This window comes from Henckelia pumila, chromosome 2, assembly GCF_033568475.1.
Source record: "Henckelia pumila isolate YLH828 chromosome 2, ASM3356847v2, whole genome shotgun sequence".
In the NCBI taxonomy this organism is placed as follows: domain Eukaryota; kingdom Viridiplantae; phylum Streptophyta; class Magnoliopsida; order Lamiales; family Gesneriaceae; genus Henckelia; species Henckelia pumila.
Window position 1 is genome coordinate 23,208,828 of NC_133121.1, and position 72,089 is coordinate 23,280,916.

The 72,089-nt window shown below is 36.9% G+C and overlaps 2 protein-coding genes and 1 long non-coding RNA gene across 3 annotated transcripts; 2 read left to right on the top strand and 1 right to left on the bottom strand.

The window, feature by feature from the left end:
• Positions 1 to 12,443: 12,443 nt before the first annotated feature.
• Positions 12,444 to 25,719, bottom strand: LOC140877374 (uncharacterized). Its single transcript, XM_073280908.1, has 8 exons — positions 25,102 to 25,719; positions 15,003 to 15,336; positions 14,184 to 14,877; positions 13,991 to 14,131; positions 13,541 to 13,929; positions 13,210 to 13,415; positions 13,040 to 13,058; positions 12,444 to 12,724 (listed from the first exon to the last, which is right to left on the bottom strand). The coding sequence occupies exons 1-8, from the start codon at positions 25,717 to 25,719 to the stop codon at positions 12,444 to 12,446; spliced, it is 2,682 nt and encodes an 893-aa protein (XP_073137009.1).
• Positions 25,720 to 33,052: 7,333 nt separating this feature from the next.
• Positions 33,053 to 34,121, top strand: LOC140877375 (uncharacterized). Its single transcript, XM_073280909.1, has 2 exons — positions 33,053 to 33,395; positions 33,445 to 34,121. Exons 1-2 carry the CDS (start codon positions 33,053 to 33,055, stop codon positions 34,119 to 34,121), a joined length of 1,020 nt encoding a protein of 339 aa, XP_073137010.1.
• A 7,285-nt stretch (positions 34,122 to 41,406) lies between these two features.
• LOC140884199 (uncharacterized) lies at positions 41,407 to 46,486 on the top strand. The gene is made up of 7 exons (XR_012150598.1): positions 41,407 to 41,539; positions 42,041 to 42,109; positions 43,168 to 43,209; positions 43,292 to 45,760; positions 45,840 to 45,912; positions 46,026 to 46,095; positions 46,182 to 46,486. It is a non-coding gene; the product is annotated as an uncharacterized lncRNA (long non-coding RNA).
• The last annotated feature ends 25,603 nt before the right edge of the window (positions 46,487 to 72,089 follow it).

The following is a 72,089-nucleotide window of genomic DNA, read 5'->3' on the forward strand; positions in this document are numbered from 1 at the left end:
ACCACTGAAAATCTCTTGTCGTGCTAAATAAAAATAATAAAATTAATTCGCTCAACCATTGGAAACTGAAAATACGAAACATGTTTTATAAAATCTCAAAGGTACTCAAACATGCAAGACTCAATGCGACGGTCACGGGGCCACTGCCATGCTTGCTCATATATCCTCGCCACCGGTAGGAGCTACAAACGAATCATCACACTCACCTGCACCATATAAGCGTAGTGAGCCTAGGGGCTCAACATGTCTAATCCTTTATAACAAGGGTTAAAAATAATGCATCACATTATTATATTAATACGTATAATATCATGAGTATGCATGCATGCTCTTAAAAATGTGCACTGTAAACTCTTGCATACCATATCTTATAACATAACATCCATCATACTAATCATATAATCCATACGTAAATAGAGCATGACTTAATCATAAGTAACTGTGAAGGTTATATCCGTATATGTGGCTTGTAAACATGAGCGACTGATCAGTCTGAGAACCATCATACGTGGCGGTGAATAATCACCTCTATGCTGGTAGTAAACTACCTCTGTGTCAGTGGTAAAACCACTTCTATGCCGGTAGTAGAACTACCTCTGTGCTGCCACATAACTTCAATTTCCATAAAAACATTTTTCATGCTCAATTCTTAATCATAAACACATCATAAAAATTCTTCATGTATGCATGCACTTAAAATATGTCCGTAATATATATTTAATTAAATTTTTATAATAAATATATTTTTACTTAAAATAGACTTCATGCATAAAAATAATTAAATATATATTCCGGACTTAGTTTATTTTCATGGGTTGGTCCAGACTGCTGGTCACTCACTTTAAGCCCATTAAACTTAAATAAAAGCCCAATAGAAATAAATTCTTAATTAACTGTCGTTAATCATAAATGGACCTAAACAAAAACATTTAAGCCCTTTAACTTAAGTTAAGCAAAAAAATCATATTTTTTTTAGCCCAAATAACTTAATTAAACTTAACTGAACTTAAAAATATTTAATCCCAATTACTTAACTTAACCCAATAAAACTCTAGACTGGCCCAAAAATCCACTGACTGGCCCAAAAATTCTCATGGGCTCTCAAGCACATAAAAATCATTGGGCTAACTTAAATAAATTATCTAAGGCCCAAATAAAATTATTTGGAGGCTCAAATAATTTTTTAATTGATTATTAAAGCCCAAGAACCACTTAAATTCATAAACACTTAAAAATTAAAATACCCGAGCCCGGCCCACCTAACCCGGACCCGGACCACCCAGACCTAACCCACTACTTACCAGACCTGACCCGGCCCCCTGGAAAAAACCCAGAACCCGAAACCCCCTACTCTCTCTTCCTCTCGGCCCTTGGCTGCGTGCAGCAGCCCTTCAAGGGCTGCCGCCGCCGGCAGGACCTTCCCAAGGTCCTGCCGGTCCTAACCTACCATGGCTCGGTCCCAGCCATGCCCCGTACGGCAGGACCGAGCCCCTCTTCCAGCAACCCTAACTGCGTGCATCAGCCCCCTTCATTCACTCCTGTACTGAGTTCGATGGTTCCAGCCTCCAAACCAGCCAACCTACTAGCCTCTAAGGGCCCTCACACACCCATGAATCTCAGACCAGCAACCATGCACGCCCCCAGGCCAAGGAAAACGTGAGATACATCAAAACAAGCCACAACATGTGTTATTAGCACCAAACTTCAAAAATCTTGCATGAACTCATAAATATCAATACAACTCGTGATAAATCTGACAAAGCAAATTGTACATATCTTATATGGCGTAGAAACGAAGGAATTAAACATGCCTTTGATTTAAATCGAAGCTTCCACGTGTACGGCTCCGGGACAACGAATCTACGAAAAACTCTAAATTTTCTTGAAGAAATCGGCTATGGAGGTTGTTTGCTTCTGTTGAAACGTGAGGAAGGAGGTGGAGGAAAGGGGTTGTCGGCTGAGTGGGGTTAGGGTAGGGTAGGATAGGTTTTAGTTTTAAAATTTTATAAATAGGATTAAATTAGGATAAAAACTAATTTGAGATAATATCATACCTAAATAAATATTTAAAAACTCAATAATAACTTATTAATCTGATAATAAACCAAAAATCCCGAAATAATAATTTAGAGGATTTTTAAAATTTAATAAAGTCATTAAAATGGCTTATTTTGGCTAAAAATCAACCCTTAAATAAATATATAAATAAACACTAAAATTTTCTTGACAAAATACCTTAAAATATTATTTTAAGGCTCATAAGACTCATAAAATATTTTTGGCTAAAAAGATTGGTATCTCGTCCGTCCACGGTCCCGTCTACGCGCTCAAAATAATAAATTCCTTAAAAGTCTAAAATTTCCATAATTATGGGTTAAATACTAAAATAATTTAAAACATGCACATAATACACATAATAACACATAAGTAATATTTAACTTATATTTCTAAAAATTTAAATAATTAATTTCCCTAATTATGCATGCGAATTTACGTATAAAAATTTTCGGGTGTTACAGTCCAAGGATCTCTAAAAGATAGCATCTATTTCGACCAAGAGTTTCCAAATATTTGGAATCTGCACGCCACTCTCGCTCGAGCGAGAACAGGTCTCGCTCGAGCGAGCAACTCTCTGTCCCGGAAGATTTTTGGCAAGTCTGGCTCGCTCGAGCAAGCATCGACTCTCGCTTGAGCGAGTGGATTTTTCTGCTCCGTGCGACAATTTTGAAAAATTCATATCTTAAGTTTTAGCCGTCGGATCAAGCTGAAATTTTGACAGCAGCTTTAAAACATCTTAAATTCATTGTGAATGGTGGAGATCAGAGTTTGATCTCTCTAAAATTAAATATGATTTCTCGATCAAGGCTGCTCCGTAATTCACTATTCAAAAATCCATTTTCCTACAAAATTAACCCGGAGAGTGTAATACACACACAAGAACTAAAACACATAAAAATACATAAAAGCAATATGAATGCACATAAAATAGACATAAAAATAACATGAATAAATGCACACAAAATGCACTTATCAACACCCCCATACTTAAACCTTGCTCGCCCTCGAGCAAGACATGCAAAAACAATATGCAAACAAAAACATAAGTGAGGACGAATCATGAATGTGCACAGCCTCCGAGAAGTTCAATCACAAAACAAAATCACACACGCTCTCAACTTTTCATAATACACCTTCGGTTTAACGTGAACGTGTGTGTGTGAACTGTCATTCCAGTTTCATACAACTTAGACCGAATTCGTTTCAAAACTGCTTAGCGACCTATGAAAAATCAGTGCAAGTTTCACTCTTCAAGTGCTCATACCTTCCAATGACCTCTAGAAAAAAACCCACCTCCCTTGAGATAATGAATTACACACCTCCGGATTTTGCACCCGGTATTTATTTTGCCCCAATAATTACCCGCTGACTTAGCTATAACTGGCTAGGATACAAAAAATCTTTCTCTTTTTTTTTCTAATCCCCTCGTCTATAGCCCGGATGGAGCATCAACCCCATTTTACCCGCTAACTTAGCTATGGAACAATGATTAGGATTTCAATCATTGTCCAAGCCCGGATGGAGTTGTAAAAATATTTTTTTTCTAGGTGCGCCTAAGATCATAAGTGTAAACTAGAGCCTCATCAAAATTCATAGAACACAATCAAGATCCACAAACCACCTATTGTCGTGCAATGGTCAAACAGACAGAAACTTCATCAAATCTTTCGTTACAGTCCACTAGTCTAACACAAGTGCTTATAAATATTTACGGTTCAACCTACAGTTTCTCATGTCAAGTCAAGAGAAATTTTTTTTAAAAAAACCAAATTTTCAAATAAACTTCATCATCATTGGCTATTATGACTCATCTTACTCATGCAAGACTAAACAAACAACAACAACAACAAACTAGATGCAAACAAACACAAAACATGACAGATGCAACACAAACATAACAAACAATGCAATAAACTAGTCTACCCCCCATACTTATCCAAAACATTGCCCTCAATGCTTCAGAACAATGAACAGAATGCATAACAAACACACAAATGCAAAGACGAACAAAAACACAATAAGAACAAAAATAACACTCCCCTGGTTTTTGATGCATCCTCTTCCTTCTTGACAGTATCAGCTGGGACAGCAGCAGCAGACTGTGTATATCGGCAGGCTCGGCAAACTGGAATGGTAAAGAAGTAAAAATTAAATAAAAAAAACCAAAACCAAAAATAAAATAAAAAACAGGGGAAAGAACACTGGGTTGCCTCCCAGTCAGCGCTAAATTTATAGTCTAATGCCTGACTATGCAGAAGCAACCATCAAAGAGTGGCTGCCGCCCATAGTAAGAATCATATGACTCTACGTATGGGTCTTGGTTTCCTTCGCCCTCAAGCTTGGCGTGATATTGACATGGAAAGCTCGTCGGTCCAGCAATACTCGGTATGAATTTTTTCTTTTGGAAGGAGACTCCGAATCTAGGCTGAAGCTCATAGAGGATGGAATATGCTAGCAGTGACGTCAATGGCAAGAAAGAATCTTCTAACGGTGTACATGTAACGACCATTGACGAGGTAAAATCTGTAGCCTTGCATGTTTCTTCCTCCTCCAAGTCGTCCACTATTGGCTCTTCTTCACAAGAAAATTCCTCAAAAATTATTTCTTCATGCGCTGGCTCAGTTACTTCACTATCTTGGCACGTCTCAAAAATTGGTTCTCTAAGAAGCGCAATCTGTTCATCCAAAAGACTCCAAGACTTGATACGGCTTTCTAAGAATTGATTTGTCTCTGTCTGTTGCCGCAAAAGATTCTCCAACTGAGCCATATGATCCTCAAAATACCCTACACGCTCTTCTTGACGCTCCGGTGTTTGGTTCGCAAAATTTGTGGAGTTGAATTCTGGAGGATATTGGTGACTCCAACCCTGCAGTGAAGGATCACAATGCCAATGGTAGTCGAAATCTGCCAAATCATTTAACAAGTGCATCGCACTGTTTTCATCTCTGCTGAACAAGTGACTGCCAGTGGCCAAAGCTCCATAATCTATCCAACGTCTTGTTAGTTCATCCAAACCACCATAAAAAATTTGAACTAGAGTGTAGTTCGAAAAATCATGACATCTAAACCTGTTAGCCAAATCATTGAATCTCCTCCAAGCAGCATAGAAAGGCTCCGAATATTGTTGGCCAAACCTTGTGAACACCTGTCGATGATCCATCTCCAAGCACCTCACATGAAAAAGAGAAAAAAAAAATAATTAATAATTAAAAATAGAAAAAAAATGCAAGAAAAAAAATGTCTAGTCTCAAGCAAATAATCTATCCTAATATTAACTAAACAGTCCCCCCGGCAACGGCGCCAAAAACTTGATCGGATAAATCGGTGTGATATAAATCTACTGACAAGCGTACCAGGTCAAGTAATAGTAAAGTGGACTGAGAGTCCAAGTATCGATCCCACAGGGACCGTTGTCAATTCTCAAGAATTAATTATTTTACTTAATCTAGACAAAATAATAAAAAGCAATTTGATTTAAATAAAATAAGAAAATAAAATAAAAACTGCTTAAAAAATAAGAATAAAAATAACTGAAGATAAAAATAATTAAAACAAAGACAACCAAGACACACGTAGGTACCTAACAAATCATGTAACATGTAGTCGATTCAGGACTCAGATTTAATCTTAATTCACGGGAATTCTCCTAATTTGTTCAAAGAACTATTTCTAGAACAATCAAACCTATTCAAATATTGATGAACTAATCTTTCATAATTATAATCAAATTTGAATGCATTAAATATTTATGAAAATTCAGTTTGCACCCAAACCGCACACCGAAACCGAATTCTATTTTTAGTCGGTTTTACAATATGTTGATTATCAAAGTGATCAAAATCGAAACCTCCTCTGTCGACTTGGAATCGATTAACTTGCAAGCAAACAGTTGATCAGACTATTCATAAGACAAATATAAATCTGACAATCAATAAAACAAAATCAACTCTGAAAAATCCCAAACAAACATCCAATGTTTCTACATGAATTTGTTCGGCCCAATCACGCCGTCTTGGTTGAAAACAAACTACTCAATAATTGAAATTATAATTCAATAAATAAAAATAAAGAAGAACAGAAGAAGAAAAAGTATAGAAATCTTCTCCCAAGCTTTGAAGCCGCCTCCCTTGTGTTGTCTGCGTTCGGAACCCTTCAATCTGATGCAAAAATCGGTATTTAAGTGTCCAAGAATCTCTAAAAGATAGCATCTATTTCGACCAAAAGTTTCCAAATATTTGGAATCTGCACGCCACTCTCGCTCGAGCGAGAACAGGTCTCGTTCGAGCGAGCAACTCTCTGTCCCGGAAGATTTTTGGCAAGTCTGGCTCGCTCGAGCGAGCATCGACTCTCGCTCGAGCGAGTGGATTTTTCTGCTCCATGCGATAATTTTGAAAAATTCATATCTTAAGTTCTAGCCGTCGGATCAAACTGAAATTTTGACAGCACTTTTAAAACATCTTAAACTTCATTGTGAACAGTGAAGATCAGAGTTTGATCTTTCTAAAATTAAATATGATTTTTCAATCAAGGCTGCTCCGTAATTCACTATTCAAAAATCCATTTTCCTACAAAATTAACCCGGAGAGTGTAATACACACACAAAAACTAAAACACATAAAAACACATAAAAGCAATATGAATGCACATAAATAAATGCACACAAAATGCACTTATCAATCACTGACTTCTTGCATGGTATCAAGGCTAATGTTAATGCCCTCGCCTTTATGAATGTCTCTTATGGCCCTGAGTATCTCACCCTTAAAATCCTCAATGGTCTCGATGATGCTTACAAGGAACTCTCTCATGTCATCCAAGCTCGTGACACGTTGATTTCATTTGATGAGCTCCATGAGAAGTTCTCATTTTTTAGGCTCGGCTTTTGCTTTGGCCATCTGTCGTGTCTGGTCCTTTGACCGCCTGCCCTGCCTCACGTTCGGCCAAGTCACCGCATGCAGGTCTATCTCATGGCTTGCCTCGTTCCTCGGGCCCTTATCGCCCACGGGACTTGCGTGCTCCCAGCACCATGACACACGACCGAGCCCTACCGTACCTGGCTCCTCTCCCAAGCCCTATCTTGGGCGTCAACTTTGTGGCACTACGGGACACTCGGCAAAGCGCTGTCCCAATTTTCAATATCTGCCCTAGACTACCCAGACGCCATCGGGTCCACTTCATCCTGCCTACACGCTTCCACAGGCTCACACTGTGTCGCCGCCGCCCCCCCTTTTCCTTCCTCTGAATAATGGATTCTTGATTCCGTTGCTTCTCATCATGTCACAACGAATCTGGAAAATCTCTCACTTCATGTCCCATACCATGGGTCTGACTCCATGACTGCTGGAAATGGCGGTTTGAATATCTCTCACACTGGCTCTCTTTCCTTGCATGCTAGTGCTACTGCATTATTACTTGATCATGTTTTATGTGTGTCGTCCATGACCAAAAACTTGGTCTGAGTCGCCCAGCTTTGTCATACTAACCATGTCTCTGTCACTTTTTTATCCTCCTCTTTTCAGGTGAAGGATCTTCGCACGGGGGCCCTTCTCCTCATAGGCACATGTAGGAATGGGACTTACGTTTGGCCGACCCCCTCCCCTCCCTATCTAGTCCAGTCGCACTACATGCCACATCTTAGAACCTTCCCTTGTGGCACTCTCACCTCGATCATCCTTCGACTGTAGTCCTTCGTCATTTAGTTGCTTCCAATGTTTTTTCTGTTGCGTCCAAAGCTTTTTATGATTTTCATTGTAATTATTGCAATATTAATAAAAGTCACAAGTTACCTTTCTACACGTCTACTCTCAAGTCCTCTCGCCCTCTCGAATTACTTTTCTCCGATGTGTGGTCCTCTCCTATTATTTCAATGGATGGTTTAAGTACTATGTTATTTGTGTTGATCACTTCACAAATATATTTGACTTTATCCCCTACAACGTAAGTTTGATGTGTTGTCTGTTTTTTACAAAATTTACACTCCTCGTTGAAAATCACTTCAACACTAAAATCATTAGCCTTTATAGTGATAATGGTGGAGAATTTGTGGCTTTCCGCCTTTTTATCTCTTCCCAAGGAATATCTCATCTCACCAACCCACCCCAGACACCTGAACGTTGGCATCATCATATCGTTGAAACTGGTCTGGCCCTCCTTCACCAGGCCTCTATTCCGCCTACATTCTGGCCCTTTGCCTTTGCTGTCGCCACCTATACCATTAATCATATGCCCAAGCCTTCACAAACTCCGGGTGTTTGTATGTTTATGTTATCCTTGGTTACGTCCATACACCAAGCACAAACTGGAATCAAATCTCGCTCGTGCATCTTCCTCAACTATTCCCTCACTCAAAGTGCTTCTTTGTGCTTTGATCCTGTGTCCGCCAATATCCTTGTCTCCCGTCATGTTCATTTCAAAGAAAGTGTATTTTCTTACCCTACTCTCATTTCCAACTCACTCTCGTGCTACTCTGACGTCCCCTCCAACCTTCTTCCGCTCTCACCCTCTGTCGTCCCTCCATCGCCAAACGTAGTTCCCGTGCACCCTACTGCCCCAACCGCTCATCTAGATCCTTCCTTGTAGCCGCCGCTTGACCATTCAGTCGCATACTCTGACCAAATTGTCATACCTCCCTCTCGCACCACACCTCCCACTGCCACTCACCATATGCTCACCCGCTCCAAGAACAATATTCGGAAACCCAACCCCAAGCTCTCCCTTGTAACCACTATTGGTTCCTCTGACCTTGAACCCACATGTGCTTCCCAGGAACTCAAAGATCCTCGCTGGCGATCTGCTATGTCTCTTGAATTTTATGTCCTTCTCCAGAATAGTACTTGGGATCTGGTTCCTTCTACTCCCACTCAGAATCTTGTTGGCTGTAAATGGGTGTTTCGCATCAAACATCATCCTGATGGTTCAGTTGATCGCTTTAAAGCCCGTCTTGTTTCCAAAGGTTTTCACCAGCACCCTGGCATTGACTATGGTGACACGTTTAGCCCTGTAGTCAAACCTGCCAATGTTCTTCTTATCCTTAGTCTTGCAGTACATTGGGGCTGACCCTTGCGACAGCTTGATGTCAACAATGTCTTTCTTTAGGGCTCCTTAGATGAGGAAGTATTTATGGTTCAGCCTCCCGGGTTTTGTGATAGTAACTTCCCGGCCTATGTCTGCAAGCTTAAGAAGGCAATCTACAATCTCAAGCAGGTGCCCCGTGCTTGGTATCATGCACTATGCACCTTTTTATTGGGTCTTGGATTCTCCAACTCACTGTCTGACACCTCACTCTTTATTCTTCGCCGCCAGTATGACACTCTTTATTTTCTGGTATATGTTGATTTGATTGTCACAGGTATTTTGACGTCTCTTGTTGATGATGTTATCACCAAACTGGCAGTCAACTTCTCTCTCAAATACTTGAGTCCTTTATCATATTTTTTGGGCGTTGAGGTTATTCCTCGATCAGGTGGCCTCATTCTCTCTCAAAAGAAGTATATTCTTGATCTTCTTGCTCGATTCAATATGTTGTCTGCCAAACCTATCCAAACTCCACTGGCTACGAGCTCCACCTTATCTCTTCACAATGGTGCTCCCTCTACTGATGTATCTCGATATAGCAGGTTGTTAGCAGTCTTCAGTATGTTCTCCTTACCCGCCCTGATGTGGCGTTTGTTGTAAATTGCTTGTCCCAATTTATGCACGCTCCCTCTGAGAATCATTGGGGTGCTGTCAAGCATTTACTTCAGTATCTCAATGGAACTCTAGATTATGGCCTTCATCTTCTGAAGCGTGTTGCTCTCTCCTTGCATGGCTTTACTGATGCCGATTGGGCTGGCAATCCTGATGATCGTTGCTCTACTAATACTACTGCCTACGTCATTTTCCTCGATTCCAATCCGATCTCTTGGAGCTTCAAAAATCAAAAGCCTACAGCTCGATCGTACACTGAAGTTGAATATCGCGTCATTGCCTCCGGTGCGACCGAACTTACATGGATTTGCTCCCTCCTTCGCGAGCTTGAGATATCTCTTTCTTCTATACCTATGTTGTACAGTGACAATATTGGGGCCACTTATCTCTGCGTTAATCCAGTTTTTCACTCTCGTATGAAACATATTGCACTGGATTATCACTTTGTTCGAGAGTTCATTCAACGGTCTAAATTGCGCATCTCCCATGTTTCTTCTCAAGATCAATTAGCAAATGCACTCACTAAACCCTTGTCATCTACTCGGCTTCGTGATTTAACGTTCAAAATTGGTGTTTTCCATGAGTCACCATCTTGAGGGGGCCTATTAGCAAATATTTGTACTGATTTTATATTATCTACTTAACTTATCTCTTATATTACTTCCATGTAAATTGAAGTGTAAATTAGGAGTTTATATTTTGTAAATCTTTATGCTTTCATAGCAACTCTGTATCTATTTATACTCATTGGTGACATCAATAAAATTTTTATTTTGAGTTCCATCAATTCTACATGCAAGAGGCTTTATCCAATGAGGAAACAAGTTTGAATCCATATTTTTAATCATTTTCAGGGTCACCTTATTTTCATTTTGAAATTTCATTAGTTTACAAGGGCCCAATGGACAAGAATGGGCTGATTAATGACATATGGATCACGCTTGCGAAGACAAATTTCTTTCCACACTAAACAGTGCCAAGTCCTCAAGAGGCACACAAATCTAAAGCCCACATAAAATATCATAGAAGAAACATTCATATGACACCGACGATAACAAAAAAAAATTCAAAAAAGATCATTTTTTCCAAAAATGTCAACTTTTCGAGCAAACAAACAAAGAATGATAAGTAGTAGTCAAATAAGACTTGCATGAGAAACGCATACCCGTGGTAGGCACATGATGACATGCCAGATTATGCTCAGTAGGAATGCAATTGAATATGGCTCATCAAATGAAAATTTTTTCATTTTTGGGGCGTGGATCTTAAGATTCTAAAATTTGTTCCGCAAAGATTGAAGGTGGTATTTCGAGCAGTTAGAAGGGATATTAAAAAATCACATCTCAATTTGATACCCTTAATTTCACTATGTATTTTCTTTTGTTATCACATTTTCAATATCTAAAATTGTTGCCACCATTGGATTAATGTTAATATTCAGGATCTCCTCAACCTCATATCTTGGTAAAAACATTTCTCCAAAATAATACACCCTCTTACTTCGTACAATTTCTTACTACAAATATATCGATACTTGTTTCTTTATTCGAGTCACGATATTTGATTTATGTTAAAAAGAATATTTTTCATGTTACGTACTAAAATTTTTAATAATTTTTTATCATCTATAATAAAATATTAAATTTATTCTCAAAATTTGATATTTCATAGTTTAAATCAAGCTTTATTAAGAGAATAAAAAATATTTGTCAATTTAATTTTACAAAAAAAGAAATGATAGAATTTAAAAAATTTTGGTTTACCAATATTTTGTTAAATTTTTTGATAGAGTAAAAATATGTAAAAGTGAGATTTTTGAAATTTTATATCATTTTTTTTTTACTGAATCTCTACCAAAATATTAAATTTAAAAATACTTAGATGGTGTTTTTAAACTCTAAAAAATAAGTGATTATGTATTTTTTAACAAATTTGTAAAGAAAAAAAAATTATAATCACTTATTTTTGGAATTTGCAAACACTACCTTATTTACATAGACACACACTAAATTTCAAAATTAACTCCATATTTTTTGTTTTATATTTTGAAATTTTTTATATTACTACAAATTTTATAGATAATATTTTAATTTAATATCACAATTTCTTAGCATTGATAGTTCTTTTATAAGTTTTAGGATCGAAGATCTGTTTAAAGAGGGGGTGAATAAACAATTTATAACATTTATATAACTCTTTAGCATAATCAAGCTCTCATCAAGTAATAAATTTGGTTTATTGTGAAAAAAAAACATTGAAGCTTCTATCTCTATACAAGCCATACACCCCAAAGAGATCTTCATAATTAAGCTTATCAAAATCATCATATGGAAATTTAAACTTCTGACATAATATTCTATAATGCTAATTCATTCTTCACAAAACACTAACAATCCACTACTCAAAACATATTTTCAAATCAATCTAGACAATGTCACCTATTATCAGAACATATCAAAGTAATATAAAAACATATAAATAAAACTCATTAAGCTAAACAAAATAATATAACATATCAATCTTTGATGGCATTAGTTGTTGCAATCTCCAAAAAAATAAAAAAGTTTTTTTCCCCCAAAGCCGCCTTTTATGACGAGGGTTAGGCGTACTCCTACCCGTTTAATAAATAAAAATGTAAATACAAGAGAGGGGGACAATGCCAAAATCTCTCAAGAAATTACAAGATGAAGATGCCAAAATTAAGAAACAATAGACTTAACTCTAATATAAAGTAGACCAGATTTATCTAGTCTACAAATCCCTTTAAGCTTCCCATAAATATCTGTCGGGTGCAATATGGCCGATCCCAAATCCAAGCCGAGGTTGGCTAATTCATTCGCCGCTCCATTAGCTTTCCTATAAATATGCGATTTCCGAACCTCAGAATCCAGAAGAATAGTTTGAATCTTATTCACAATCCCTGTGAGTTCGCAAGAAGAAAAATCCGCATTCAAAATAGCTAGAGCTGCCAAAAAATCCACTTCAAGACAAAGGGAAAACAAATTATACAACTTGCAAACATGCAGACCCCTTAAAATAGCTAGAAGTTCTGCTCTCATATTAGAACCAATCCCAATATAATCGTGGAAAGCAACAATCGTCAGCCCATGATGATCCCGGATAATGCCTCCAATGCCAGATTGTCATCTCACTTTAGAATATCCATCGGTATTCAGTTTGAAAAAACGATCTCCGGAGCCAACAATCATACTAAACGAATGGTATTAGATCTCGATATTGCAGAGTTCAGACCCATTGACATAGCCACGTCCTCAAAACCAGTCCAGTGACTCACCTTCAGCAAGCCTGCACTTCTAATAGAAAGAATAAAGTCATTAATATGCAGAATAATCCTAGCCGAGTGAATTCTGGTACCCTTATGCTTGTGTTCATTTCTAGCCTTTCATAGAAACCAGATAATAAAAAACGGAATTAGTTCCCTGATATGGCCAATCTGACTCCAACCATTCGAACCCTTTCAATTAGCGAAGAAAAGAAAATTTTGAACTCGGAAGAGCCGACCAAAATATTGCCGCACACCAATTGCAGGGACACACTCAAAAAATAGATGATCAAAAGACTCTTGGTTGCAACATCCTTGGCAAATCGAAGCCAAATAAATTCCCCTTTCCTGAAGGATATCATCAACCGGAATTCTTTTAAAGAACCACCTCCAGCAAAAAATATAAATAGTTGGTTTAAAGTTTAAACAACTTAGACCAGCATCTTTTTAACCAATCTAATTCAATGTGTCGGTATCGAACCAACTCCCAGGCAGATTTAACATAAAATCTACCAATAAGAGTTGGCTTCCAAACTGCAACATCTTTCGAAATAGGATGAATGGGTACATCCATAATCCGGTATGCAATATGAGGAGGAACCACCAATAGCAGTCGAGCCAGATTCCATTTGTGATCCTCCAAAAACCATTCAACGTGTCTGGAAGAATTCCCTTGAATAATAGTCAGAGAAGAAATAGGACCATCCGGAAACCAAGAGTCAAACCAGAAGCTAAGCAGACCCTCTCCAATCCTCCAACCAATCTCCTGTTCAGCCCTGCCCTTAATTTTCATCATCTGACGCCATATTGGAGAGATATTCGGCTTAGTCTGAACAGCTACCGGAGGATCAAATTTATAGTATCTTGTCACCAAGAATTTACTCCATAGAGAATCGACAGACCTGAACCAAAACCAGAGTTTAAAAGAAAAGGTCGTCAAGGAGTCCTTTAGTCTCCGAATACCTAAACCCCTTCAGAAACTGGAAGACAAATATTCTTCCAAGAAACCTAATGAATTTTCCTATTTCCCTCCTTAGCTCCTTGTAAGAATTTTGCACATAACATATCGAATCTATGCAAAATAGTCCCCGGAGGCTGCATAACCTGGAAAAGATATATAAGCATGGAGCAAAGGACATTTTTGATAAGCACCAACCTACTACCAAAAGACAAAAGCTGCGTATCCCATCCTTGCAGTTTCTTAGTAGCGCTAGAGATAATAGGCAAAAAGTAAAAACTCTTTTTTGGGCCGATAAAGAGAGGATCATCTAAATATTTAATAGGAAGAGAACCCTCTCCAAAGCCAGTGATCTCAAGATACTTCCCCTTCTTCTGAGGTGGACAGTTACTGACAGTAAGTACCACACTCTTCGCATTTCTAATGAGCTGATCGGAACACTGTTCATAATGAAATAAAAATTTCCGAATTATCTTGATCCCTGAAATAGAGCCATTAGCAAAAATAATAAGATCATCCACATATGCCAAATGAGATATTCTGAAAGGACAGCCCGTACTGATATGAAGCGTCCTATGCCGAGCAAATAAATTGTCCAATCCCCTAGACAAATATTCAACAGCAATTATGAACATAGTAGGAGAGATCGGATCCCCTTGCATGAGACCTATTTTCGAATGAAAGAAGCCCGAGAGAGAACCATTAACCATAACAGAGAACCAGCAGTTGTTAACACATTGAAGGATAACTTGGCAAAATCCCTCTAAAAAACCAAAATCCCGCAGCATCTGATATAAGAAATCCCACTGAACCTTATCATAATCTTTCGCCATATCCAATTCAACATAATATTTCCCCCACTCGTTTGATGATTTAAATGATGAACCATCTCCTGAGCAAGAAGAATATTATCAGATATAACATGACCAGCAACAAAACCACCCTGGGACAGGGATATGATTTTTGGCAATAACTGATTCAGCCAAAGAGTAATTAGCTTAGTAATGATTTTATTACTAACATTACATAAGCTAATTGGTCTAAAATCAGACCATATCTCAGCTTCAAAAATCTTAGGAATTAAAATAAGAGAGGTTGTTGTGATGCTCCTAGGTAAAGAGGTGCTTGACCAAAATTCTCTGGCTGCATCAATAACATCTGCTTTCACAATCTCCCAGTAGTTTCTATAAAACCTAGCTGAAAACCTATCAGGACCAGCAATACTATCTAGATGAAATTCTTTCTCAGATAACGGTTCTAACAAAAAACGATTATCCTCCTCTGTAATCAACACCGAGATGTTATCAAACTTAGGCTCAGAAAGAACTAAAGGTTCCCCAGTCAACAAACTCTAAAAAACCAAACTGCAGACTCTGAAATTTGAGAAGGACTATCCAGGGCAGTCCCATCATCCCAAATCCGGTAGATTTTATTCCGAACTTGACGCCGATTTGTTGGATACTGGCGGTCAGATCAATCACGATTGATACCCGGTGCAGCGGAAGTTTAAAAATTTTATCATGGAACAATTCCATGGTGTGGGTATCAACCATTCAACGATTAAATTATTGTGTGTGTAAAATTCAAATAACAATTAATTAAATTTTACCTTCAATCTCGAAGCGAGATTATTGGACACCACACAGATTTCTCTGCGCTTCTTGTATCTCCCAGGAACTGATGAACTCCTTCAATCAGGTCCACGAATGGGGTTTAAATCCCTCTGATAGATTGCACTAGAAAATCTATCAGAAGTTTTCTGCGAAGAGATTAAACGAATCTGATTCGTTATTCCTGACTGCAATTCAAAATCACAGACCGAAATTTTCTCTGACAGAGTGGGAGTGTTCGGCCGAAACTTTATGAGAGAGGGGCTAGGGTTCGAAATTTTTTGCTCTCAAAAATAATGACCTGTTGTGTGTAATTTCTGTACTGCAATAACTTATTTATAATGCAGGCCACTAACACCTTAGGGCCCATTAGTCATAAGCTAGGGCCCGACAAGCAAAGCCCGCACGTTCAGAAATTAATATTAAATTCATCGTGACTCCGATTGATGAACCGATTTCACCAATGTGCATAGAAACCATTTCTGCACATTTTAAAGTCAAAATAAATTTTCCTGAATCCGAATTCAGTGGTTTCCAAAAATGTCCATCCCTATGTCATTTTAGAAAATCCTACTCCCTTACTCTTATTTAAGAAGTCCAACTTCTTAGTTCATTAAATTTAACTCTTTAAATTTAACTATCTCAACGGGGATTAAAACTCCATTACACTGTGTGACCCTCAATGGTTCAGGGATACAGCTAGCCGTGGGCTCACAACTCCTTGTGACTCGGAACAACACTTTCCGACTTGCCCAACGAATCAAGGTAAAGCGCCTAGCAACATCGCCCCATGATTCCCTAGGTATCACTGATAGTGCCTACAAGAACCAGTAGATTTTGGTTAGCGTACAGTACGGTCCCTTCATCCAAATATCCCGATCGAATCAACAACCATTGGTATATCGAGAGTCGCTCAAGATTCGATAACTATGCAATACATCTTGAAGATCAAATTAGTGACATCGCATGTGCTACTAAGAAACCATTTCTTAAATCACATCAAGTACTCTGGCCAGAGATTTGTCACACTAATATCTCCTCAGATCGCATAGGATATCCACACTCGCAAGTATGTGGTGAATCCTTGACAACAATGCATTGACTCCTATATGTGTCGTAACTGTACCCAATCTCGACACCTGATGACCCCCATAGAGTCGGTAAACGAGTCAAAGCACAACACTAGCATATAGAGTCTCCATGATGTTTCAAGTCGTAAGGACTAATGGTGTACAACCAAAACCGCGGACTTTATCCACTCGATAAGTGATAACCACTTGGAAAGTCCGGATAGGGTAGTTCGATTATTCATCCTATGAATATCCATTTGCATGCTTCGAACATCTCCATGTTCCCTACCAATGAAACGTGGTATTCCGCATCGCAAATGCTAGTCTAAAACTCGAGCGATCCTTATCCTTATTATCGGACGGCTCAATCGACTAGGAACGGTTTTAGAATATACAGTGACTATAAGATGTATTTCATGATAGACATCCCCATGTTCTACCACATCTTACATACACTATAGTATATTCAAGGTCTTTATCAAAACAACAATAGTATATCACAATATAACAATATGAAGTAATATAAAGTCATTGCCATTAATAAAAGTGTAAATAATATTAAACAAAAGATTGTTTATACAAAGAGTCATCAAAACCCATAGCCACACAGTTGGCTCACTGGGCACCTACTCTTACAATCTCCCACTTGCCCTATAGCCAACTAGTCATACTACGTAGACCCATTGCTTCGCGATGTTTGTCAAACAATGGTCCTGGCAAGGGCTTAGTAAGCGGATCAGCGATATTGTCTGCAGAGGCCACTCGTTCGACAATGATGTCTCCTCTTTCCACAATCTCCCGGATTATGTGGTATTTCCTCAGTACGTGTTTGGATCTTTGATGAGACCTTGGTTCCTTTGCTTGAGCAACGGCACCCGTGTTGTCACAGTACACCGGGACTGGACCAACAAATTCAGGAATGACGCCCAACTCTTGGACGAACTTCCTCATCCAAACGGCCTCTTTAGCAGCAGCTGATGCTGCAATGTATTCAGCCTCAGTGGTGGAATCCGCTGTGGTGTCCTGCTTGGAACTCTTCCAAGAGACAGCACCGCCATTGAGCATGAACACAAATCCAGAGGTTGACTTCGAGTCATCCACATCACTTTGGAAGCTAGAGTCGGTATAGCCTTCCAATTTGAGTTCTCGTCCTCCATAAACCATGAACATATTCTTAGTCCTTCGTAAGTACTTAAGAATGTCCTTCACGGCTTTCCAATGCATTTGACCAGGATTAGACTGATATCTGCTCGTGACACTCAGAGCAAATGCTACATCCGGTCTGGTAGATATCATCCCATACATGATACTACCTATAGCTGACGCATATGGTACATGTGTCATATTCTCTATCTCTGCATCAGTCTTGGGACACATAGACTTGGATAGAGAAACTCCATGACACATGGGTAGATGTCCTCTTTTGGACCCATCCATTGAAAACCGTTTCAATATGGTATCGATGTAGGTTGATTGAGTGAGTCCTATCATTCTCTTAGACCTATCTCTATAGATCTGTATCCCAAGAATGTAGGATGCCTCTCCCAAATCCTTCATCGAAAATCTACCCGATAACCATATCTTTGTTGACTGCAACATCCCTACATCATTCCCAATGAGTAGGATGTCATCAACATAAAGTACTAAGAATGTCACCACATCCTTAACTACTTTCTTGTACACGCAAGGTTCCTCCGGGTTCTTGATGAAACCAAAATCTTTTATTGTTTCATCAAATTTCTGGTTCCAACTTCTTGATGCTTGTTTTAGACCATAAATTGATCTCTGAAGCTTGCATACCTTATGCTCGCTTCCCATGGATGTGTACCCCTCAGGCTGCTTCATATAGATTTCTTCCTTAATGTCTCCATTAAGAAAAGCAGTCTTCACATCCATTTGTCATATCTCATAGTCATACCATGCAGCTATGGCAATCAGGATTCTTATGGACTTGAACATTGCAACTGGTGAAAAGGTTTCATCATAGTCAACTCCTTGCCTTTGAGTATAACCTTTCGCCACCAATCGCGCCTTGTAGGTCAATACCTTACCATCAGGCCCAAGCTTTCTCTTGTAGATCCATTTACACCCTATTGGAACAATTCCATCGGGAGGATCTACTAAAGACCAAACTTGGTTTGTATGCATCGAATCCAATTCTGACTGCATAGCTTCAAGCCATAAATTCGAATCCGCATCAGAAATTGCTTCCTTGAAGTTTCTTGGATCACATCCAATGTCGGGTTCATCTTGATCCCCTTCAAGAAGAAGACCATATCGAACTGGAGGTCTAGAAGTCCTTTCGGATCTTCTAGGTGCAGGCGTGTCCAGCAATGGTTCCTGAGGTGTAGGATCGTTATTTTGTATTTCGGGTTCTTCTCGAACTTCTTCGAGTTCCATCATCTCGCCTTTCTTATCCAATAAGAACTCCTTCTCCAAGAAGGTGGCATTCCTAGAAACAAACACCTTTGTTTCAGCAGGATAATAGAAATAATATCCGATTGAGTTCTTCGGATACCCCACAAAATAACATAAGCTGGATCGACTATCCAACTTGTCTCCCACTGTCTGCTTCACGTAAGCAGGACATCCCCAAATCCTCAAGTACGAATACTTAGGAGCTTTGCCATTCCATAACTCGTATGGTGTCTTGTCCACAGCTTTAGTGTGGACGTTGTTCAACAACAATACCGCCGTTTCAAGCGCATAGCCCCAAAACGAAGGTGGAAGCTCAGTGAAGCTCATCATAGATCGAACCATGTCCAACAAGGTTCGATTATGACGCTCCGATACACCATTAAGCTGTGGTGTCATAGGAGGAGTCCACTGAGAGAGAATCCCATTCTCTTTTAGATAGTCTAAAAACTCGGTACTCAAGTATTCTCCACCTCGATCCGATCGAAGTGCTTTAATACTTTTACCTAGTTTGTTTTCTACTTCAGCCCTGAATTCTTTGAACTTTTCAAATGCTTCAGACTTATATTTCATTAAATATAAATACCCATACTTTGAATAATCATCAGTAAAGGTAATGAAGTAGGTGTGGCCATGTTGAGTCCCTACTCTAAATGGACCACAAACATCTGTATGGATCAAATCCAACAGATTCTGACTACGCTCAGGTTTCCCCTTAAAAGGAGATTTAGTCATTTTTCCTTTTAGGCAGGATTCACAAGTAGGTAGAGAGTTAATATCAGACATATCAAACATGCCCTCTCCCACTAGCTTGTTCATCCTCCTTGAGGAAATATGACCTAGCCTAGCATGCCAAAGGTTCGCCGGGTTTTGACTATCGATTTTCCTTTTGTTTGTTGTCGCCGGTTTATCAATATAATTTATTGGAACGTCTTTTAGTTTTAAGTTGTATAGATCGTTTTCAAGTTGTCCATTTCCAATTAAACATTCATTCTTGTAAATATTGCAAATCCCATTCACAAAATTGCAAGAATAACCATCTCTATCAAGCATAGAAATAGAAATAATGTTTTTAATTAAATCTGGCACAAATAAAACATCTCTTAACAATAATTTAAAACCGTTCTGCAAATTCAAACAAACATCTCCAATGGCCGTAGCTTCAACTCTGGAACCATTCCCGAGCCTCAGCTGGGTCTCACCCATTCTAAGCCTGCGACTTCTTGTCATCACCTGCAAATCATTGCAAATGTGAGATCCACATCCGGTATCCAATACCCAAGAAGTTGTATTAAGTGACATGTTTATTTCAATATAGAACATACCCTTTGCAGTTCCCAACTGCTCAAGATATTCCTTGCAGTTGCGCTTCCAATGACCCGGCTTCTTGCAGTAATGGCAAACATCCTTGGATTTTCCATTGTTTGAAGCCTTTGTCTTTTGCTTCTTCTCGGGCTCGACTTTCTTGGGTGGGGCAGAACGTTTCTTGCCCTTCATACTTGGCCCCTTCTTAGCAGAAGATGAGGAGCCCACCAAGAAAGCTGGCTTATCCTTCTTAAGTGTGGATTCATATGTAACGAGCATATTGACCATCTCTTCAAGGGTGGCCTCTATCTTGTTCATATTAAAATTTATCACAAATCCATCAAATGAAGAAGGAAGAGACAGAAGCAATAAATCCACATTGAGTTCATGTTCCAACACCAAATCTAGGGTCGCCAACTTCTGTATGAGCCAAATCACTCGTACCCCATGATCACGGACCGAAGTCCCTTCACGCATGCGACACGTCATTAGCTCCTTAACAGTAGCGAACCTTTCAGCCCTCGATTGAGCCCCAAAAAGTTCCTTGAGTTGAGCGTGAATGTCAGCAGCATTCACGGTGTCCTCAAATCGCCTCTGGAGTTCATCAGACATCGAGGCTTGCATATAGCATTTGGTCTTGATGTCATGGTCACACCATGCATCAAGTTTGGCCAATTCCTCCGGACTTATGTCAGCTGGTGCTTCCTTCGGAGGTGCTTTCTCTAACACGTAGAGCATTTTCTCCGAAGTTAAGACAATCTTCAACTTCCGGAACCATTCCGTATAGTTGGCGCCAGTCAACTTGTTTTGTTCGAGGATCGAGAATAATGGATTTCGCGAATTCATTGTATGAAATACTGAAAAGAAAAACAGACATATATCAATGATTGTTTAACAATTTACTAAGACATAAAATAGGCGAATTTAATTTTATGAATCTCACTCCCACTATTTTAACGATTTCACCACCCTCTAGTGAAAACGGGAAACTTTTTCCTTAGTGAGAACATGGAGTCCAATTGACAAACTTATGGTCCCGAATAATATCAGCCAACCATAATTCTCAAAAGGTAGAGCCCAATTGCTTCCAAAGCAACCCCCATGTGTTTACCTCATGTCCAATAAGGGCCCAATAATATGACGCCGTTTAAAGTGACATGTCAAGATGACCCATCAATATTAAGTTGTGATGGACGGTCGCCATGTGGATCCCCCAATAATATGAGCCGATCCCATGGGAGTTCCACCCAACTTACAACATTTGTCGATCCAATGTACAGCTTTCCGACGGACGGGCCCCCCAATAATATGAGCCGGACCGTATCCGCGGGTAGCATCACATACATTGACCGTTGATGGAAGGTGGGAACATTTAAACAAATTTAAATTTCCTTTATTTATCTTGATATAAATTTTAAATCATATTTAAAATGAGGGATTTTTAATTATAAAAATATTTGTCTCATCATATTCATTTTATTGCATGCTTGCCGGATTCACGCAATTTATGTCTAAACATGCATACAATCATAATATCAAATATTATATAGGATGATCGATTCCATTTCTAATTGACCCGTGGTTGCCAATCACGGGTCTTAGTCCAATCCTAGGTAATATGCAGTATGCAATGCAATCCTATTACATGTGCTTCCAATTTACATTTCTTCAGTCTTTATTGTCTGCTGGGCCCACCATCTTCAAATCTTGATCTCCCACTAAATCTAATGCATTTACAATAAATAACAATGACAAGTAGGGGATACATTTTTAGGGGTGGGAACGGGCTATAAACCAAGCCCACTTTTATTACATATGACATTCATATCGGGCCATAAACCAGGCCCATTAATAAAACCAACAACAATAAAAACAAAATGTAAATTCCTAACATACACCTACAAAATTGGTCATGGCAATCGATCATCCTTATCCAATAACATTTAATTCAAAATTAATTTATTGGATAACATGCAGTGGCAATTCAAATTTAAACAAGATAAAATCATATTTTATATATAAAATCTCATTTCACATATAAAATCATATTTTATCTCTATATCAAATAAAATCATATTTTATCTATAAAATCCAATTTTACAAATAAAATCATATTTTACTCAATATATCATAAGATCATATCTTATCATCAATTGTACCAAAATAATTGATTTCAAAATTCAATTTACGGATAAAACATTAAAATTTTCCAAAAATTCAAATTTATCCAAAATCAATTTTAAAATTTACGGACTCGAACAATTCGATCCGAAATCTCGTGAACCAATCAAAAACAATTTTTGACCGGACCAAAAATAAAATTTTATCACATTAAAATTAATTTTAATTTTTCCCGCGGGCCGCCAGGGACACTCCCGGGCCGGCCCGCACCCGGGGCGCGGGCCGGGGGCAGCCCGGCTGCCCCCTTAGGGCAGCGACTCTCGCTGCCCTGGCGGCGCCTGGTGCCGCCGCTGGGCGGCGCCGTGCGTCGCCCTGGGCGGCGCTGTGCGCCGCCCTGGGCAGCGCCAAGCGCAGCCCTGCGCAGCGCCCAGCGCTGCGCTGGGCAGCGCACAGCGCTGCCCTGGGCGGTGCCGTGCGCCCCCTTTGGGCGGCGACGGTCGCCGCCCTGGGCGGCGCCGTGCGCCCCCTTTGGGCGGCGCCGTGCGCCTCCCCCGGGGGCAGCGACCATCGCCGCCCCCTCCGGGCAGCGATCCAATCGCTGCCCGGGTTTTGCCCCGAAAAAAAAAATTTTATTTAAAAATATTTATTTTGTTTCAAAAACCGAGACTCAAAAATTTTGTACAATTGATTAATTCAATCGTTTGATCTGAGCAACCTGGCTCTGATACCACTGTTGGATACTGGCGGTCAGATCAATCACGATTGATACCCGGTGCAGCGGAAGTTTAAAAATTTTATCATGAAACAATTCCATGGTGTGGGTATCAACCATTCAACGATTAAATTATTGTGTGTGTAAAATTCAAATAACAATTAATTAAATTTTACCTTCAATCTCGAAGCGAGATTATTGGACACCACACAGATTTCTCTGCGCTTCTTGTATCTCCCAGGAACTGATGAACTCCTTCAATCAGGTCCACGAATGGGGTTTAAATCCCTCTGATAGATTGCACTATAAAATCTATCAGAAGTTTTCTGCGAAGAGATTAAACGAATCTGATTCGTTATTCCTGACTGCAATTCAAAATCACAGACCGAAATTTTCTCTGACAGAGTGGGAGTGTTCGGCCGAAACTTTATGAGAGAGGGGCTAGGGTTCGAAATTTTTTGCTCTAAAAAATAATGACCTGTTGTGTGTAATTTCTGTACTGTAATAACTTATTTATAATGCAGGCCACTAACACCTTAGGGCCCATTAGTCATAAGCTAGGGCCCGACAAGCAAAGCCCGCACGTTCAGAAATTAATATTAAATTCATCGTGACTCCGATTGATGAACCGATTTCACCAATGTGCACAGAAACCATTTCTGCACATTTTAAAGTCAAAATAAATTTTCCTGAATCCGAATTCAGTGGTTTCCAAAAATGTCCATCCCTATGTCATTTTAGGAAATCCTACTCCCTTACTCTTATTTAAGAAGTCCAACTTCTTAGTTCATTAAATTTAACTCTTTAAATTTAACTATCTCAACGGGGATTAAAACTCCATTACACTGTGTGACCCTCAATGGTTCAGGGATACAGCTAGCCGTGGGCTCACAACTCCTTGTGACTCGGAACAACACTTTCCGACTTGCCCAACGAATCAAGGTAAAGCGCCTAGCAACATCGCCCCATGATTCCCTAGGTATCACTGATAGTGCCTACAAGAACCAGTAGATTTTGGTTAGCGTACAGTACGGTCCCTTCATCCAAATATCCCGATCGAATCAACAACCATTGGTATATCGAGAGTCGCTCAAGATTCGATAACTATGCAATACATCTTGAAGATCAAATTAGTGACATCGCATGTGCTACTAAGAAACCATTTCTTAAATCACATCAAGTACTCTGGCCAGAGATTTGTCACACTAATATCTCCTCAGATCGCATAGGATATCCACACTCGCAAGTATGTGGTGAATCCTTGACAACAATGCATTGACTCCTATATGTGTCGTAACTGTACCCAATCTCGACACCTGATGACCCCCATAGAGTCGGTAAACGAGTCAAAGCACAGCACTAGCATATAGAGTCTCCATGATGTTTCAAGTCGTAAGGACTAATGGTGTACAACCAAAACCGCGGACTTTATCCACTCGATAAGTGATAACCACTTGGAAAGTCCGGATAGGGTAGTTCGATTATTCATCCTATGAATATCCATTTGCATGCTTCGAACATCTCCATGTTCCCTACCAATGAAACGTGGTACTCCGCATCGCAAATGCTAGTCTCAAACTCGAGCGATCCTTATCCTTATTATCGGACGGCTCAATCGACTAGGAACGGTTTTAGAATATACAGTGACTATAAGATGTATTTCATGATAGACATCCCCATGTTCTACCACATCTTACATACACTATAGTATATTCAAGGTCTTTATCAAAACAACAATAGTATATCACAATATAACAATATGAAGTAATATAAAGTCATTGCCATTAATAAAAGTGTAAATAATATTAAACAAAATATTGTTTATACAAAGAGTCATCAAAACCCATAGCCACACAGTTGGCTCACTGGGCACCTACTCTTACACGATTAACCATATTATGAAAAAGAACAGTATTCTTCTCACCCTTCATGATCCATTTGGCAGATGATTTTTTATTCCAGAAATCTTCCTCCATATACAAGCCCAAAGCAAGATTAGCAAGAGCCAGGGAAAGGGCTGTTCGATTCTCTTTAAAAGGAGTATCATCAAATTTGACCTGAGCTTGAGAAGCTTTTTGATCAAGAGCCTTAACTTTTTCATGTACGTTACCAAATACATTTTTGTTCCACCATTTAAGATTATTCTTAAGCCTCTTCAATTTAAAAACCAATCTGCTAAGATCATTATCTGGGCAAGGATTATTCCAGTTCAACATCACAGTTTGCATAAACCTCTTTTGAGAAAACCACATATTCTGAAACCGAAAGGACACTGACTGTCTGGGAAAGAAAGGGGCTGAAATCTGAAGGGGACAATGATCATAAGACCCTCGATGAAGATCTTCCACCCTGAAAGAATTAAAGTACTCCACCCAATTAGAAGAAAGGAGGACCCTATCCAAATGCTTCCAAATACTATTGTTAGTCCAAGTGAACTTTGAACCAACGAAACCAGCATCAGATAGCCCCGTTGAAGTAATAAAATCAAAAAAATCAGCCATAGCACCTGGACAATTGACAACACCACGACTCCACAAGAATGTTCTGCCGGATCAACAATAACATTAAAATCTCCTCCAAAAATTGAAAGGCAACCATCCCGAGGAATACAATCCAAAAGGCCTTCCCAAAGATCCCGCCTCTCTGTTCTATTACATTTAGCATAGACCACAGAAAAATAAATATCAATTGAAAAAAGGCCAGAAAATATATTTACTTGGAGAAATTGCTCATGATCCACCGCCACAGAGACCGAAACTTGATGAGAGAAATATATCCATATTTTGCTGCTACAATTAGAGATAACCTTCGAAAAACCAAACTTTTTAAAGCTCCATTCTTGATCTAACTATCGCTTAACAGCTGAAAAAAGAAGTAAGTTAAACTCCTTCAGAAACTTAATACGTCTCTGAGCTGCTTTATTTCCAATCCCACGAACATTCCAAAAAATTTCGTTCAACATTGAGAAATATTGGAAGGCTGGGACGAATCAAGCTTACTAACAATTTCCCTTGTCTCTGTCGGAGGCAATTTATTCCTTTTATGAGGACGACCCCGCCCCTCTTCATAGATTTATCAGCAGAATTATTTATCATATCAGCGAAAACATTTTCTGTGATCGTGATGGCAAGCTCAGTCCTTTTCCCTACTGTAAAACCGTCGGCCAAATCTCGTAAGTCAACATGGGCAGCCACCTCCTCAACCGTGACTTCATTACAACTGTAAAAACCCGAAACTTGGTGTGCAAGACTACACTAATATGGAAGGATCTCTCAAATTATGCAAAGTATACTCTTACCTTTTTCCAAGATCTGATGATCGAAATTTTTTGGACACAAATCAATGTAATTTCAGCAATTAAATCAAGGAATATTAAGCTGCAAATTTTATTTTCTTGCTGCACAAAATCAAAGAGGTTTTTGTTCCTTTTAATCGGCTACTTTTTCGTCTCCTATTTAAACACAAGAAGCCATCTCTTTCATCCCTACTTTTTCTATCCAATTTTACCTAGACAAGCAAGAAAATCGAAGCAAGAATTCTGTCAACATTTAGCCATATTCACGTGAATAAAGGCTGTCATTCTTCCTCCTTACTTCATGAATTAGGCTGCTATTTGTAATCAAATTGGTACACTTGTGCTCTTCTTGGTCACGTGGAGTTGATGAAGTGGAAAACAAATTAAATTCAAAACTTAGGCTTGTGAGGTATGTCAGATTTTTGTCCACTTTCTTTGCCCAATTTCGAAGACTTAGTATATTAATTAAGTTCACTAATCGGCCATTTTGTCCTTAATCTCCAAGGTTAGTGGCTTAGGAAATTGGAAAGGAAAAGTGTTCGGTCAAAGCTTTGCGTAATTGTAGTATTTGATCTCGCAAATAATTTCGGTAAGTGGACTTTGTTTTAAAATATTATGTATGATTTAAAATTCGATCGTTCATGATAATCTTTGGAGTTTTGCTGTGTAATTCTTATTCATGATAAAATTTGTTAAGAGTATGTTTTGGCACTGTTATGACTCAAATTATGAGTGGAAAGGAAATTTCCGAACCATGTTATGTTATGGCTCTGATGCGGTGGGTAAGAATAACCGACAAATGACCTCACCCCTTAGAGGGATTACATATAGGGGACTGATCAGTTAGCCACGAATAATGAGAGAAGTTTCAGTGTCTGGCCAAAGTTATGTTATGCTATGTTATGTTATGTCAATTATGTTATGATGATGTTCATGCTATGCTATGTTAAGACATTATATGAAATGTTTACGCTTTGAATTATGATATGAGTTTTTGAAATAAATATATATATATATATATATATATATATATATATATATATATATATTTGATATGATCGATCGGCCCCCACTTGCTGAGTGTTTTTCAAAACACTCACCCCTTACTTTTCCCCTTCCAGCTGATGAAGATGATGATTTAGAGGATCGTGAACAGGATATGTTTTGGGAATGGTGATAGAGGAGCATTAATATTGAATTTTGTTATTTTATTTTGGGATTTCGCAATAATATTTTGTTATTAAGTTTTTAGACGCTTCCGCATTTGTTTTGCTATTTTTGGATTTATCGAGTTGTAAAGACGATGTTTTGGATTTTATTTATGATAATAGACTGGTTTGGTTTATACTGTACTACGAGGCTGGTTGTTTTATAATTTTTGTGAATTTGAAACAATGCCGGTGGCACGTCTCGATCTCGGGGCGTGACATTAAAGTGGTATCAGAGCAGCCAGGTTCATAAATCCAGATGGGATTCTATAGCGACCCGACCCGGATCCACTACCTAATCAGAGTTTAAGAGCATAATTAAGCATGCATTAAATAAAATCGCTGCGGAAGACTGAAATACAAGCAGACCGACAGAATACAACCGGCTAACAAACTCGATTTATACAACCCAATCGAATTTACTTAGATAAAAACCTACAGCTAAATATTGTTGTCTTCAAGGTCACTGGCTCCTCCAGGCTCCTGATGCTCAATCCTGCACCTACACCTGCCCCGTCGAATAGGGTATCCATATACACAGAAAATACTGGACGTGAGCTCTAAGCTCAATAAGAAAGCACGGATAAACGTACAAATATGATGCATGCAAATGACAGGGTATCCATATCTGGGATAACTGTATACGAACTGCTCAGACTGGCGCCTGGGATATAAGCTCGTCACATCAGGGTAGCTAACCACTGTGTGCGACCACTCATTCCCGAATCACGGATGCGGACCACGGAGTCCTTCAGGTATCAGTACCTAAGGGTACTCGATATCAAATGTCCTAACAGGGCTGAGCAACCCAAACTGGCTCATTTCAAAAGATATACAGATGTACAGGCACAAGATGATATGCACATGCCGCATAACAATAATAACATGCAAACACATAAATGCAACATATAAGCATGCATATCCGCTGCCAATCTCAGTCAGTACTTACGTACCTTTTTAAGGCAGTCCTAGTAGTCCTACTCTAGGTTCCAAGTCTACAATGAAAATACCCATGCATCATTCAATAAGCTCTAAAAGCCTTAACTAAGCTATTGCATACTCCTAAATAATTTAAGGAGACCATAGCTATACCTGCGTCCGTCGTCAGCCCACTGATGGCGACTATCCCGCAACCAGGGGTACACCCCTGCTGCAGCTCCACAGCTTCGAGCACTGCTCCGCTACATGAGCACTACTCCGCTACTGTGTCTGACACTGTCTGACTATACTAAAATATGTTCCCTACTCCAACTCTAAAATAATAGTACCCAAAGCCCTAAATAGAGCCTTGCAGGCGAAGGAGAGGAACTCGGAATTGACAAGAAATGAGGAGCTCGGACCTCATATTTATAGGCATCGATCGGAAGCTCCGAACGTGCAGATCGGAAGCTCCGTTCCTCCGATCGGAAGCTCCGATGCCATGCGTCAATCCCATCCACATGAAACCACACACCTGTCACCGACGGTCGATCGGAAGCTTCGATCACCTTGCTTCCGATGTGGTTCCAAACTCACCAAGATCGGAAGCTCCGATCCTGGACCGGTGGCTCCGATCCTGCTCGAGTCCTGGGACCCCCCTGGACCATTTTCGATGTCCGTTAATTCATCTGAAATTTCCTTAATCATGTTTTACTTAGTCTCAACATGATTATATGATTAATTACTCATTAATCATTAGTTTTGGATACGGGCCACTACATTCCCACCACCTTAAAAGGATTTCGTCCTCGAAATCTAGAGTAAACCCCGGGAATATAGTATAAACCATTCGTCCAATTCATTAGTAGTTCCGGTTCAAAACATCTGGTCAAATAACCTTCGACAATACCAAACCTCGCTAAACCTGCAGGGTTTGTTCATTCACTGAACCACATCAGATCATAAACTCGCACGCTTTTAACGATCACTCTGGAAATCACTGCCTTCTTATCAGCAATCCTGCGAGAATCGAGTAACACTACTGACTATCGTCAGTTATCCATCAATAACCGCAACAACACGGCACCTTCGGTCCAAATTGCCGACTGTATCAGCCACACTGCCTACAAATCTTAGTGATGAAACTCCTGCTAAGATCGTAACTAGCCATCAGCTATTCTCTAGACATGCACGAACTCCATCGCTGCCCACGATAAAACCAGATACAACACATTGTATTTCACCGGTCTAACGGTAACATCGCATCCCTTGACGTTATCGTAAAGTTATAAACAAATTGATCTAGATTCGACTCTCGGTCAAATCCTAGATATCCCTTTTCCAAGAACTCGTGTGGGTTACTCTTTATCACTAAGGATAAAATATTTCTTCCCAAAACAGTACCTTATGCAAATAGAAATGGCAACTACCGTCCCCCAGTTCGCAAAGCAATCGCATCACTGCCACCACTCTAACCATCTGAAATCCTCAGACTGATTGCGATAAACCTTGATCCGAATCCCGCTATCGTAGATAGCATCTACTCGATCGCATTAGTCATCCTTCCATGGATAACAACAAAATCCTGACAATTCCTGGCGTTATAGTACGTACTTTCAGTACTCACTTTGCCCGATGAATGTTTCCCAAAGAACACCAACTAAGTAAACAGATGACAAAATCTTTATACACAATTTCTTGTCTAAATGCATCCTTCGAGGTCGTCGCCTCGAAATTCACTACCATCCTGCTGAAACCCTCAGATGGACTAACACCACCCTCAGCATTAGTAGCCTATGTCGAATGCTTACTTCTATCTCGGAACTAGAGATAGTATTGACGAAAATGATTCCGGTTAATCCTATTCCAGATAACCAATTTCTTGGCTCACTAGCGGGGATAAACAAACTGATTCACCTTGATCCCGCACAGAATCTATCAATAATAGTGGCAATTATGTTATCTAATCCTTTCAATGACACAACATATCAGAAAGCACTGGGATATCAGTGACAACAATCCTGCCAGACTCAGAAACACAAGTCTCAGCTGCTGTCTCATCCCATGAAACAACTAATGCTAACCTGCTAATGCTCATTGAAATCCATAAGCACTTGCCGAATCGTCTCTCAAGAACAACTCTCGAGAAATCTGCTGGAAGCCCTCAAGCTAAACATTCTGACTAACAGTCCCAAAAATTTGTCCATTGACAATCCTGGAACAATCACTGAATCCTATTTCAGAAAACTGGATAAATCATTGCTAAAACCAAGCAATGTTCAGATCAAAATCCGTCAATGGTAATCTCAGTAATGCTATTAACTAGAAAATGATCACAAAAGCCAACCTATGACTATTCTCATGATCTGAAGAATCCAAAAAGCCCCGATTCTCGCATCCCTGGAGATTCCTTAGCAACTAAAGAATTCCCTAAATGCACTTGAATCGCTATATCAAAGCATACCATACTTATAGTACTATTCCCAGTACTTCTTGATTCACTACATCCCAATCAGTACCGATTGGAATAATCTGATCGATCAAGTTGATTTACTCTAGCTCTCGCGCTGCCTGACGATATCAACCCTAATCAGACAATCACAGATCAATGAAACTCTCATGGCCGATCAATATCGATGATCTCACTGCCACACGTCCGCAGATCCCAAATACATGGAATCAAAATAATCACAGCTGATTCAATCACTCATCTTTGACAGAGTCAGAAAACAGTTACAAGTAATCACTAGTGCTAACCCTGCACCAGTCTAGACATACTATCCATTGTCTATATTCATTCAAGATGATCATAAGGACTTGTTTAACCCAACTCGCAATACAAGTCCGAAAGATTCAAACTATCGTTGAACATGCTCCTGATAACTATATTTATTGCTAAGACTGCAACAAATCGAGACTGAGGTAACTTGTCACGGTATCCCACCTGAAATAACCGCCAAGTGTACACTGGCATAAATCACGCTATCCTCACACCTCAAATAGTCATGTACAATCCTTAGCATCGGATATAATCTATCACTGAAGAAACATCATTGCTGAAAAATACTCATCCCCGAGTCAATGTTCCAGGAAGTTCACAAACCCATCTCCTGGATAACCCTTATCACAAGAGTATCCAAACACCGACTAGATCCACTAGTCTAGCAGTATCCAATAGGCTAGAACTATCTGCTCAGAGTATGCACTTGTCAAGGAAATCCCTCCAAGACTGGTCCTTATGACAAAACTACAAACCAATATCTCTGACGATAGTCAGACGATATCTGAGCCGCAGATACCTAACCAGGCATCAAATCCAAGGTCATACCCCGTCGTGACTGTTACCAAAACTCTAGACTAGGTAGCCTTCCCACCGCCAATCCTGAAGCACGAAGGCTTCCAGGTATTCTCCGAAGTACAAAAGACTCCCAAAGTAACACTGGCATAGGGTCGCGCTCCATCATGTCTAGTCATGATCATAGTCCACAACTCTCGATATGTACTCAACTGGTTCCTGATGAAATCCCATCATTACGAATTCCCAACCTATGAAGGTCAATCAAGCTACTGTTCTATGGAAACAACCTAGAACGAAACTCAAAATTTCAAACAAGATCAAAATTTCCATGCCCCCAGATGAATCACCTCATCACTAGCACTAACCCAGTCGAACGACTAATTAGATCAATCCTAGGAAAACACCTAGACTAATCCTATGTCAATCCGTTACCGCTGGCTTACTCAAAATCCATGAGCTATCCTAGTTGATTACCAATCAACAAATTCCAAGCCAAAATTTATAAGATTACTTGCAATCAATCACGAATTGCTGAATAAGTAACACATGTATCATTACTTCAAGTTTGTACAATTTTTTTATTACAATCCCATGTAATATCATTACAGTATTCCGAAAATACAACAACATACATCCAATAACTTGATATGATACAACTAAATTCTGATGATATATTACAACTGAAATACTGTTTACAACTAAAACAATACAGTATTTAAAATCATCGAATCCTGTCTTCGTCCCATGAGCATGAAGCTTCCCATCGACACACGCATCGTTACAAGCATACTCCCGTCCAAGTCTCTCTACATGTCCTCCTGCGAAGAACTCCGGAGAAATGGCACGTGTTAGCTAACCAGCTATGATCTGCGTCAGTGCATGTCAGTCGACTTCTTTTGCTCGCGATCTACCATCAGCGTTGTTCTTGTACCCAAATCATGCTTTTGAACATGAAGTTTCCCGTATGCCTACCAAAAGCATCGATACAAGCATACCGGCAAAACCATGTTCTGCACGAATTTACAGACCTTACGCTCGAAACCTGTCACGCCTTAGCACTCAAGGTATCTCATGTGAAGGTCTATCTGACAATAGTGGCGACGACCCTCCAAGGGATGGGAAATACAAATGGAAACGGCAACGGCAATGTCAATCCGTCACCTCCTCCACCTGCTCAGAATGGAGTCAAATTCCATTATGAATCGCTCCGTAAGAACCGAACTGAAATGTTTAAGAGAGATTCTGATGCAGAGGTGGGACGAAATTGGATGAAGAAGATGGAGGACCAACTTCGTTTACTTGAAGTCCCTGAAGCACTTAAAGTGGAGGTGACAATTCCTTTTCTGGAGGACAAAGCAAGGAAATGGTGGGAAGCAGTTTCACCTGCTATGCTAGTCGCGGGAAGTCACATGGCAACAGTTCAGTACTGCATTTTTGAAGCAGTACTTCCCAGCGGAGGTTCGAATGCAGAAGCTGAGCGACTTCAAAAATCTCATGCAATCTTCAGATATGACAGTGGTGGAGTACACCTCCAATTTCAATGAGCTCGGGTCTTACGCCCCAACTATTATGGGAGATGATGAGCTGAAGTTGCACCGGTTCAAGAAGGGGTTGAGCAGCCGAATCCAGTCGGCATTAGCAGTTTATCAGCCTGCCAACTTTGCAGACTTGATGGAGGTGGCCATCCGAGCTGAATCGGATATCAAGCGTCGCCACAAAAAACGACGTCTGACGGACCAATCTTCTTCGAACGAGCAGATTTCCAAGCGCCCGAACCAGTCTGGTGAATTTTTCAAGGAAACGTATTCTGCTCTCAAACTCCCACCGATCAAGCTATGTCCTATCTGCAACCTCCGACACAAAGGGGAATGTCGTCGAAAAACTGGCGCTTGTTTCAACTGTGGCAAGTTAGGACACCAAATTTCTAATTGTCCTGAACCCGTGAAGCCAAAGACGGGACCAATTCCTGGCACCACTCAGAATCAACCGAAGGAAGCTAAGCCCAACGCCCGTGTGTTTGCTATCACACAAGAAGAGGCTGATGACGCGAATGAAGTCGTGGCAGGTACCATTTTCATCAATACTGAGCCTGCATATGTTTTATTTGATTTTAGTGTCACTCATTCGTTTATATATAGGAGGTTCGCTAAGAAGTTAGGGCTTATACTTGAGGAACTGACTTAACTATTTAGAGTAGCGACCCCTAAGAGCAAGTTAACCCAAGTTTCGAGGTCGAAACTTTTCATAAGGAGGGAGTGATGTAAAAACCCGAAACTTGGTGTGCAAGACTACAATAATATGGAAGGATCTCTCAAATTATGCAAAGTATACTCTTACCTTTTTCCAAGATCTGATGATCGAAATTTTTTGGACACAAATCAATGTAATTTCAGCAATTAAATCAAGGAATATTAAGCTGCAAATTTTATTTCCTTGCTGCACAAAATCAAAGCGGTTTTTGTTCCTTTTAATCGGCTAATTTTTTGTCTCCTATTTAAACACAAGAAGCCATCTCTTTCATCCCTAATTTTTCTCTCCAATTTTACCGAGACAAGCAAGAAAATCGAAGCAAGAATTCTGTCAACATTTAGCCATATTCACGTGAATAAAGGCTGTCATTCTTCCTCCTTACTTCGTGAATTAGGCTGCTATTTGTAATCAAATTGGTACACTTGTGCTCTTCTTGGTCACGTGGAGTTGATGAAGTGGAAAGCAAATTAAATTCAAAACTTAGGCTTGTGAGGTATGTCAGATTTTTTTCCACTTTCTTTGCCCAATTTCAAAGACTTAGTATATTAATTAAGTTCACTAATCGACCATTTTGTCCTTAATCTCCAAGGTTAGTGGCTTAGGAAATTGGAAAGGAAAAGTGTTCGGTCAAAGCTTTGCGTAATTGTAGTATTTGATCTCGCAAATAATTTCGGTAAGTGGGCTTTGTTTTAATATATTATGTATGATTTAAAATTCGATCGTTCATGATAATCTTTGGAGTTTTGCTATGTAATTCTTATTCATGATAAGATTTGTTAAGAGTATGTTTTGGCACTGTTATGACTCAAATTATGAGTGGAAAGGAAATTTCCAAACCATGTTATGTTATGGCCCTGATGCGGTGGGTAAGAATAACCGACAAATGACCTCACCCCTTCGAGGGATTACATATAGGGGATTGATCAGTTAGCCACGAATAATGAGAGAAGTTTCAGTGTCTGGCCAAAGTTATGTTATGCTATGTTATGTCATGTCAATTATGTTATGATGATGTTCATGCTATACTATGTTAAGACATTATATGAAATGTTTACGCTTTGAATTATGCTATGAGTTTTTGAAATAAATATATATATATATATATATATATATTTGATATGATCGATCGGCCCCCACTTGCTGAGTATTTCCCAAAACACTCACCCCTTACTTTTCCCCTTCCAGCTGATGAAGATGATGATTTAGAGGATCGTGAACAGGATATGTTTTGGGAATGGTGATAGAGGAGCATTAATATTGAATTTTGTTATTTTATTTTGGGATTTCGCAATAATATTTTGTTATTAAGTTTTTAGACGCTTCCGCATTTGTTTTGCTATTTTTGGATTTATCAAGTTGTAAAGACGATGTTTTGGATTTTATTTATGATAATAGACTGATTTGGTTTATACTGTACTATGAGGCTGGTTGTTTTATAATTATTGTGAATTTGAAACAACGCCGGTGGCACGTCTCGATCTCGGGGCGTGACAACAACCATCTGAAGGACCTATATCATCCTCATGTGTAAAAGAATCCCTGCACAGCTCATTATCTTCAAATGTATGTCCGATAGAACCAAAGCCAAATTGGTATTTCTAGCCCTTTCCAACCCATCTTGTATAAATATCTCATTGACCCAAGAGCCAGGCCATACTCCATCATATTTCCCAGATCCCATCAAGTTCTCATTTGTAACCAAATCTCTCGCCAACATGGGGTCATTAGCAAGATTATCCTCTAGGGGATTAAATGTTTCAGAAGATTCTCCTAGCTGGAAATTAACAGTGCTTGGAACCTTGTCTAAAGTCTCGGGAGAATGATGTACCAAATCCTCCTCATATGATACGCAAGGAGAGGATCAAAACGATTCGAAGGCTTCGAACTCAGATCATTCATTGGGCTACGAGGTCCAAGGTAAACCTGATCAGCACCCTTGAGCAAGGGAAACCCAGGGGGTGACCGATGAGGGCTCACCATTGATCCTTTACCAACCTTTTCTTTACCTTTTTTTTGAAGCCATCTCCTTCCAAACCAAGCGAGTACCATCCGATTTATCTCCAATAATACCAGCCTACTGATCGTTTGCATGGTTCAAACTAACTGATCCCTTAAGCCTCTTTTCATTACTAACAGCACGTAAATCTGTTTGTCTGATATTTTTAGGAGGTGGACGCGGAATTCTTCCATTCACATAACAATCATCAACTCCATGGCCTACGTGACAACAATCTGTACAAGACTTTGGGATTGATTCGTAAACCACCTTTTGCAACACAATATTATCTCCAAGACCAATGTAAATTTCATCATGGCGAGGCTTCAGCAAGTCTACCTCCGCGCACACCCTAGCCAACGTGAGCCTCTAAGATTTTGATGTTAATTCATCCATTTTAAGAGGTTTTCCAACCAAGTTAGCAACTGAAAATAGGTGTTTCTTATCAAATAAAGAAATCGGCAAGTCCGGGAATCTAACCCAACTGGAACGGCGGAGCTTTATTTTTTATAATCGAATTTGGATGTCTATTTAAACACCCGCATAAGGTACCCCTGAAGGAACCAACGACCCTTCCCCCAGAATCTAGCCATATCTTCCTCGAGCTTGAAGTCAATAAAGAGATAACCCGGCCGGAAAAACTCTGAAGCATTCTCTCCTTCGAAGGCCAGCTACCTGAAAATTTGCCGATCAGCTACCTTCAAGCGAGACCAAATAATCTATTTTCCCAAATTAGGTCTTCAGTTCCTATTTCGAAGCATGAATTAGCAATTTTATTGTCTTTATTTTCTGCACATTATATTTAATCAACAACACTCAAAATAAAATTGTGTTATGAAAAATCGTTGTTTTTTTACCATTTAACAATGGTTTTAATGAAAATCATTATCCTTCAGCGTTTTTTCTTACTAAAGAGAATAGCTTTTTTGTTTTTGTTTTTTTGTGTTTTTTTTTGGAGCATTGTGTATTAGTATCGTTTAAAGTGTAAAAGTTGTCTATGTGTGTTTTTCTAGCATGAAAAACAACGTTTTTAAACGTTTTCTTTGTGCATTAATTATTTTATGTGGTCAAAGACTGGTTATAATAAATTATTGTTGAGTTTTTTTAAAAAAAATTGTACTGAATATTATATTGTCAATAGTAATTTCCTTGGCTTTTAAGATTTTTGGCTCGCTCACGTCTTCCTCCTCTCGATGTTCTGAACAAGGAAATTATAAACCTAAGCCCCAAATCTCGTCGCCTCTCTCCATCCTCACGATTTTTTGATACGGAGCTGGGATTCGTTTTGGAGTTCGCAATTTTGGTGTAAGAGAAACTTGGTAAAACTAGGATGTTTGAAGCATTCATTGATTATCAAAAAAAACTCCAATCGAATCCACAAAATGAGTATCTAGTTATAAATATATATATATATATATATATAATAACTTAAAGAAAGTATTTTTTTAGAAGTTTATCTAACTACCTGATTCTTATGGCGAGGAACTATATATATATATAATAATTTAAAGAAAGTATTTTTTTAGAAGTTTATCTAACTACCTCATTCTTATGGCGAGTGAGTTCCACGATCATTTTTTTTGTGCATTTGATGAAAACTGCATGTTTTGCTGCATTATATTTGCCATTACCATTGACATATGTATAAACAGGGGCGGACCTATGTAGGGGGCTGGACCGGGCTTCAGCCCAGTCTAGCCTCAGCCCATACAGGTTATATATATATATGCATATATATATAAGTTCGTGTGAATAATTATGTATTTTGAGTAATTTATGCCGATTATTATCCACTTAAATTCACCACCCTTTTTCTTTTTTGGTTTGCAAACTTTTACTATCCCCACGTTCTAATTTTTATATTGGACTTAATTTGTTTGTGTTTAAGCCTTCTCAATTTTTATGAAAAAATAGCATATTATAGAATTTGTATTTTAATATAAATTAAAATAGAGCTATTTAATTGCTCTAATAATGACTATATATTATAAAAACAATAATAATTAGTTTCTTATGATATAAACCGTGTGAAATTCAAATTGGTTAAATGAACAACTATTAATATATATAAATAATATTCTAATTGTATTGGTCTTATGAACATTAATAAAATTAAAAAAAAATTATACCTTATCTTATGAAAATAATATAAATACTTTATTTTTCACGCAACTCAAAAGATAAATATTCAATCATTTATAAAATTTTACACAATTTTTTTTTTAAAAAAAAATTTAATTTAATTATTCAAATATAATAAAATATTTTCAACACATTTAATGAATAGTAATATTACCGATTATGATTTAATTTTTTTCTACTATTACTAATATTAATAAGGTTTGGATTCAAAATAATATATATATAATTTAAAACATAGAAACTAAGAAAATAAAAGATTAATTAACACAATGATACTTGTAACTTGACTTGTCAATTTTTTTATCCATAAATTTTTTGATGTAAAATTCAGCCCCTCCGGAACGAAAATTCTGGTTCCGCCCCGTGTAAAAATAAATGAAAATTAACATCATGCGCATGTAGAAATAAATTTAACGTATTCATTTGACATATTGCAATATGTAAATACCTGTTCTGGCATCATTGGTCCATGAGCTCACCCAACAGTTCCATGAATCATATTTTGCATAATCCGTGTAAAATTTTGGAACTGTTCTTGTGTTCGTCTCATCTGCTCCATTTCTCTCAGAAGTTGTGCTTTCTGCTCCATCATTTATGCTCGTCACTGTGATTATCGTACCTCCATATATGTTTTCAACTTTTCTTCTATTGCCCTCAAGTTTTCTGTCGTATCCGCAGTAGAGTGAGAACTCTGGCTATAGAATGAGCTACATTTACATTGATCATGGAAGACTTGGCTAGGTGTTGCACTTGCTCCAAGGCATCTAACTCGACCAGAGTGCTCGGGTCCAAATACTTCACTACATACCACTTATAATTTATACAAGACATTTTGTAATAGCTTTAACAAAAATAAAATTCAACTGTGAAAAAAATATAACCGAAATGCATTTGCATGCACTTCTATAGGTTGTGTTCCTTCGAGCATGTCCTGTAGGCGATGTTGCACATCCTCATATACCAAATTCTAGTAAACAAAATTGCTAATTAAATGAAAAAAAAATATTATTCAAAAACTATTTTTAAAAAATTGGAACAAGTCCATTACCTCATAGCGTACAACTTCAGTATCAACTGGAGTACCACTTTTTTTTTTTTTTTCACTTCTCTGACTCAATTGTAATATTTCAATGCGAGTCGGCTTCCTAACATTTTATTTAAACTAATATAATAACAAACACCACATATATAATTAAAAAAATGTGAATGCATAAATTTACAAACAAGAAAACATATATCATTAATCACTCATTCTAAAACTACAAAAGAAATAAATTAGAAAAACTCAAACTAACAGCTAACACCGGTACTGACTGTTCCTTGGAACTGTTATAGCTAGTCCGAATACTCATAAGTCCAATACCATTGGTGTCCAATAGCTTTGATAGTAATGGCTGGATCTACTACTACCTCGTCCATTGAATATAAGAGAGCAAATGATGGTATAGCAATGAACATCAGGATGATACTAGGAAATAAGGTTCGCGGTTTTTAAAAGCTAACTACATTATATATATATATATATATATATACTAGTAAGTATTTACACTAGTAAGTATTTAAAACATTGTAGAAACATAATACATCAAATATTTACAGCATTAAAATCGTTTAAACAATATATAAGTAACATGAAACTAATGTTAAAGAAAAGTCATAGGTTGATGCTTACAAATTTGTCTTCCAATGACGGAATATTCTATAATCTTTGATGACATTAGCTGTTGTAATCTCCAAAACTACTACCAATCCACAACTCAAAACAGATTTTCAAATCCATCTAAACAATAATGTCACCTATTATCAGAACATATCAAAGTAATATAAAAACACATAAATAAAACTCATTCAGCTAAACAAAATATTTCAAATCAATCTTTGATGGCATTAGCTGTTGTAATCTCCAAAAAAATAAAAAGTTCATTAATAAGGCAACATGTTAAAAAAAAACAAGAAACCCATCAACTAAAATTGAAAATTCCAAATCACAAGCTCTTAGTTATTCAAAGCTTATTGCTACGTTCAAGCAAGACCAAATAATCTATTTTCCCAAATTTTTTTTGATATACAAACATTTTTTGTGTATACCGATTTTTTTTCGGTATCTATACGGTATCAATATGAATTTTTTCCATACCAAAATTTCAGAATTTCTCTATCAATATCGGTATGAATTTTTTTCATACCAATATTTTTAGTACGGTATACCGAAAAACCACCCCTAAGTTCATGTATATAAAAACATTTTTTTTTTCATTGTGTTATTAGGAATTATATGAATATTTAGACTTGGGTAAATATTTTTTGGGCCGCATTCAAAGCTGTTTTGGGTAGTTTTGGAGGAAGTTTTGGGGGTGGAGTTGAGATATGCATTCAGGGTTGTTTTCGAGCTGCTTTCATGGGTGTTTTGGAATATATTAGGATGTTTTCAAAGGGTGTTATAGGTGCAGTTTTTTTTTTTGTTTGAATATAATATTATTTGTCACTTTTTATCAAGTATGATGTAGTAATTTTATGTTACTATTATTGCTACTAAACTAGATTAAAATCATGTAGTTTTTGTTTTCACAAGCAGTGTACTGATATGTTAGAAGATGTACCAACAGAGAAATTTGACCCAACAAGCTAGCAAGATATTTTGGATTGAAATGCACACAAGTTTCACTCCAAAAAAAAAAAAAGAACAGATGTTTTAGAACAGTTACGACAAACGAAATTATTAGAAGTGGTTTAATTATAACTGCTTCTACAAAATTTCTTTTGCAGCGGTTGTGTTTCCGCGATTCTATATAACATCATCTGGGGCGGTTTAATGCATCGCTCCTACAATATTATTTTAGGATCGAGGAATCACCGCGTCAATAGATAGGTATTAGAAGCGTTCCACAAAACCTCTTCTATATAACACTTTCAGTGGCGGTTCTTCAAACTGTATCTAAAAGGTTTACTTCAAGAGCGGTCAATAACCGCTCCGGAAAGTCAACACGTTTTTTTAAAAAAAATTAGATCCACACGTTTTAGAAAAAAAAAAATGAAATCAAGTTGAAGACTTGAAGGGTTCCACGTTGTCTGCTTTCATTCATCAAATTAAAATTTTATTCCAATTCCTAAATCTACAAATTCCGATGCTTTGTAATATTACAAATTTTGTTGCTTCATAATTTTACAAAATCGGTTGCTTCAATTGGCGACCACCACATCTGCATATTTTGAGGTGATATATCCAATTATTTGTTTTTAAATCAATTCTTTTTTCCAGATGCATATTTTTTAAAAAAAAAACTGGGTATTTATTTCTTGATACTGGATTGAAAAACACGTCATGATGTATCTATTTTTGTGAATTTGTGTTTCGGCTTATATGTTATTGAATATTTATTAGAATATTTTATATAAATATTAAATTATGTTGAAAACAAATGTACTAATCGATCAAAATATAAGATGTTTGTTGGCATAAATATAATATTAATATAATATAAGTATATTGAAATTTTTATTTCTTTGTGATAACTTATATGTTGTACGGTAGTAGAAAAATGACCAATTAATGATTCCATGATTGTGTCTGAGATACTAATATGAAACATACGTTGATTGTCATTGAATTGGGAAATTCATTATGTATATGCATATATTTCATTTTGTTTGTTGACAATTATGATTGTCATTATAATTTTGAAATTCATAACATGTTAATATGGGATCTTTGCAGACGTTTGAACAAGATCGAGCAATGCTAAAGGTATGGATGGATTATCCTCGTGGCAGTCTTGAGTATCAAGTGGGAATCCAAAATTTTTTACGTTATGCATTTGCTGACACACCTCATGAAGTCACGAAACCGTGTCTTTGTCGAAAGTGCATTAACTCATTGAATCATGACCATGAGACAATGTATGAACATTTTATGATAAAACGGTATTTTACAAGATTATTGCATTTGGAATTTTCATGGATAAAAATTGATAGTACAGTCTCATGATAACATTAAGAAAAAATAACCATATTGGTCCGTTAACTTTAGATGTTTTGTGATTTAGTCCTGTAATTTGTCAATATAGAGTCAACATCCTGTATCTTTACATTTTTTGCTATTTTAGTCCTATTTGTGTCGGATTTAATAATTTGGCTGGAACTGATGACTAAGCACCGAAGATTAATGACATGGACAATCAAAATATATATATATATATATATATATATATGGTAATTGTTATACATTTGGGATGCCAACTCACCTTAAAAAGCAAAAAACGCACAAATATCACAACATGCTATCTCAAATTCATTTCCCACCCAATACACCAAGCCGCTTCCATTCCCACCCAAATCGACTTTAATCCAAATACGAGAAACTTTTCGAAAGAAATCGAAGTGGAAATGAAGATTCGACATACGGAGGAGATTAAAAATCTCCCACCCGAATATGGTCAGTTTGTGGAGATTTAGATATTAATAATAATTTTAGAGTAAGTTATTGTGGTCCGAAGGTGAAAATTTCAAATTGTTAGAATGGTCAATGAGTCAATATGGTGGTCCTATGACAAATTTTTTGGGTTTCAAACCCTTCTTATTTTTTAAAATCCTTTGTATGTCATGCACGTAGTTCACAGATTGTTGTTTAACTTTACTCTTTATTTTATTGTTAGCTATCATCTTATAAATGTGATATAATTTAGCTTTGATCTGTTGAGTTTGTTATTAACTTTTTTATCGTTGTTAAGTGTGTCATATTGTTTAATATTCACGTATTGTTGTGTAGATTTCATCTTATTTAATTTGTTAAGTGTGTTTTATATTTAATCATGATAAGTGCATTATTTATATATTATATTGCAGATTTGACGTCTAAATTATTCACACTGTGTCTTCATTGTGGGGGTAAGTTCCACATTAGTGATGTTCACGCATATATAGGTGGTTCAGTTTACAAGTTTGATTTTTTCGAGTTTGATTTGCTTAGGTTGGATTTTGTGGGGAAAATATCTGAAAAGGCTGGATAAGCAACCGATTCGAGTTTTCACAAATGCCAGTCCGGGCTTTAGAATGATACAAGATGATAAAGAGTTGGTTGGTATTTGCAACCAAAAAACAAAAGTTAACAGAGAAGTGCACATATACGTCGAGGAGGAGCATATATTTAGTCAATATATACCAGCTGATGTGTCAGAGGGAAAAGGAAACATAGATGAGAGTGAGGAGGCAGTAGCTGATGAGAATGATGAGGGGAGTGAGGAAGCTGAGACTGACATTAATGAGAGGGAGGAGCAGTTATTAGTCGAGAATCAAAGTGATGATGCAAGTGATTTTACTGAAAGTTACTATGGTGATGATTCTGATGAAAATAATGAAACAGTATTCATTGAAAATGTGGACAGTGAGAGTGACTGGTTTAGAAAAGAGTTTGAATCACGAGCGTCACAAGGGGTGCATAATAAATTTATTGATCTTGAGTATGGTGAGGATGATAAAGTCAATGGGGAGGGTGACTTGGAAGTAATAACGAATCCAATGATGAAAATGATGAACAGAATTTTCCAGCTTTTAACTTGACAGACCTATATGATCCAACCTTCAAGATAGGCATGTTGTTCAGTACCAAAAAAGAATTAAGGCAAGCCATTCATTCACATGCAATAAAAACTAAGAGGAGCATAAACATCGCTAAGAATGACAAAGAAAGAGTTCATGCTAAGTGTGCAAACAAAGATTGTGGGTGGAAGCTTCATGCGCTGAAGCTTAATGATGAGTGCACATTTCAAATTAGAAGGTATGTATTTGACCACACTTGTGCAGCGAGTTATCGAGTGAAAAATGTGAAGTCCAGATGGTTGGCCACCAAATATGCAAACAAATTCAGATCTGATCATAATAGAAATATTGAAGGATTTAGGGTAGATGCAATAGAGGATATAAGATGCCACGTTTCTCATTGCCAAGCTTACAAGGCTAAAAAAAAGGCTATGGTACAAGTTGAAGGTAGTGCAGATGATCAATATACTTTACTGTGGGACTTTGCAGATGAAGTTAAAAGAACCAATCCGGGGAGTAAAATTATAATAGGGATAGATGACTCAAGTGGTGAGAATCGATTTGACAAATTTTATTTGTGTTTGCATGCTTTGAAAGATGGTTTTTTTATCAGGTTGTAGGCCTTTTGTTGGGGTAGATGGATGTCACCTCAAAGGTCCTCATGGCGGAGTATTGTTGTCAGCGGTCGGTGTTGACCCGAACAATAACAATATTCCAATAGCCATTGCTATTGTTGGTACAGAGTCTAGGGACACATGGGAATGGTTTCTATGTTTACTGAAGCAGGATTTGAACATAGACAGAGATGAGATTTGGACGTTCATGTCCGACAAGAAGAAGGGTTTAATCCAGGCTTTTATGGAAGTTTCTCCCAATGCTGACCATAGATTTTGTCTTAGACACCTTTATTCCAATTTTAAGAATGTCGGGTTTCGAGGTGAGGCGTTTAAAGTGGCTCTATGGAAATGTGCCAAGGCCACAACAATAAATGAATTTGGGAGGGCGATGAAAGAGATGAGGGAGATTGATGAAAGTGCAGCAGATTGGTTTAATGATAAGCCACCAAGACATTGGAGCTTGTCACACTTTACTGATAGTCTTAAGTGTGATATGCTTTTTAAATAATGGTTGTGAGTCTTTCAATAGCTGTATCCTAGGGGCAAGGACAAACCTATTTTGACTATGTTGGAATGGATAGTGGAATATTTGATGAAAAAATTGCAAAAAAACAGGGATAGAGCTAAATCTCATTGGGACGGTTCATTTTGTCCCAAAATCCAAAAAATTCTAAACAAGAACTTAGATCATGTTGCAGATTGTAATCCAATTAAATCTGATGACTTTCATTATCAAATATCTTGTCATGATGGCACCAGATACTGTGTCGACTTAAAGAAATGAACATGTGGGTGTAGGAAATGGGATTAGTATGGAATCCCTTGCAAGCATGCCTTAAGTGCTATTAATGCTCAAAATTATGACTACCACAACTATATTGACGAGTGTTACAGGTTGGATACGTATAATTTGGTCCATGCCCCTTCGATTATTCCCTTACATGAGAGGAATGAATGGAACCACATTGGCATGATTCCTATGCTGCCACCAAACCTCGGTAGGCCAGCTGGTAGGCCAAAAAAAGCAAGGAAGAGTGAAAGAGACGAAGTGGAAAAAAAGGTAAATAAGAAACGTAAAGGCAAATAAGGTGATTTTAATTGAGCATCAGATGAAATGACAACAGAAATCAGTCAGGTGTAGCCAATGTGGAGTCATTGGCCACAACAAGATCACATGCACAAAGGGTCCAATTCAACTTGATGAAGATTTGATTGCTTCACAGGAGCAACCATTGAGCCAGCTAACACAAGAACTTGGTAGTCAAAGGCCCATAAAGTTAAAGGTACTAGAAATATTTTCCCACTTGTTAATCACGTCATATAAGCTGCAATAGAATCATGAATTTATTTTACTTTTGACAGGTGAGAAGGAAAGTGTCATTCCATGTAGGTGATGAAAAGAATGCCCTAGCAAGATCACATATCAAAAGCATAGGTTTTTTCGCCTTTTTTTTTTTTTGAAGTGTTGGTGCTTCTTTTTTTATGTTTAAATGTGTTGATGGTCCCTATTTGAATCTGTTGACAACACTTGTTTGATTTTAATTGCAGAGAGGACTAGCTATTAAGCAAAACAAAAGGTCGATATCTCTTAGTGGAGCGAGCAGTGGAGCAAATGCAAGTGATCAAAAACTTTTTTTGTGTTATATCCACTTGTTTAAATGTATGTGTTGGTGATGCCCGTTTGATGATTTTAACTGCAGGGAGCACATGAAATGCCACCTTCAATGTTTGACCAATACCAACAATGCCAATCCAAGATGCCAATGGAAAGAGCTCCTACACCTTTTGTCGGCGGATGTTTCATTCAAGGCATTGAGAGATGTATCACACAATCTTGCATAACATCTAAACCAATCATTATTGAAGGAGGAAAGAAATTTGTCAATCTAGCCAATCTCTCTTCAACGTCAGACATCAACAAGGCATCAGGGAAGACCAAGGACATAGAGAAGGGCAAGAAGCATGCAGAATGATTTAATTTACATATCTTGTGAATGACCTTTTAGTAGGTTTCGGTTAAGATTTTTGGTGATAATATATTTGTTTCATATTTTAGGATTATGTGGAATGATTTTACAATGAAATTTTGGTGGAATTTTCTTTATTTGATTTTTATTTAGCAGAACGAGCACACATCTTAATCTACAAAAATTGTTTCGGCATTGTGTAATTAGAGTTTAGAAGTCTTTTTCTTCCAAATGTTGGCTGATTTGATTTTGTCTAGTCTAGTTCCAATCAAAGGTAAATGAGGAAGTTTAAAACCATTTTCAGTTCCAACAACACGAGATTAACCCGGATAAAAAAAGACCAGCTCATGTTAAAACTTGGTGTTTCAGTTTTGATTTATCTTAATTCTCAAGGTATTTTTTTAAAAAAACAATAACGTAAAACTCAAACCAATGATACTCGACAGTAATCTACCAAAGGAGAGCTAAAATTCAACCCCATCCAAATTTTTTAAACCAAATAAATATTGTATCTTCTAGACTACTGGGACACGAAAGAAAGAAAAATGAAAACAATAGCTTCATTCCATAACCACACATCTAAACTCAAACATAAGGACAAAACATCGAACATCAAAATAAAATATTGTACTATATTCACTACTAATTATCACGCAAAGGAAAATGTTGAATACATAGCATCGAAATAACTACAAACTTGATTTTATTTTATTTTTAAAAAAAGTCACCTTTCCTAAGAACTTCTATGTGTTTCTTCACAATTAAATACTATGTGGCAAACCCGGAAGTGGAAAAAGACATTTATTTTTGACTACTTGACATTCTCTAATCCAAATTCTTGAGGTTTTTCTTTTTCCCCCGACCTTTTATCTTTCTCCTTGTAACTAGCAGTCCAGAAGCATTATTCACCTTGATTTATTTGGTCAAAGGGAATCTTCTACACGAATTTAATATTTGGAGGAAAAGTAGAATTCATTAATTGATTCAAGTAATAAAGAATCTTCTTCGATTTATTTTACTTTCAGCAGCCCAGAAGCACATTTTGCTTTTGCTTTCGTGTTTTTTTTTTAATGTTGAGTTGGCATGCAAGGTGGATAAGAAGTATCATATAGATAAAAATATCAATATTTATTTTCCACGTCATTAATATCCGCCGCCTAGTCATCATTTTTCGGCCAAATTATTAAATCCGGCAAAAATAGGACTAAAATAGCAAAAGATACAAAGATACATGATGTTGACCCTAATTTGACAAATTAAAGGACTAAATCCCAAAATGGTCAAAGTTAACGGACCAAAATGACTATTTTCCCTAACATTAATGATGAACTTCAACCTTCTTTTACGGAAATTTTAGAGACAAATAATCATGCACCCATGGTACAATAAACGTCTCATGAAGTATCTGAGATGCCTGATGGATTATCTTCGATGAATGACAATTATGTTGGTGTATCAACAAGTCATATATCGATGGAGTCTAATGTGAAAAATTTCTATCGATTGATAGAAGAAGGGAAACAACCATTATATGTCGGATGCACCAATTTTTCTAAACTCACATTCTTTGTTGAGTTGTTTCAGTTGAAAGTGAGTGGAAAATGGAGTGATAAGTCCTTTAGTTACTGGATTTTTTTCGATGAGTACTTTCAACCGAAGCACATGTACCAAATTCATTTTATGAAGGGAAGAAACTTATTTATAATTTGGGACTTTATTATGAAAAAATACATTCTTATCCAAATGAGTGCATGATTTATTGAGAGAATATGAGAATGAACAAACTTGCAGAGTGTGTAACCTCTCAATATGTAAAAACTTGCAGAAACAGCCCAAGAAATCACACAAAGGTGGAAAAAAGCGTCTCTTGGTGAAAATTCCAGCCAAGGTTTTTTGGTATTTTAATTTCCGTTGAAACCAGGGTTACAAAGATTATTCATGTCGCCTATGACATCTGAAATATTCAATGACATTCTAGGAAACGCATTTCAAATGGAATTCCAAGGCATCCGGCCGATTCACAAGCATGGAAGGTGTTTGATGAGAGATACCCTAAAACGTAGAAACGTATGCTTGGGACTCGCCGCCGATGGATTTAATCCATTTAAAAAATCAAAGTACATCACATAGTACATGGCCTATTGTCCTAATGCCTTATAATTTGCCACCCTGGGAATCTATGGAATCTCATTCGATTATTTTATCCACCTTAGTTCCAAGTCCTAAAGCACCTGGAATTGATATTAATGTATATTTACGTCCTTTATTAGCTGAATTGAAGGACTTGTGGAAAAATGAGATTGTCACTTACGATTCTTACAATAAGGAAATGTTTCAACTGCGGGCTGCATTACTTTGGAAGGTTAGTGATTTTCAGGTTTGGGATGTTTTTTTTGGATGAGTTAGATTTGAAACCATTTTTTGGATATGATGGATATGATGTTATACAAATGACCCAAAATAGGAATGTGGTGTTTGGTAAGAGTGATGCATCGAAACCATCAGTGTAAGCAAAAACAGGGTCAATTGAACAAATGTAGAGGAAGCGAAACATATTTTTCGCTCTTCCTTACTGGGAATTTAACTTGATAAGGAATAATTTGGATCCTATTCATATTGAAAATTTTTTTTGTGATAATATACTTGAAACACTTTTAGATGGTTTTTCGAAGAGCAAAGATAAAGCTGCTACACGTAGAGATTTAAAAATATTGGATATTATGAAACAATTATGGTCACGGTCACAAGAAGATGGTAATGAATATTTGCCACCTGCATGTTATTGTATGAGCAAAGCAGAAAAAAAAAAATTTGTTCGGTGTTGAAAGATATTTGTGTCCCTGATGGTATGTCATCATACTTCAAAGTGTATGGATGTTGGACGGTGTAGAATTATAGGTCTCAAAATCCATGACTGTTATGTCATAATGGAAAATTTTCTTCCAATAGTTTTCATCGTGTATTATCAAAAAAAATTTAACTACCCCACGAATTATTGTGTGAATATTTTAGAGCAGATTGTGTCAAGTCTTTGCGAGAAGATGAATTACAGAAAGCTGAAGAAGGGGTTGTATTGGTTTTATGTTAGTTAGAAAGAATTTTTCCACCATCATTTTTTACAGTAATGGTGCATTTGGTAGTACGTTTAGTGAATGAAACAAGAGTAGTTGGGCCTATGCATTATCGATGGACGTATTCAATAGAAAGGTGTAGCAACCCTACGCGGATCCACTACCTAATCAGAATTAATAAAGCGCATGCAATAATAATAAAAGCGTGAATAGAGAAATATTCAAAATACAACAAATCCAATCGGCAGAATACAACCGACGACAAAAGTAGTGTATAAATACTCTTATACAACCAAATCGAAAGTCTTAGGGTAACAAACCCTACCACTAAAGTTTCGCTGCAACAGGTAGTAACCTCAACCCTGCTGCGAGTCACCTGGACCGTCCAACCTCAAACCTGCCCCGCCACAAGGAATCCCAAAAAGAAACCAACACAGGGCGTGAGAGACAACGCTCAATACGAAAACAATGATATATAGACTAATATGCAGCAAGAAAATGATTTTAAAATATTGGTTAAAATAGTCTACTCAGGGCGCCATGAATATACAGTACCGTGCTAAGAGAGCGACTCCGCGGGATACTCGTATATTCTCCTATCAGCTATAGCGTCAAAACCCACCATCGTGGCCGCTCTTAGTGATAGAAAAACCAAGGGCTGAGTCTCCCCAGACACAAATCCATATGGAGTAACCCCTCACCGATGGAAACTGTCAATGACTCACATCATACCAGATGCAGTATACCGTAAAAACATGCATATGCTAAAGCCGTAAAACAAGATAAAACACATAGCACATACTTATGCAACATATAAGCATATATATCATGTCAGCTATCTCGGTCAGTACTTACGTACCTCTAACACTGCAGGAAAATCCTAGCACCACTGGTCTAGATCTCACGCCTACAAGTCCACACTAAGGTGTCTACAATGCAAATACTCATGCATCATTAAATAAGCTCTAAAAGCCTTAACTAAGCTATTCCATACTCCTAAATATTTTAAGGAGGCCTAAGCTATACCTGCATTCGTCGTCAGCCCTTTGCTGTCGCTTGCCTCAAAACTAGGCCACAACTCCGCTACGACGCCTGGATTGCTATGCCACTTCCGGATTCCACATAGGATGCCTAGAATTCCCTAGATATGAGTTAGAAGGCCTAGGAATTGAGAGAGAAGAGAGGAAAGGTGCGAGTGAAATGAGATCTTGGACCCTCTATTTATAGGCAAAGTTCGGGCCGTTCGAACCCAGTTCGGAGCCTCCAAACACGATCGGAGCGTCCGATCCCGAATTCGGGGCGTCCGAAGTCCCATCAATGCGTCAGCCATGACGTCACCTTGCTGACGTAATTAATGACGTAAGCCCTATCCCTGTTCGGATCCTCCGAACCTGTCGACAGACCGTCCGAACGCGATCGAAGCCTCCGAACTTCACTTTGGATCGTCCAAACATCTTCGGATCCTCCGGTCTTCTCATCGGGCCGTCTGAAATTTGGAATATTAAATATGATTAATTTCCTTAATCACTTTATTGGGTTATGGGTTACTACAAAAGGTATCTTGGAAAACTTTAAGATTTTGTTAGGAACAGAGCAAGACCAGAGGCCAACATCGCAGAAGCGTATTTAGCATATGAATGTATTGTGTTCTCGTTATTTAGAGAGCAAAAACTCATTTTGCGATAAAGTTACGAGACACCAAGAAGCACCAGATGTTGAGTTTCTTTTTTTTACAATTGTTTCCACAAATAGGACAACCTACGAAAAGATAGTTACATTGGACAACAAAGCTCTAAATCAAACTCATAGATATATCTTTTTTAATTGTATAGCTCTGCAATCACATCGTGCGTAAGTATTTACTTTCTAAATGTAAATTCTATTTTATTATTTTGTCAATAATAAACATTTTTTTACTATCAGTGCTATGATTTTACAGAGGATTCAGAGATGAATTGAAGAGAAAGCATAGATATGATCATCGTCCAACTACCTCTCAATTGAACGATATGGTTCAAATGAAATTTCCAGAATGGTTTGCTAAACGGGTAAGTAATATACTGTAGGTTGATTAATTTTTAAATGGAAAAGAAAGTGGTTGTTTTTCTCCATATATTAATATATTATTATCACTATATGCATGGGAATTGCGTGGAGGCGATAGAGGACCCAAGTTAAATCTACTTATTATGACTCAAATACTCCATTAGAAGAGTTTGTGTCCATTCGTCATGTTTCTCATGGGCTGTCTTCAAAATTTTGGGAAAGATTATGCCAGCACTGGAAGGTTAATGAGTAATCATGAATATTTATTTATTTTATATGTGGTAATTAATAAGTATAATTTAATTTGTTGAATCTTAATTGGAACATAATTTGTTGCAGAGAAGTTCAAAAATAAATCGAGAAAATACAAAGAAGAAAAAAGGAACTCATGCAAAGAGACGAACGAATATTTCATCATTGGAATACAAATTTGTAAGCATCAGACTATGACTTTTCTTTACCATTATTTTCATGTTACCTATATATTGTTTAAACTCTTAATGTTGTAAATATTTTATTTATTATGTTTCTACAGTGTTTTAAATAATTACTAATGTCTAGTAACGAGGTACTAGTAGATCCAGCCATTACTATCAAAGCTATTGGAAACCAATGGTATTGAACTTATGAGTATTCGGACTGTAACAGTTCCAAATAACAGTCACTGGTGTTAGCTGTTAGTTTGAGTTTTCCTGATTTATTTGTTTTGTAGTTTGAGAATGAGTGATTAATGATTTATGTTTTCTTGTTTGTAAATTTATGCATTCATATTTTTTAATTATATATGTGGTGTTTGTTATTATATTAGTTTAAATAAAATGGTAGGAAGCCGACTCGCATTAAAATATTACAATTGAGTCGGAGAAAGTAAAAAAAAAAAAGAAGAAGAAGAAAAGTGGTGCTCCAGTTGATACTGAAATTGTACTCTATGAGGTAATGAAATTGTTCCAATTTTTTAAAAATAGTTTTTGAATAATATTTTTTTCATTTAATTCGCAATTTTGTTTCCTAGAATTTGGTAGATGATGTTGTGCAACGTCGCCTATAGGACATGCCCGAAGGAACACAACCTATAGAAGTGCATGAAAAGGCATTTCGGTTATATTTTTTTCACACAGTTGAATTTTATTTTTGTTAAAGCTATTAAAAAATGTATTGATAAATTATAAGTTGTATGTAGTGATGTATTTGGACCCGAGCAATCTGGTCGAGTTAGATGTCTTGGAACAGGTGCAACACCTAGCCAAGTCTTCCCTGATCAATGTAAATGTAAATCATTCTATAGCCAGAGTTGTCACTCTACTGCGGATACGATAGAAAACTTGAGGGCAATGGAAGAAAAATTGAAAACAGATATGGAGGTGCGAGAATCACAGTGGCGAGCAGAAATGGAGGAGCAAAAAGTACAGCTTCAGAGAGAAATAGATTAGATGAGACGAACACAAGAATAGTTCCAAAATTTTACACGGGTTATGTAGTGACCCGCACCATGATCACCTATTAATCAAGAGCTTAAGCATGCAATTAAACAATAAATAAACTTAATCAGAGTAAAAATGCGGAACTTAAATAAACTAATACCAGCATGGTAAAACCTAGTGGCTGACCCCGCAATTCTGTCTTGGTCACCACCTAATCTCCAGATCTCTTGGTAAACTACCTGCAACTGCCCCCATCGAATGAGGTGTCAAAAAACAACAGTACGAGGACGTGAGCATAAAACTCTCAGTACGAGAATATGAGTATACGATATTATATGTGCATGACTGCAAGTGAACTGGTTACCAAGACACTCAGGTCAAGAAACAAGCACATAGACCGGGCCCAGGGTATATAGCACGTTGCATCGTTGCATCAGGAGGTGGCTCCTCTACCCAGTGGATAATGGTGACCTGATACTAATAAAAGTGTCCAACCATATCGGTGACCTGACACAAGACTTACGTATCCAACCATCCACTACTCGTAGGGTGAGCGCCCTACTACTACAGGATATCTCAAAGATACATGATCAATATACTCATGTATGCAGCATAATATCATGGCAGGTATATGAAGATAAAATCATGTCATATAATCAAATAAACCATGCAAACACATAATGCATGCATACTCAGTATGGATATCTCGAACAGTACTTTTGTACCTTTCTAAGGCAGATCCTAAAATCTCCCATCTAGGTTTCAAGCCTACCATGCAGCACTACAATACATAATAACCATGTATTATCTAACATGCCAAACATCATCTATCATGCTCTAAAGCCTTAATTAAACTTTAGCATACACCCTATTTTCTATAAGAATCCAGACATATACCTTCGTCCTTCGTCAGCCTGCTGATATCGAATGCCCCAGAGCTTGGGCAAAACCTTGCTACGACCCATGGACACCTCGCCAAAGCTCCGCTGCTTGGCCACTACTATGGATATTGTTCGTTAACTTTAAAAATATTACTTTTTACTCCAACTCTTAAAGAAAGATTACCAAAGCCCTTAAAATAGAGCCATAACGGGAGATGAGATGATTCTGAACGTTTTGAAAATGAAAAATCTCGCTCCTATTTATAGACCTTGATCGGAAGCTCCGATCGCCTGATCGAACATTCTGATCGATGCATGCATGCCACGTTCCGATCGGGCCAAATCGAAAGCTCTGATCCCTACTTCGGAAGCTCCGATCGTCTGCATGAAGCTATGTGTTCAAGCTCCAATGCCACGTCTCAGACAATAAAGATTGGAAGCTCCGATCGCCTGATCGGACGTTCCGATCGTCCACGCTGCTTTTGAACTGGATTCGTTGGTTTCGATCTGATCGGACGTTCCGATCCTGGTTCGGAAGTTCCGATCCTATTTAGACCCAATAAACCCATTAACATTTCTCGGGCCTTCTGAATCTGATTCTTTAGTCCGTTTGATCATATATATATATAATCCCTTAATCATGATTTATTAAATATAAACATGATTAGCAAATTAATCTTGTAAAATAAAACTTGGGCTACTACAAGTTATGCAAAATATGATTCATGGAACTGTTGGGTGATCTCATGGACCTGAAATGATGCCATAACAGGTATTTACATGTTGCAATATGTCAAATGAATACGTTAAATTTACTTCTACATGTGTATGATGTTAATTTTGATTTATTTTTACAGATGTCAATGGTAATGGCAAATATAATGCAGCAAAACATGCATTTTTCATCAAATGCACAAAAAAATGATCGTGGAACTCGGTCGTCATAAGAATCAAGTAGTTTTTCTTTAAGTTATCGTTGTTTTTTTTTCATATATAACTATATACTCATTTTGTGGAATCTATTGAAGTTTTCCTTGATAATCAATGAATGCTTGTTATCAAGGTAGGAGCCAAAGCTTTGGCCACCTGGGCTGTAGCCCGGGTGACAAATTTTTTTTTTATATATATACTAATATATATTAAATTTTATTATAATTTATTAATATCCCGGGTAACTTAATTTCAAAAATAAAGAGTCCAACTTAATCCATAAAACAAAGTGGGCTAACGAAATTTTTTTTTATCAATTTAGTATGAGTCTAATTTATTAATAGCTCCTAACCTAATTTCAAAAATAAAAAAAGTCCATTGCAACCCATAAAACAGAGTAGGATAAAGAAAAAAAATAGTTTTTTATGTTCACCTTTGTTGTTTTTATACGTAAATTGATAAGAACGTGTACGGAATATAGATATGAATTGTGCTTGAAGAGAATAAATAAATCAAACTATTTAATTTTTTTTGTTTCATATTACTTTTGTTGTTATTAATTAAATAGGGTCAACAAAAAACTTCATCAGATACAATATTCTTTTTCTTTTGTTTTTTTTCCTCTGTTTATGATTTATATAAAAATTTATAGATCTAATGTTTAAAAATGGTTATTATTTAGAAAATAATTAATGCTCATTTTATTTGATAGATATAAATTGAAACCATTATTTTATTTTTAATAAATAATTAAAATCTTTATATTCTATTTTAATAAATAATTATTTTATTTTATTTCTTTTAGTTCATAATTATAACATTGGATTTAATTTACTTTAACTAATTTTTCTTATAAAAAAACAGTGATTGAAATTATTTAAAAAATTAATATTGAATGTTTTTATTTAAAGAATCTAGACTTCAAATTTTAATATTTAAAGATGATATATGGTAGAATTTCATATATTATGTATTTTGGAAGACAGTATATATTAATGTATTGATTTTTAATGATTCATGTATATTATATTTTACTATTAATTAATGTACTCTCTATATTTTTTCCAAGTTTAAATAATTTTTTAAGTTATTTTAAAAATCTGCATCGCACCGTTTCATGAAATGATATTACAATTGAAATGATAGTCACCGTGACCATTGCAACGAACTATGCATGAACTCAATGACCCAATTTTTAAGACAAATGGAGTTCGGCACAATCCAAAGAGATGATCGACTTAGAAAAAAAGAGACCGACACAGTGGTATGTATAAACATTTCTCAAATTTTAGACGAATAATATGGGTGAATATTGTAGCCCGGGTAGAGATGAAATCCTGGCTCCGCCATTGCTTGTTATATTTGTTATTTACGTGTTGTTTGGTTGGATGTATATATATTTTTTATGTTTTGTTTTTGAAGTTTTTGAAGCGTTTAGATTAACCGCTTCGAAAGAATAGCCTTGCATGGTGTTGGAATCCAACATTTATAGTTTTGGTATTGACATAACAGTCTACACAAAAAGGGAAATCGTTGGAACATACATGACTTTGATTCAGAGACGTTTCTTGTTCAGAAGCAAAACTGAAGTCAAGGTAAAGACGTAGAGTGGACATACTTCAGAGCCAAACTGAAATAGGCCAAATCGAGTTGACTTTCACCAAGAACCCAATTGAATTCATCAAGCAGTTGAGTCAATCAACTGAGCTCACATGGTAAACTGCATTCAGTTTAGGGAGCTAAACTGAATCAGTCTCTCTCAAGGCCAAACTGTTCAGAGAGTCAAACTGTTTCTACAAAACCAAACCGAATTACCCAGACTAAATATCCAAGAAACTACGTGATAAAAAATGAATCAATCTAAATTTTGTGGGTAGAATTTTTCGTACACAGCTGACTCCACAAAGCTAGAGTACAACAGTGTACTATTATGTCAGAGAATGTACGAGGAAAAGACAAGATAATGACCTCAATTTAAATTTGAAAGAGTCGTTGTCTGTCAAGTATAAATACATATCAAGGGGTGGAAAAAACATCTGGCTCCTTAAAAAAGAACTCGTACATATATTCAAGTTATCAAAGGTACAGTTTACCTAGAGATGGCAATGGGGAGGGGAGGGGACGGGGACGGGGATGCCTTCCCCATCCCCATCCACATCCCCAAACCCAAATTCAAACCCGTCCCCATCCCCGCCCTGATCCCCATAATTTCTTATCGAGGATTCACCATCCCCATCCCCACGGGGACCAAGTCCTCATCCTCGTCCTCATACCCGAAAATATATATATTATTAATAAATTTTATTATATAAGAATAAAAAATTATTATTTAATTTTATGATAAAATACATTAAAAATTTTGATTATAATATTAACTTTTAAAAATAAAAATATTTTAAATAACAAATATCGCTACCAATAAAAATTATTATTTTAAATAAAATACTATATATCAAAAATTTATTAAGAATATATTTTTTTTCTAAATTTATCAAAATAAATAACAAATTGTATACCTAGATTAATATTAATAGTTTATTTATCTACGTTACATGAATGAGATTCAAATAATAGTTTTATGTTGTAAAAAAAGTATGTTAACATAAGCGTATATATTATATATAATACATAAAAAATATATAAACTAAATAATAGTAATAATTTTAATTATAAATTTTATAAAATTTTAGATTTAATAAAATTTGATAAATAAAATATTTATACACTTTATTATTATTATTATTATTATTATTATTATTATTATTATTATTATTATTATTATTATTATTATTATTATTATTATCTGGACGGGTTCGAAATGGGGATTGCATCTCCATACCCGCCTCAATAAGTTGCGGGGATTTTTAAAAATCTACGAACCCAAACCCGAATCCCTACCCGAATATTCACCCCCGAACCCACTCCGTTTTGGGTTTTTCCCGCGGGGACTCGAACCCGCGGAAAAAATTTTCATCTCTAGGTTTATCCACATACATTCAGTCAAGGGACTTCAAACTTACATTCAAAGAATATATCAAGAGCCGAAGAACACAAGCACACATATTTGTACATCAGATCAGTTGGATCATATTGTGCTTAAGTTTTGAGTTGCAACACATATTTGATTAAATAATTGAGGTGTTGCAAACCTCGTTGTAACAAAAATAAGTCGAGAGCTGAGTTCTTGAGTCTAGGAGTTCTGAGATAGACAGTAGTGTGTAATTCATAGACTTTGAGTGGGCTGTTGCAAAGTATTGTAATATTCAAAGTCTTCTAGAGTGAATCCTTCCGAGGTGGAAGAAGGGGTGACGTAGGAGACTTAGCTCCAAACATCCAAAAATAAAAACCTGCGCATTTTACTTTCAGTCGAGCACACTCACTCACTCACTCACTCACTCACTCACTCACTCACTCACTCACTGCTTTTATCAATCCTTTTGATCATAAGTTCTAATCTGTTAGTTGGCCTCATTCTACACATAATACTTGTTTTTCAATTAACATCGACACATGAGAAGAAAATAGTTTAGTTGACCAACCTCAGCTGAACTCAACTTATCAATTTTATGGGCCAAATGCTATAGTAAAAACAGTCGAGAAATATCACTCAAATGATCCCCAACAAGTGGTATTGAAAAAGCAGATTACGACATATGTTTTTTATCCCAACACACCGGTTACAAAACTGGTTCCAAAATAGGCTTACCGAAGAGGTGGTCAACTGCTCCTGTAAATCAAACTTTGGAGCGGGTGACAACCGCACCCATTGCCATATTTTTTAAGCGGTTGTAACCGCTTCAACTAATAGTTTGTTGGAGGGGTTTGTGGTGTTTCACCATCGGTATTTAATCTGTTTCAGAAGTCCTAGGAGCGGTAGTATTTGAATTTTTTCATTAAGGGCTTCAAAAATAGTAGAAGCGGTTAAGAACCGCTTCGAAAGGTCTTACAAATGATTCTAAAAAACATCAATTTTTTAAAATAAGAACATTGCTTCATTTTCACACTGAATTGTGGTCTTCACTTTCGTTATTTCCATTTTGTTGCGGGGTTTCAATCGATGTTACATCCGAACTTCCAAAATTTTGTTCCTACATATATAATTACATATATGTGTGTGTATTGTATGTCAAATGAAAAAATGAAATATTTTTTAATAATTAAAAAATGTGAAAGATAATGTACATGTGTTACCTGAAGTAATTGTGTGAATGTTCTATGAGATACGCTCAAAGGAGAAGAATAAATTTGATAATTCTATCAAAATACAAAGAAAAAGAAAGTTTGCAATAAATTTAACAAAGATGTTTTTTAAAATTTCAACGAAAAATTCAACTTCATGCATTACTTTTTAAATATTTACCTGAGTAACGTTTTCTTCAAGTCCACACATTAGAGATGACTGATTTGAAGAAGTTCCTTTAGTATTTGACTTGAATCTTTTTCGGACCTTCTCTAAACTGGATTTCAATATTTTTCCAAATTTACTCCTTGAATTTTGTTTTACTTTCAATCCTCCTGGCACAATTTCACACGAGTCACTTTGTTTTCCAATATCAACTTTTGGACCAAAAGATTGTGTCACTTTTACATTCTTCTCTAAACATAAATCAATATCATCCTTCGCCTTAAACATAGCATCTCAAGCAATTTCATATGTTTTTTTGTCAAAGCAGCACGTGTTGTCAATTGATTATACAATCGACATAAACTTTTTTAGTGTGCGCCAATCGACGTCTTTTCATCATCTTCCTTCATTTTACAAAAAGAATGATGATTTGTAACCCAACTAAAGACCAAACTAGTAACTCGATCTTCCTCAAGCGGCATTCATAATCATCAATTGTCTCATTTTATTCCATCCTTAAGTTTTCAAACTGAGTAGTGAAATCCTTCTTTTGGTTCGACACACACTTTCAGATCCTTCACAGTGCATTTGAAGTTTTTCCCAAGCCTGTTCAGCACATACACAATTAGTGACCAGTGAAAACATATTAGAATCAAGAGAAGTAAATATAGCATTAAGGGTTTTGTTGTTCATATTCAAAGCAGTAATTTCATCGGCATTCCAATCCGTTTCTGGTTTGAGGGGAAAATCTCCTTCTCCATCAATTCTCCTTGGTGGATTCCAGCCTTGTAGCACACGTTGACATGCCTTTTCATCAATCGATTTGATGTAGACACGCATACTAACTTTCCAGATAGCATAGTTGGATCCATCCAAGATTGGAGGACGTTGAACAGTTCCTGAATATGGTATCTCCATTGTGATGTCTTGTCAAACACAAAAACAGAATCACACTTAGTATCGTCAAGTGATTGTCTTTGATGCCACTTGTAAGGTTTGGAATAATCTGAAATCACAAAAATACCAGAAATAACTTTTTGACTTTAAGAGTTTGTGTTATCTCTCAGTGTTGTCAACACTTCAAGAAAACACTATGCAACAGAATAAAATAATTAAAAATAAATAACACTAAGATATTTATGCACAAGTATTAAATACTTGTGCGATGCCTCATGGCGAAATAATCACTAGAAAATCAAATCAGTTTACAAAAACCAACTAGTAATTGTTTATGAAAAATCTACTTTTCTCAACAGATTGAGAAAATAAATGACTTCATAAAAACTAGTAAGAACTAGAATAATAAACCAATAGGAAGTTCTAAACCGAAAAGCGAAAACCAAGGATCCACTTTCAGAAAAACACTTCACTCGTGTGTTCTTCAGTGTTTCCAACACTGCTCGGTAACACAACGTAGCAGTATTATTTTCTTCAGAAATTCTTCAATGATTGATCTTTAACTCTCCAGATTTTCTTCAGTAATTTCTCTATGTATTTTGCTATCTAGGTTTCACTCTCTAAATCGCCGTACCTTCTGATCGGTCCATGCACTCCTTTTTATAGATCTTCAATATATTTCCATAAATAAGATCCTACAAATCATGAAAACAATGTATAATCAAAAATCAAATATTTCCATGAAGTAATAAAAATATCACCAAATTTAAAACTTGTCTAAGAAAGGCAAAACTATAAATATAGAAATTGAATGCAAATAGAAAACAATTTAAAAGACATGTGCACGACATGTTCTTTCAAATATGACTGCAAAAATTTCCGAGGTGTCTCAAGATGCTACAGAGGGGGAGGAGCCACATACTTTATCACATGATACCGTAAATGACAAATATTACGAGGTGGTTGGAGGGATGAAGAAAAATTGCATTTATGGACTTGGCTCCCAAGAAAAAGTTGTCTTTCCTCGTGCGATGTCTACTTCTACGGGTAAGGGTCGTCCGAATAGCTCATTTGTCGAGATACAAGAGTTAAGGGGAGAGAACGCGGATTTGAAAGCTTGAATGACTGAATTGGAGGGAAAGATGCATGAATTTATGGCTCGTATGGTGTTTTCTCAAACTCTAGAAAATCCTTCCGCTTTTCCAGACTTTTCTTCGCCCTTTGATTCTGATGAAACTCAACCTTGAGTTTGGCTGGATTGACTTGGAGATGTTTAGAATTAGTTGATCATTTTGTACTTTAATCGTTGTGATACTTGAATAGTTGTGTTTTGGAGATGTTTTGACATACTTGAATAGTTGTTATGAATATTTGTTTTCATTTATGACTATTTTGTTGTGATTTTGGTGTTTATTGTTTTGATGATTGTGGATTGTTGTGAATGTTGGTCAAATGATCACGGATTGCTATGAACAGATTCTGTGATGGCGATTCTGTTTCTAATTTAGAGACCGAATGCATGATATCTGTATCTAAATTAGAGACCGAATGTGAGATATCAGTCTCCAAATTAGAGACGGATTTTATAAACTCGGTCTCTAATTTAGGGACCCACTATTATTCGGTCTTTAAATTAGAGACCACATCAAAAATATCGGTTTCTCTTTTAGAGACAGAAATTATATCGTCGGTCAATAATTTAGAGACCGATTTGTTATGTCAGTCTCTCCCAATTAGCGACCAAGGTTGTTGAGACCGATTAAATCGGTCTCTATTCGGTCTCTAATTTTAAAGAGAGACCGAATAAAGACCAATTTTTTGGTCTCTAATCTACGTTTTTTTGTACTACAAAATACCTCTTGCTATGAAGAATCAAATCTCACTATATGTTGGTATGCCTTTTTGAAAGATGTGATCTTGTATTCTGATACAATAGCAAATTCTAAATCAATGTCTAATCTTGCATCATATGCCTTGCTCAGTTCTTCCTGAAACAATTTAAAAACTTCGTGTGTATAAACTTCCATGGCATGTTTAAGAATTTCAACTGGAAATGAAAGCTTATGACTTCAATTTTTCATAGCAACACTCATCAATTAATCTACGAAAATGTTGAAAGAATTGTACTAGACTATAGTTATTGTTCACATACTTCTTCACGATACTATTCATACTCTTACTACGCTGAGTGGTCATATTTGCACAAAATTTTTGTCGTCCATGTAGTACAAGTGCCCATTTTTCTTTAATATTAAACATTCTTTCTACCCATTGATTATCACAAAGATCATACTTCTCAAGCATTATTTGCCACGCTTCCAAAAAATCATCTTCCTCTTCATAATCATATGTGCAAGAACTGAAATTTTTTGCAAAACTTTTATAATCGAAAAACACATGACTGAGATGGATTGCTGCATTTTGATATATATGCCAAATGCACAACCGATGAGATGATTCATGCAATTTTTCTGACAACACCTTTGCCATTGCTGTCTTGATCAGTAAGAATAGTTATGTGGAGACCTTTGGCGACGCATGCCTTACATTTGGTGACGCAAACACGCATCGCGGAAAGATTTTTTTTTTTTTTTTTAGAGTAGGAGGCGCGGGCGCGCCTCCCACCGGCAGCGGCAGCGCGACCGAGCCTTTAGAGCGCGCGGGCATGCTGGGGCTTCGAAAATCTCTATTTTTTTCTTCTTTTCTTTCTCCAAAGACCCGGAATGGTGACCTCTCAAAGTATTGATCACAATATACAATAAAGAGATTTCCAAAAATCATTCAAACGAGTATAAAATTCAACAAGTTTGAAACTTCCAAATATTCAACAAGTTTTCAACATTTATTTAAAATCATTCGATTGCTAGACCCGAGCTCCACTTCTACTCTCATTTCAAATCTTTAAGGTCCTCTAAAGCTTGACCTCAAACCTTCTGTTGTAATGCACACACACAAGACAAAGCAACAGCCGAAAAACCGGTGAGTATAAAAACTCAGTATGAATGACAGAAACAATGAGCAGGGGCGGTCCTAAGAAAAATGAGGCCCTGGACAAAGTTTAAACTATGGGCCCTTTGGTATTAACTTGAAAATTTATATATATATATATATATATTCGAATAACATAATTAAAATAAACCAAAATACATAAATCAATAAAGTACACAAATGAAAGAAGGTTTAAATAATTCTTCAAAATATTTTAATCAACAAAAAATATTATATAAAATTGGTTCTTCTTATGTTTTTTGAAACAAAATCATCAATTATGTCGTCATAAGATATATCTTTCAATATGTTTTTTTTATGCAGAGGATCGTCAAATCATTCGGTTTTTCTTGACTCATTGTAGTTCTCAAATAAAATTTCAATAATTTTAACTTAGAAAAACTTTTCTCAACTGATAATACAGTCACAGGAATAGTCAATAAAATCTAATACGCAACCACGATCATAGGAAAAATATTCATTTTCAGACTTGTAATCCTCAAATTTTCAGAATCTATGTGAAATTACAAAAAATATTAACATCTTACCTTAAACCAAAATAATGGGAACAAAAACATTAAGTCAAAATAAGATTAAACAATATATCAAAATTCGAAAATAAAATAAATTTGAACAAGAGTCTTCTAATTCATACCTTGGATCGTTTTGTTGAATGCGTTTGTGTATTTTTGTAAATTTTGTATTTTTCTATTTTCTGAATTCTTAAACTATTGATAGTCAATTCACGTAATCGCACGCAACCACAAACTAACAAAAGGGCAAAGTATTATCGAAACTTTCAAAATTAAAAACTCAAACCTTTCTTTTATGTGGATGAATTTTGTGTGAAGCCGAGCATAATATATAAATTTATATATAAATAAATATATATAATAGTTTTTTAAAAAAAAGTTTTGGGGCCCCACACCTGGGCGCGTGCCCTGGCTGCCCAGGGCCAGGGCCGCCCCTGCAAATGAGCATTTAAACATTTCAATGATATCAATATAAATCCATAAGTAATCTCAAATGGATAATGCATGGGTGAAATGAATGCTCAAGAATCTGGGGTTATCAATTCTCTGATTTAGTCTGAATCTCGATCTTACGGATCCCAAGGGAAAAGAAAACACAACATCACCACCTACTCTCCCAATCGGGGTAGGTGTTGACCTTCTCAACCCCGAACTTTGGCACTACTATATAGAGTATTCTGGTCATGAAAGTTGCTTTACATTCCATGCCAATCAAATATAGACCCAAACGTGGCTACAATCTAGGCAAGTCTGTCATTAAATTTGAACAAATCAGGCTCAATATGAATGAGATGATGCAATTCAATATATCAAAATCTTTGCTCAATCAGAGCATCTCATCTCATATATCAAATCATTAGCATGAATCATATATCGATAATCATCGAATAAAATCAAATTCATAATTTCATGTTATTAAATCAATTCATATCATTCAAATAATATAGCAAATAAGTGTGATTTTATTGGGCTTGAGAATCTCAAAATCTTCTCGAGGATTCAATCCCAAGCTCTTCATTGTCTATCCATACCTCAATTCCAAGTCCGGAATGCTCAAGTCTTGAAAGCTACATCAATATGAAATTCGTAACAATTTCTTGTCATTCTTGCTAAATAATCATTTAACAATTTCTTCAAGATTCAACCCGACGGCATAACGTCTAAAAATCGGGTATTTCTAAAATTCTCAACATCAATATTACTACAATTCCATCACAATATCATCATCAAAATCATCTCTAATTTTCAAAAATCATTAACCAAAAATTCCAGAAATTCCGAAAATTCTTCGAAAATAAAAAACATGTTCAAACGATGGTATTTTCTCAAACCATCTTAGATATACCATCTCTATTAACTCAAGAACATATTTATCCAACTAAAATTCAAATCCAACAACATCTCAAAATTAGAACTTGGTAGAATTTAATCATACTTACGTAGAAACGTAGCTCTTGTTGCGAGGATCGCAAAACCGTGCTTAAATCAAAATTCTACCGGTTGGATTTTCTTGGATCGGGGCTTGAAAAGCCTTGGCTATGACTTTCTCTCTCTCTCGGTGAAGTTGTGAAGATGGGAATGATTTGGAGACAACACTTAATTCTCATTAAGTGTATTGTCTAGCCAATTTGCATTTTAATCCTTAAAACTCTCCCAAATTTGAAATCTAGTCCCTGATTATTCCAAACTTCAATTTCAGTCCTTTAATTTATGAAACTTAGAAATTTAATCTCAATTCTCATAAATTATTTAATTGAGTATTTTTTGGGACATTACAAGTTATCGGTTTTTTTTTCTAAACGTAACATTTGCAAATGTATCAAAGTCGGCAGTTTCATCATATAAAAATGCCGCACCGAGGACAATATACTGTTTATGATGATTGAAAAGGCCCGTGTCCTGATTTAATATTTAATGATCAAACAACCAGGATTAACTAATGTAAACAGCAAAAACGATTTAAAAATTTGCATTTTGGGCCTACAGAAAATTCGGCATGACCTATTCGTAAATAGGACATCCCAAAAACCTGTACAACACAACCAACAATATATACTCGAAAATAGAAACACAACACCAATTTACAAACCTATAGCCGCACTGGCCAGGACTAAACACATGCAGAGCCGGTAAGGCTCGATCACACAAATAACAATCCAAAACAAAGTCCAAAACTATCGATAAAGATACACAGGGCATCACCCCGGAAAATATAAAACTCGCTAAACTGATATATACATATATTGAGAACTCGACTCCACGCTCGTCTCACTGGGTACCACTAGATGACGCTCCACCAGATGCGTCAAATCCCCCTGGATAACCTGCTATGGAATCACAAACAACCACAACATAAAAAGAAAACAGGGGTCGGACCCCAGTACAAAGAACTAGAAAAATTACGACAAATATAACTGACATGAATAAAATCAAGTACAATGCAATGTAATGCATGACAGGTATCAATAGAATAAGGGATACCAAATGGAGTCCAAACGAAACGTATCATAATAATCTCAGTGGCCACCCGTGCCAGGAACGCAGCAGAACTCGAATCATCACTGCTAATCCACACACGTAGCATCGAGGGCGACAGGAGCTACCCGTCCGACCTCATGATGTCATCAGGAGTGTCGTACGTAGCATCGAGAGCACGGTTGCTACCCGCTCGGTCTCGTGCTAACTCAGGAGTGCACTAAATAATGTCACTCGCTCCATCGATGACTCAATACATCTCAAGAGATCAATATCAATAGCAATCAAAGGAGTTAAGGCTCAACGTGCTATGAAAAATTGTAACTGAGTTATTGCAATCGTATAATCCACATAAGCACATAAAGCACGTTATCACTCATTACAAAATACTAAATATCATTACATGCCATTATAGGCATCGTAATTAAACGGCTCATACTTACCTCAACCAACACTTAATTTATCACAAAATATCTCAAGTATTTCTCGAAGAGTCCAATCCTGTGGAAACCATTTATTCCATATTAATTCCTATTTCCATTTATATAATCTGAGAATTACTGAAACTAAGTCTAAAAATCAAACTAACATTTCTACAAATTCATATCTCATATAAAATCATCCTATAAATGTCTAAATATCGAATAAATGACTCTAAAAGTCGAAATACCCAAAGTAGAACAATCTGAATTTTCCGAAAATTCCTACAAATTTCGAAAATGTGCATTGAAATTTTCTAGAGCATCTAAACACTCAAATACTGACTAATCACCACTTAAATTCAAAAATCCCCAATATTAAAAATCTGGAAATTCAAAATTAATCCCAAATAAATTCTAAAAAATGTCGAATACCTTCAATCGACTCCAATTTAGTACCTACAACCAATAATAAATCAAATATCAATTATCGGAAGTCAATTGAATCAATATTCCCAAAATTTGAAACACTAATCTCGAAATCTACCTCAAATATTCGAATTAGAGGTCTAATCAACCGAAACCACAGCCCCCTAAACTCCGGCGACGATCGGCGGCGGCGAACGATGGCTAACGGCGGCGGCTGGTGCGACGGGTTTTCGGGAATATCAATAAAAATATGAAATATAGGTACGAAAAGATAGCTCTCGTCGAGAGGATTCCGAAACTATATTTATTTTCAAAATCCGGCCAAAAACGAAGAAGATACGGAGATTTGAAGCGATAGAAAAATTTGAAGAAAAGAAAACAAAAGAAACGAAGAAAAAGACGCGACGCAAGCGGATGGAGGAGAGAGATTGTGATATATATTATATCTTTATATATAGATATGTATTAGTTTAATGTGTGTTTTATTTTATTTATTCGGGGTTAAAACTTGACCCGATTTGAGTTATTTCAATTCTTGTGTGCTCTATAAATAATATATGCATTGTAATATCGTCTATAAACCGATATTTATAAATACATATTTTTAACACACAAATTAATTAACATAGTAAAATTGGGTCCTTACATTTCTCCCCTCTAAAAAAAAGATTTCGTCCTCGAAATCAAACACAAATCAAACTTATATACAAAGGGATTAAACATCTATCATTGATAGTACATAGGGAAATCAGAGTGCATGGAATAAGTCACCACATTATCAAACAAATGAGGTCATTCTTGACGCATTCTAGACTCCAATTCCCATGTAGCTTCTTCACTCCCATGTCTACTCCATTCCACCATAACCAAAGGAATCGTCTTGTTCCTAAGTTGCTTTTTTTACGATCAAGGATCTGCACTGGATACTCAACATAGCTAAGGGAACTATCCAACTCCACATCATCAGCCCTCAAGATATGAGAAGGATCTGGTTCATACTTCCGCAGCATAGATACGTGAAATACATCATGTATCGCAGTCAAATTCTGTGGCAAATTCAAACGATACGCCAAAATACCAATCTTCTCAACAATCTCGTACGGACCGATATAACGAGGAGCTAATTTCCCTTTACGCCCAAATCTCATAGTACCATGAAATGATGATAATTTCAAGAAAACAAAATCGCCAACCTGAAATTCTAAAGGTCTACGCCTGTTATTAGCATAGCTGGCTTGACGATTCTGGGCTGCTTTCATTCTTTTCCTGATCAGTTCAACTTTTTCTTTCTTCTCTTGAATAAACTTAGGTCCTGACAACTGTCGTTCTCCTACTTCTTTCCAACATATCGGAGATCTACATTTTCTGCCATACAAGGTTTCAAATGGTGTCATTCCGATAGATACTTGATAACTATTATTGTAAGAGAATTCCACCAAAGCTAAAGATTCTTTCCAACCACCACTGAAATCCATCACAACAGCTCATAATAAATCTTCGAGTGTCTGAATAGTTCTTTCAGATTGACCATCTGTCTGTGGATGATAGGCAGTACTCATGGCCAATTTAGAACCCAAAGCTGATTGCAAACTAGACCAAAACATAGAAGTAAATCTGGGATCACGGTTTGATACTATAGTAACGGGCACACCATGCAATCGCACTATCTGATCAATGTACATTTTCGTCATTTTCGTATATGTCCAAGTACGATCATATGGAATAAAATGGGCAGATTTAGACAATCTATCCACAATAACCCAAATGGCATCACAACCACGATTAGATCGAGGTAGGCATGTCACGAAATCCATAGTAATGTGTTCCCAATTCCACTGTGGTACTTCAAGACTAAGTAACATACCACCTGGTCTCATTCTTTTAGCCTTAACTTGTTGACACGTCAAAAACTTAGCCACATAGTTAGAAATATCTTTCTTCATACCTTCCCACCAGTAATGGGCTTTCAAGATATGATACATCTTTCAAATTCCAGGATGTATACTATGTCGACTACAATGAGCTTCTCGTAGTATCTCTTCTTTCAAATCTATCAAATTCGGAACCACAAGTCTACCATTATAACGCAAACATCCATCAGAAGCAACAAGGAATTTCCCTGACTGACCAGCTGGAGTTAATTCTTTCAAGTGATGAATGTATGGATCAGTATTTTGTGCTGCTTTGATTTTCGAAATTATTCGTGGTTCAACTTGAATAGATGAAACTATGAAATGATTATCTTTAGCTCGATAAGTCCATCCTGAAGTTCCCAAATGCTCATGAACTTTAGAAATAGTTAAAGATGCTAACATCTTAGTATGAACTTTTCTGCTCAAAGCATCTGCAACTTGATTCACATTTCCTGGATGGTATTGAATATCACAGTCAAAATCCTTAAGAAATTCTAACCATCGACGTTGTTTCATATTCAAATCAGACTGTGTGAATAAATATTTCAGACTCTTATGATCGGAATAAATCACAAACTGTTCACCGTACAGATAATGACGCCATATTTTCAATGCATGCACAATGGCAGCCAATTCTAAATCATGAACTGGATAACGAGTCTCATGTGGTTTCAATTGATGAGATGCATACGCAATCACGCGTCCATTTTGCATCAAAACACAACCCAGTCCATTCAAAGAAGCATCTGTACATACAACAAATCCACCTGAGCCTGAAGGTAATGCTAGTACTGGAGCCGTAGTCAATTTCTCTTTCAAAGTCTGGAAACTAGCTTCACATTCCTCAGTCCACACAAAACGTCGATCTTTTTGCGTCAATATAGTCATAGGCCTAGCTATTTCGGAAAATCCCTGGATGAAACGCCTGTAATATCCAGCCAAACCCAAAAAACTACGAATCTCAGAGACATTTGTTGGTCTAGACCAATTAAGAATAGCTTCAACTTTACTAGGATCGACAGATACCCCTTGTGCTGATATCACATGCCCTAGAAATAATACTCTATCCAACCAAAATTCACACTTCGAAAACTTAGCATATAATTGTGATGTTTTGAGTTTCTGAAGTACTAATGTCAAATGTTCTTTATGCTCCTTCCTTGACTTAGAATAAATCAAAATGTCATCAATAAACACGATAACAAATCGATCTATGAATTCTCGAAACACACGATTCATTAAATCCATGAAAACCGCTGGAGCATTAGTCAACCCGAAAGGCACAACTAAGAATTCATAATGTCCGTAACGTGTTCGAAATGCTGTCTTGGGAACATCTTCCTCTCGAAATCGAAGTTGATGATATCCGGAACGAAGATAAATTTTAGAATATACAGATGTACCCTGCAACTGATCAAACAAGTCATCAATTCGTGGCAAAGGATACTTATTCTTCACAGTAGCCTGATTCAATTGCCGATAATCGATGCACATTCTCATCGTTCCGTCTTTCTTTTTCACAAACAAGACTGGAGCACCCCAAGGCGACACACTTGGTCTAATATAACCTTTTTCCAGCAAATCTTGCAATTGTGTCTTAAGTTCTTTCAATTCTGCTGGAGCTAATCGATATGGGGCTCGAAAAATAGGACTTGTCCCTGGCATCAACTCAATACTAAGATCTATTTCCCTCTGAGGCGGAAAACCCGGAATCTCATCAAGAAATACATCAGAAAAATCCTTGACGACAGGAATATCTGAAACTTTCAATTTCTCATTCTTCGTCACATCAAGAGCATAAATCATAAATCCTTCATTTCCTATCGACAATAATCTAAACATTTCCATTGCCGATACTAATGGAATGCGAGATTGTGAATCAGTACCATAAAAATTCCATTTATTGCCATAATACGGTCTAAATCTCACAATTCCATGGAAACAATCAACAGTAGCTCTATAATTCATCAGTGTATCCATACCCAAGATACAGTCACAATCAGACATAGCTAGTTTGATTAGATTGGTTATCATGATCTTATCCTCAAATCTAATCACACAATTCAAAACTATCTCATCAGACATCAAGAAAACACCAGTAGGAGTAGCAACAGACACAGTATCCAATAACGGAGTAAAAGCAATCTCATGCTCATCAGCAAATGTAACAGATAAAAATGAATGAGATGCTCCTGTGTCTATCAAGATACGTGCAGGATAATAAAAAATATAACAAATACCTGCAATAACTCCCCCAGGTGCATCTTGTGCCTGATCCTGAGTCATAGCATGGACTTGAGCCTATTGTGGCCCTGGAAAATGTTACTGACTCTGAGGAGATGAGTACCTAGGCTGCTGAGGTGGTTGTACCGGAACATAAGGCTGTGTAGGAGAAAATTGCGGTACAGGAGCATATGGACTGAACGATGGTCTACCAGGAAACTGACCAAACTGTTGTGGTTGAGACTGTTGTCTTCCCGCATTTGGACACGCTCTGGCCAAATGTCCAACCTGACCACAGATAAAACAAGTCCCTGAAAATCCTGTACAATGTGCACTCAAATGGTTACCACCACATCTATCACAGTACACTCTACTAGTCGATCCAACTGAACTTCCACCACGACTACCACTGGAACTCGATGAACTGGACTGTTTTTTCTTTTTAAATTGTTTTCCTCGCAATTTAAACCAAGGCTTCTTCGCTTGCTGAGAAGACTGAGTTGGCTGATATGGAGGTAAACCCACCGATGTTTGCGAAGTGCTTCCAGCTCCTTGAGGAACAGATGCAGGGATTGGTTGTGGTTCACTTCTGAGTAAACTCGCTTCAATCTTCTTTGCCTTTTCTACTGCTTTCATATTAGTCGATGGAGTTCCAGTAGTTACCAACGTGTGGATAGTTCGTGTAAGCCCCTTCAAAAAGTGTGAATGCTTTGACCGATCATTCTTTGCAACGTGTGGGACATAAGGCAAAAGAGCAGAAAACTGAGAAGTATATTCAGAAACAGATTTATTGCCTTGCACCAACAGATTAAATTCATCTTGTTTAGCAGAATAATAGGATGGTGGTGCATATTCTTGTGCAAATTGAGTACGAAATACTTCCCATGTAATCTTTTCACCAGAAGCAGAAAGTGTTTCTGCTGTCGTTTCCCACCAAAATTGCGCTCGGTCTTTAAGTTGAAAAGAAACTAACTTCAATCGAATTTCATCAGGATACTCTAGTCCATTAAACATATTATTGAGACTTTTCAACCAACTAGCAGCTTTCTCACTTCCTTCATTGCCAAAGAACTT

What these genes read in the sequence shown, in the direction of transcription:
- LOC140877374 (XM_073280908.1), bottom strand. Translation starts at nt 25,719, where the DNA reads ATGGCTGATTTTTTTGATTTTATTACTTCAACGGGGCTATCTGATGCT. An exon ending in CTTTTGTCTTTTGGTAGTAG is followed by an intron (nt 14,132 to 14,183) that starts GTTGGTGCTTAT and finishes TATCTTTTCCAG; the next exon opens with GTTATGCAGCCTCCGGGGAC. An exon ending in TTGGAAGCCAACTCTTATTG is followed by an intron (nt 13,416 to 13,540) that starts GTAGATTTTATG and finishes TTTTTGCTGGAG; the next exon opens with GTGGTTCTTTAAAAGAATTC.
- LOC140877375 (XM_073280909.1), top strand. Translation starts at nt 33,053, where the DNA reads ATGGGAAATACAAATGGAAACGGCAACGGCAATGTCAATCCGTCACCT. An exon ending in AGCAGTACTTCCCAGCGGAG is followed by an intron (nt 33,396 to 33,444) that starts GTTCGAATGCAG and finishes TGCAATCTTCAG; the next exon opens with ATATGACAGTGGTGGAGTAC.